Here is a 72,089-nt window from a genome sequence, read left to right on the forward strand (position 1 = left end):
GAAATTAACAGTGACTTCTTAATATCATCAAGTTCCCAGGAAATAACCAATTAGCCTTGTTTCATGTTTTTGTTTAGTTCAGATATATATGCTGAAACTGACTGCTATATAACTTAAGTTTCTTTTAAACTATTTATTCTTTTCCCTCTGTTTTTTTCTTTATTACAACTTAATTGTGACAGAAGCTAAATTGTTTGTCCCATTGGGTTTCCTACTGTCTGGGTTTTACTGATCACATCCAGGTTCCTCTTTTCCCTGATTTTTTTTCTTGATACTAGGAATGGAATCCAGGGTCTTGCATATACTAGGCAAATTGTCTACCACTAAACTATGCCCCTGGCTCTTTTTAGTTTTATTTTGAGACAGAATCTCCTTAAGTTGCCCAGGCTGGCCTTGAACTTGTGATCTTCCTACCTCAGCCTCCTGAATAGCTGGGATTACAGGTGTTCTCAGCTGTTCTGTTCTTATAAACTGGTAATTAGATATAGAGGATTAATAAAGTTCAGTTTAATTTTTTGGCAGGAATATTTCACATTGAAAACTTTTATTGAAAGGTGAATGAGGACTGTTGTTTAGCATTTGATGATGCAAGCAGCGAAAAATGATTCTTGCCTGAATCCATTATATTCTTGGGAGTTACAACAACAACTACTACTTTAATAGCCTTGCCCTCTTATTTTTAACCGTGCTGGATCTATATTTCCCAGCTCTGATGGGTCCTTCAGTCTATGTATTCATTTACTGTGCATTGTTAGCTGATTGCTGCTCAAGCATATATCATGAGAATCTGCATTAGTACCATTACAAATTCACAATTTCTGGATTCACCTGAGCCCAAATGCTACTCAGTACTTGCTTTTGGTTGGCAGCGTTTCCTAAAATGCCCCATAGCAGTAATTTCAAAACTTTGTGACCATCTTTAAGGGTCCAATCTTATCCCACACCCCATTAATCTACATAAAAATAGAGACTTTAGGTATAAACTTCACTCCCCAAATCAGTACATTTACTGTCATTTTTTACCCACCCTTACCATTCCTCTTAGAAGATTACTCCTCCTGTTCCCCTACACCCCCTTTAAACTTACATACATTTTTTAAATTGTAACTTGTATCATATAAATTGTTTTTGTTCTCACTTTCCCTCTGTTCTCAGTTCCCTGGACTGTCTATGTTTTAGTCATCTTTGCATCTGTAACACTTCACATATTTCCTAGCACCTGCAAGCATTCAGTAACTACTGAATTAACTCAAGCCATTAGAAGAAGTTAAATTACATTTAGTACACTGTATAATGGAAAAAGGTGGATAATTTTATCCTAAAACTTTTCTAAACATAAGTGTCTATATGGCAATTCTGGGGATATATGTATTTGAATGTAGTTTTTAAAATATTACCAGTACCTCATAGAAATTAACTGAAGGATAATTCCCATAGTCAACATAGAATTAGGGTATCATCTTTTGAAAAAGATTCCCTGTCCTCCCCCGATTTGGAAGGACACAGGCTTTCACTGACAGCTCTTGCCACCTCCCAAACTCCCAGAGAGAGTGCCAGGATTTATAGATGGTAATTCATGAAGCAACCAAGAATACTTGAGTTCTTCTTGGACTAAAAAAAGGATGAACAGATGTTGTGATATGTCTGGGACTGTCCTACTTTATGTCCTTAGCTTCATTGACCCAGAGAAATTATTTATACCCACTGCTAGTTTCCCAAAGTATTCTACTTAGAATGATAAATGATATGCTTATCTTTCTTAGCTGTAAGAGAATATTAACTGGATCCAATCTAAAACTTTTCCTTGAAATTAAAAAGTGTAGGCAGACCTTCTTAAGAGTTAGAATATATTCTTACCAAAACCAAATCCACAAAAAAGCAACTCATTCATAACCCTACCTCACAACACATTAGTCATGAATACACCATGTGAAAAGAAAATTTTTGTTGATATATTCTTCTCCATTATTAATAAAATTTCTAAAGCCATACTGACTAAAACAGGCTAAACACTGCTTTACTTGGATACTCATTGCTATTTAGAGTTGTTATGCATCATTGTGAAATCCTTTAAATAGTTCTTAATTGTGATGTTACAATGGTGAGACGGTCATAAATAATTTTTATTTTTTGCTAATGAGAGTTATATGACTGAGTTTTGCAACTGACTTTAAAAATAAGAGTAGATCCTAGGCTTTCTTCATAATCAAATCTTTCTACTTATTGCATCCTGATATGGATTATTAGGATAGAAAGGTGTGAAGTTACAACAAACCTAATGGACTTGTGAATCTCCCACAGTCTACCTTATCTATTTAATAGTTCAAATAAAATGACCATTACTTACATGTTGGTAAAATATAAATGCCACAACTCCTACCCAACAACGATACCCATTTTGTTATCTATTTTTCTGAAAAAGTATGTGTACATAGGCACAAATGCTTGTGATAGTTAGGACATGGAGTAGGGGAAGGTGAATAGGGCTTCACCTATTCAGGACCCATCACAATCCAAGAGAAGATGATCCTTCCAAATTATTCTATACAACTCCACCATAGCAGACTTTCCCTCTTGCCATGTGGCAAGACTTTCATGCTGTCATATCTTCTGTATTCAAGTCCTTCCTTTTCTGTACACATTTGACCCACTCCTCAAGACTTAGGCCAACCTCTCCTTATTCTTTGAAAGAAACCTTGTGTAGTCACTCCAGCTAAAAGTGAGCTCTCCTCTTAATTCCTATTACATTTTGTACATGTTCCAACACTTTGAGAGAATATTCTTTCACTTAGAAATGTATGTAATTTTGTAAAGTGTACATATTTTACCCACCCATTAAATTGACCCTCCAGAAAACAAAAACAGTGCCTTGTACACCTGTCATCTCTTCTGCATCTAACATTTACCAATATATATCCTGTAAATGCTCTTTTTTTGTGTTCAGTGTCCACTGTTTTCAAATCCCCCTTTGCATAATAATACTCATTTTCTATTTCTTTGCCAATATAATATTAAGCCATTTTATACAATGTTAACAAACTACTAAACATAATTGTGTACCTTCCCCGTTTGCAATTTTTTCATTTCAGTGATATTTCTTCATTAAATAGAGATTTCAATGTCCATATAAGCTTACTAAAACAGGCTTCTACCCTAAATTGGGTACTCTAATTTTCCTAAAGGGCAATTATAATAATTACCCTAAAGCCTTTCAGCTGGCTTCTCAGTTGTTACACTAATAAGAGATGGGAGGTTGGTAGGAACTCTTTATATGGGTCTTCTTCCTTACCTACAAGAAAAAGATCCTTGTAATTTGTCCTAAATTATACATTACCAGTCTCAGGATGTTGAATATGTTATAATTTTCCTCTGGACAATGAGTATGAAGTTGTCATTTTTGAGGACATTTTAGACTTAGTCAAGATAGTTAAGGTATCACATTTTTGTTGTGGTAAGTGGGAGAAGCCAATGCAAACTAATTTAATGAAAAAGGGGAATTCACTGGCCCAAAAAATTGGGTAGCCTTATTTCATGTTCAGTTGAATCTCAAAGGATATTATTTGCATTTCTCTTTCCTTTCCTCTCTCCTGTATATTGACCTCATTTTCTCCCACAGTAAATGGGCATTCTACATACAGCTGTAGAAGAGGCTGGCTGCCAGCAAATATCTCCCAGTGTCTGTATATAACTCTGAAGAAGAATATAATTGGCCATATTTGGACCTATGTTCAGTCTAGCACTAGCTACTGGGCCAAAGTCTAGGCTGCTCTTGAGTGCCTGGTCAAATGACCACTCTAATAGTAGGAAATGGGAAAGGCAAAGATGACTGACAGCTAGCTGAAGGATCATACAGAATTGGGGAAAGAGTTTCTCAAAGGATAAGGGTATGATTATCAGAAAAAGGAGAATAGGAATGCAAAACAGAGAATATTTAAAAAGAAAAGGAATAAAACTACTTCAATCTATGGTATCTCACCCTTTTCCCGGTCAGAACATGAGTATTTTATTTTCGTCATTCCCATATTTTGAAAAGTGCTCCTAGAAAATTAATGCCACTAAGTCTCAACTAAAATTGGACTGACCTCAAGTCACTGTCAAGGTCTAAGTCTGGAATCTCAGAGAGATGTGTTACTCTTGAATTATGCTTGAATATGGCTCCTTAGGCTTTGTTCCTTTGAGTCAGAATCAGTTAAATCAACTCCCAAAGAAAAGAGAAAGCAATATTCAATAGAAAAGAGAAAGCAGGATAACAACAGTAAAACCTCTCATTTAGAAGACACCATAGTAGTCAGTGGCCCTATGTCATATTGAATCTATAATATACTCTGTTGAGTTTCCCTGGCTGAGAAGTGAGTTGGTTGGTCACCAGTCAGTCTGCCCCTCGCTTGGTCTACTGAAACAGCTCCCTTTTCCTTTTCCAGGGTTTTCAGGGACCCAGTAGAGAGAAGTATAGGAAAGAAAGTCTTCTCTGAGCACTGTGCCGCTATCAGAGCTTCCCTGCTGTGGACTAGGTTACTGGAGCCTGGGAATCAGCTCAGCAATTGTGTTACCACATATTCCTCTCTGCTGGGTTCAAGTTTATTCTGGAAATTTATCTTCCTTAAAACTCTGCTAGATGGAATGGGCTTGATTTTTCAAAACTCTGAGAACTAACAACCAAGACTAAAGTCTCCCTATAAGATAGTCCTTGAGGGCTGGGGTTGTGGCTCAGCGGAGAGCACTTGCCTTTCATATGCGAGACCCTGGGTTCAATCCTCAGCACCACATAAAAATATATGAATAAAATAAAGGTATTGTGTCCAACTACAACTAAAAAATTAAAAAAAAATGGATAGTCCTTGAATCTAGGTCTTATCTTTGCAGTTTCAGTCTTTAAGGGACAGTCTAAGAATACAGGACCCATTCAGCCTTAGTGGCTTCAGTCCAAGATTTGCTTAAATGACTTGACCTTTGATCTTGGCCAACACTGAAAAAACAAACAAACAAACAAAAAAAACTTAGCCATCTCTTGTTCTCAAGCAGTGTCTCTGGGGTAGTTCTTTACATTGGGTGAATCATTACCTTTCCTGGTTTTAGGATGCATAGCAAGAGGTGATTGGAAGGGACTTGGAACCACTCTTACAGAATTGGTTACCAGCACAGAGCCAGGCTGCTTAGCTTCCAATACAAACTCTCCTATTTACTAGCCCTGTGACCATACTGTATAAGTCATGTAGTTGCTATGTGCCTTATTGTCCCCATTTATAGAGTGGACATAATGGTATCTAGCACACAAAGTTTTCAAAAGGATGGAGTGAGAATGTGTGAAAGACAGAACAATACCTGTCACATGGTAGTTCCTATGTGACAGCCATTTTTACCACTCTGTCCTTTTTTTCTTTTTCTTTTTTTTCAATTCTTTCTTATAATAGTTTCTAATAATAGTTTTCACCATTGTGCCTTTTTTTCATTTACTACAGCAAGGGACTTCAGCTTTCTTATTTACACATGATTACTTGACCACCAATGAGCAGAAGGCAGAGGGAGGTGAGATAAGCCTAATTGATAACACCACCAGGGCCATGGTAACAGAGAAAGATTCCCCAGAGGAAAGAGTGGTTTCTGCAGACAAGGGGAATAGGAGAGTATTGGAGACATTTTAAAAACTATCTAATGCAGCCCTTATTACTGCTTTGTGACATAGTATCTTGGGTTTAAATGCAGAGTCTGAGAAAGGGATCCAGATCCATGCGATTTTTCAGTGGCTGTTCGTTAGCAAAATCCCATGAAGATATGAAGGATTCAGGAAAACAAGGGACGAGAGCCAAGAAAAGATAGGGTCTCAGCTAAAGCCCACATTTGCCCTGAATCATGGACAGCTCTTGAGGAAAAAGAAAAAAAAATCAGGGGCTGGGGCTATAGCTCAGTGGTAGAGCACCTGCCCCTCAGGTGTGAGGCACTGGGTTCAATCCTCAACACCACATAAAAATAAATAAATAAATAAATAAATAAGGATATTGTGTCCATTTACAACTTTAAAAAAATCACATAGCAGAATTGTCCCTGACTTAGGCAAGGATGCTTATGGTTTTGAACCCCATACCAGTCAGTTACTGGTCCAGGGTGAGGATAATCTCAAGAGCAAGGTGATTCTCATCTACCAAGGGGAGTCAATCAAGAGCAGGGGAATTTGTGAGTCAATCGCAGACAAAATTTATTGCTGCTGAGGTTTGAGTGCTTGGGCCTGGTAAAGAAGACATGGGAAGGCCACCAATAACATGTACTACAAATAATAAATCATGATGATGATGATGGCTGTTATTTATTGAATACTTGCTGAACTAGTAGTGAAAACTTACTGTGATTGGATTATCACATCTGGACACTGCTTTGATTATTATTATTTTCTTTCTAAATACAGTGTATTTGGTGCAATGAAGAAAAGGTTTGCAAAAAATTTTGTTTTCCATTTGCTGGGTGTCCATTCAATTCTATATTTTGGTCAAACTGTAAAGGTGAGTTTTCCTTATTTAAATTTATATGTACTTTATTCCACCAACTTGCAAGTAGTAGTGATTTGCTAATTTGAAGCATTTAAAACTATCCTATTTACTTTATTAAAACAGCAAATCCAGGGATGTACATCAGTGCTCCCTAGACCCCATACATGCTTATTGGTTGTTTCCAGCCAGTGTAGATTCAGATTATGAGCCACCATTCCAACTGGTGGATGTCTTGCCATCTGACTTGTTAAATACTTTAAATTTTATTTTTAAAAGTTTCTGAGGTATGATATTCATAATCTAGTTAAGGGGGGTTTGTATTCTTTTGTTGTTTTTGTATTCCAAGAGATTCTTATAAGTGAGTTCTGGAACTAGGATATCATTGAGCCCAATAGCACTATTATAACATATTTCCTCAGTGAATGTAGTCTATATTGAGAAATGCCCTTCAAAACCAGGACTCCCTAAGACTTTGCAAATGTCAATCATCCAAACATCTTTAAGTCATATTTGTACTGTCAAACTTTTGGGATGTTCTATAGAATGTATCAAGGTAGGAAAAAATACCTGTATCTTTAAGCTTTCCAAAAATTTGAAACAAAAGACTTTCCATCTGAAACCCCAACTATATGAGAGAACCCATCCAGAACAACCAGCTATCTCTTTTTTATTAATTGAAGTGAAAAGATACAATTTTGCCCTCAAGTCTCCAGTGGCTTCAGGTACTATCAGGTATATGTAAAGCACAGGTGTTTGTAGTTTATAAAGAAGCATTTAGTATGTATTTAGTATGAATAGAAACTCAAGTCTCCAATTTCATATTTTTCCCTCCTAGTTTCATTTTACAATATACCAGTACAATAAGCTGCATAGTAGAGGGGAATAAAAAGTTTGTGAGAGTTAGAAATCTTCTTTCTTAGCAAGCCTGGGCTGAGTTTTTGATAATGAATCAAACAAAAAACCACATCATGATGTCTATGTGCATCCTTATAGTTAGTAATCTGAAAGATCTGCTATTTTATCTATTGAGAAAGTACCAAAAATGTAATTCAAGAAAAAATAATGGAGAAAAATAGATGAGAGCCTTAATCATTTACCAAAATAGAGAAGATTTAAAGGTTACCTCCTTTTAGCACCCAGATTATTTTTATATGTTGGTGATTATTGTATTAAATGCAGTTTCATTGGAATTTGTAATACATGTTATTTTATCATTATTTTCAATAATGATTTGTAATGTGTATCTGATAGTCACATTACAAATGATAATAGAAAGGATAAAGATGTAAGAAATATTTTCTATTATTAAAATATATTTCTTTTCATATGTTTCAGTTGACATGTTTGGAATCGTGATGCTGATACTCACAGGAATATTATTGATAGCTTTTCTGTGGTATTGCTGTGCCTATTACCATTTCATGCATGAGTATGTTTATTTTATCCTTGTATTCTTATGTTGTTTTAGTATTCTAGGAGTTTCTTATAAGCAAGACCTGGAACGAGGATATTATTGAGTCCAATAACACTATTATAATATAATAGTTACAATGAAATTATAGCATAACACTTTGGAATACTATCAGTGAAGAGAATGCTAAGCTCATTATTAGGAAATGTTTTATGTTTTTATGTCATAAAATAATATATCCACATGGTAAGGATAAGTTAAAAAGTACAGATATTATAGCTTGAAAAGAAAAAATAATTAATTTTCCTATTTCCAACACCTTCTTTCCAGATATTATCCTCTTAGTTACAAATGTCAATCATCAAAACATCTTTAAATCATATTTGTACTGTCAAACTTTTGAAATGTTACATAGAACATATTTTGTACTTCTTTTGCTGGTTACTTCCTCTTATTTGAATTAGATGGTCATATCTTCTTTTCATGACTTCTTTTTTTTTAAATATTTTATTTTTTTTAATAGTTGGACACAATACCTTTTATTTTATTTATTTATTTTTATGTGGTACTGAGGATAGAACCCAGGGCCTCACAGGTGCTAGGCAGTGCTCTACCGCTGGAGCCACAACCCCAGCCCCCCTTTTTTTTTTTTTTTTTTTTTTTTTTTAGTACCAGGAATTGAACCCAGGGGCACTCAACCACTGAACCAGATCACCACCCTTTTTAAAAGTTCATTTAGAGACAGGGTGTTGGGGTTTAAGTGTGCAGAGTTTAGCTCCCTCAGCCTGACACTTTGCAAGGAGCTATGGCTGTGATTTAGGTCAGCTGAAGGCAAGCCTCAGCTAGGAGGAGGAAAAGTTCTCTTCCCCTTATCGCAAGACACAAGCTTCTGCATGGTTTGGCCTAGAGGAAGAAGCTTCCTGCATACTGGACCTGGGAACAGTACATTCGGGGATTAAATAATGTCTACAAAGAACTTTGGGAGGGTACTTATCAAAAAGAACAGGAACAATTTGAATTTAGCTCCGTGTACCTGATGAGGCATGATATTTGGGCTATGTGGGTGAAGTGTTACTGAAGAATTGCTTGCTTTGTTAGAAGAAGAATATAAAAGGAACATGCAAATAAACCTCAGCATGCAGTTGCAATTGCTGCCTTGGCTCTGCATCCCCTGTGTCCCGGTGATTTCGCGACCCTTACCCAGGGACCCGAACGCACTAGACATTCACAACAGGGTCTCATGAAGTTAGTCAGGGCTTGCTAAATACCTGAGGATGGCTTTGAACTCGAGATCCTCCTGCCTCAGCCTCCCGAGCTGCTGGTATTACAGGTTTTTCATGACTTACTGACTTTACATGCTATTCATGTAAAGTCATGAAAGTTGAATCATCATGAAAGTTGAAGATTTTATCTTTCACTATCAATGTATTTTTTTTTATTATTTTGTTGTTAGTAGATAATATCATCTTTTTATTTGGGGATTTAAAATTATTATTTGTCATTGTTTGTGCTTATTAGACCTTAAGATTACTAATATTTCTTCTGCTGGCTATCTTGTGGACTTTGAATAATCCATTTAACCTCTATTTTTATATCTCAGTACTTCTCCCATTATTTTTAAAATAAGACAATTTGATTCCCTGTATTTTCTTACATTCATCCTTTCCTTCTATCTCTTAAATCCTGTAAACTTTCTCATTAATTTAACCCTGTCAAATGTGTAATATTTATGTTGTGTCCTGGGCTATGATTATCTTGAAGTGCTTACTCTATGGTTTGAGCATAAATTTTTGAAACTACTTAAGAGACTAAAACATATTATCATGGTTTAAATATTGTTCACTAAGGAACCAAAGTGGAAGTAGGAAACACAATGCTATACTACTAGTTTGCATTGCTTCAAGGTGTCAAGACCAAGTGGATTCTCTTTTCTTATTCTCCGTTTCTCAAGATCATGCTGCATTTCAGCTTGCTTCGTGTGTACACTATGACTTTTCAATACAATTTCTGAATTTTCTACAGTTTATAACTATTTTAATTATCTCTTGTTAAAAATCCATGTATGTTTATTCCTACCACTTTGACCATTTGTCTTGTACTTAATAAAATGTTTTCATTTTCTTCCAATGGGCATTCTTCTGAAAGTCCTCTGACATCAGGTTCTAATATACAAAAATTAGTAGAATTCTATTGATTATTCTACTGATTTAGGAAAACTTTTAGGTACTCTTATCATTCTCATTTTAGTATTTTTTTTCTTTTCCTATGGTCCCTTATCATGTAATTTTGTTTCAAAGGGAGTTTGCCAAAGGTTTGGAAAATAATTCTGTAGTTCATATCTGCCTATAAATTTGGGTTTTTTTCCCCTCCTAATGCTCAAAGGTTTATTTTCTTTATTCAGATCATATATCTTTTATAAGAAGGATCCATAGATAAGATAGATAGAACCAAAAATAAAATAGGTGTCCACTAACAGGCTTAGGAAAAAATATAAGGACTGCCTAAATATTCTGCTTGTTTAAGACCTCCATTTTCGTCTATAAATTTGTATTTCTCTAGCTTCAAGATTTTCTGTTCTTTCCGTGTGAACATATAAGGACAAGATAGGATAAGATAGAAGATATTCCTTATTCTACACCTCACCCCGCCTCCTTATTCTTTACCTCTAAAAAAAAATAACAAAGAAAGGTAGGGAAAGAAAGAGCTCTTGAACACATTACATTGTGGCAAGAGGCTGCTTTTTATTTACTTTTATTTTTTATATTTTCCTTCCAAGATCCTGACTTCTTGTGTAATCACTTTCTTTTGTATTTATGCATAAAGTGGCAAATTTTACCCCTAAGAGTAGGGTGTTGAGCAAAGAGCCATCAGCAAAGCTTGGGGAGAGGTTGTTTTGCAGTACTAGGGATTGAACCCAGGGGCGCTCTAGCACTGAGCTATGTTCCCAGTCCTTTTGTTGTTTTTATGTAAATTAGCCCATTTATTATAGGCTAGGGATGTCTCAAATGGTAGAACTTCTGGTTTTTCAATTCCTTCAGCCTTCTGATTGCAGACTTGACTGTGAGAGCGGAAGTGGTGTTGTAGGTCCAGGCATCACCAGCCACTGTTTTCAATGCAGGATCAGCACTGCCAGATCCCCACAGTGGGTCTCTTTCATCTTGGTTTAGACACAGAAGGAGCAGGTGTACTTGGCGTGCTGGCTGATTTCAAATTTCTTAACCATTTTCTGGAGGGAGGCACCGTAGCGGGTCCCATATTTACTAATAATTCCGACCTTCTTGGTGCGTTTAGCCTTGTCGCTGCGACTTAGGCCCCAGATGGGAGAGCCCCAGTCCTTTTTATTTTTTATTTTGAGACGTATTTTCCCTAAATCGCTGACACTAGCCTTGAACTTGCGATCCTCCCACCTCAGCGTCTGAGCAGCTAAAATTACAGGGAAGATTCTTTAATCTACAATTCAGAAGAAAAAAAATATGAATCCTCTCTGCAAATACGGTTCAACAATTGCACTTAGTTTTTGTTTTAACTTAGTTATTCTCATACCATCTCTTCTGTTTGATTTTGTACTATAGATATTCTAGGCCTTGTTAATTAGGTGGAAACTGTATTCTGCTAGAAGAATTTATCCTATTAAGGATTTATTGTACAACCAGAGAAGTGGAAAATCGTGTTCCATTTGTGTACTATGAATTGAAGTGCCTTCAGCTGTCATTATAACTAATTAGAACAAAAAAAATTCAAAGATTTATTGTACTTTAAAATCCAATGATCTTGGTTGGCTTCTGGAAGCATCAGTCTGCTGGGCATGCAACTCAGTGGTAGAGTATTGCCAACCACATGCAAGGTGCTGAGGTGTATCCTCAGCGGTGCAAAAAAAAAAAAAAAATTTAAATTCCTTGTAGAAACATCAGTCTTTCTTTTAAATAATACCCTTAAATGACCAATGAAGCATCAAAATATTGATTGCTGATTTGATATAATACTCTTGTTTTCAGCCATACAATTATAAACTCTAAAGCACGTTTAAAAGTTCTAAATGTTAAGGGAATATAAATATTTGCCCAGATACTTGGTGCCTCCTTGATTCTCATCTATTCCTTCTGAAAACCTTTGTTAAATACTCATTATGCACTATGTAGTATCTTTGTCATTAAGGATGTAATGATAAAAAAGAAAGATCAAGGTCTGGGGTTGTGGCTCAGAGGTAGAACTGCTCACCTACCATGTGTGAGGCACTGGGTTCAATCCTTAGCACCACATAAAAATAAAGATTTTGTGTCCACCTATAACTAAAAGATAAATATTTTTTTAAAAAAGATCAAATCCTTTCCTTCACAGAGTTTACATTCTAGTAAGGGGATACAGAAAATAAAATAAACAATTGTTAAAGTTATTACTAATTATTGATATTTTAAATGACATTCCATTTATTTTAATTGATTTTTTATAACCAAATGCTTTAATTCTTCTGTGGATAGATAAAAAGAGAATTCTATATTATAAAGCAAGGAAAACAAAATATTATATAAATGTACTCTATCTAATAAAATAATTTTAACCCTAACTATTCTGAAAATAAGCCTAATTCTACATTCACCACTATTTTGAACAGATATAGAACCAACATTTATTCAAGAGGAGTAACGGTTCCTGTAAACACCTGGGATGTTGGTGGCAAGTACTTCCATTTATTTTATGGGATGTCCTGGGCCTTTCCAGTAACTGACAGTTGAAAATCCCTTCCTTACTTATTCTACCATCAAAATTGAAGTATGAATGGGAAACATAACTGCAGATTTCATTGTTCTCATTTCTGAGACATACTCTTATAACTTCAATAGCTACACTAGAGTTGGTAAAAAATCACAATTTTGATGGAGAAGTGTTAAAATTTTTCAACTCAGTTGGGGATGTAATTGCTTCCTTTGTTCCTCAATTCATACTCAACCCAGAAAACTTAACAAAAACGACCATTGCCTTAAGGAATCTTTGCACACTTTCCCTAAATTAATTCACTTCACCTTACCTATTACCTTAGGTGACCCAGTGTCCACTCTTCAACTCAATTCTTTAATCTTTCCCTTAGTTATAAGGCTGTCCCTTACTCAAGACTCAACTCTTGGCTTCCTTTGGCTCATCACCCAGTTCCTGGGCCAGCCTATTGCCACTTTGATGCTCAGGCTTAGATCCCAAAGCCCCAATTGGAGTCAGAACTGTGCCCCTATCCCACACCACCTGTTCATTTAAATGGACTTCAAAAAATTTTAGATAATATGATTGAGGAAAGGGTGCTATAAGGTCCTTTATCATTACCACTAAAAATAACTTTAGGGGGTTGGAGGTTACATCTAGATTATTATGGTGTTCTGGATCACAGAGGCAAATGCTAAAAGCCAAAATTTGAGTGAAGAGCAGAGCTAACCTTGAAGGGCAAGGATGAAATATTGAGCACATACACACTCCATTGCCAACTCCTAGATCTTGTTATGTAGAAATTGTGTTGGTAATAATGGAATTATGAGATGTTTCAGAAAGCTATTTCTGAAGAGGAGCTAAAGTGCAGGCAATTGCTACTTTTTTGCAGAGTTGAAATCAAACCAGAAGACTACAGAGAATTTACTTTATTTCAGGTTTTTTTCCCCCTCCACTTTAAATTCCATGAGAATTTGTAGGAGAAATGGTTGGAAAAGAGCACAGGGTTGTATTCTTCTTTATTTTAGGTAGAAACAGCTTACAGATAGAGAACCATTAGTTATAATAGATCCATTATAAGGAATAAATGGTAACCGAATTCACAAGGCAAGATTATTTTCCATCCTGCATTAAAGGGTTAATAAGGGAAACAAAATCTTGAAAAAGGAATTAGGAAAAAGATGAAAAAGTATGAGACAACAGTGTCATAGAGATCAAGAAAAGATGGTCTGAATGTGGAGGGAGACTCAGCATCTTTTGGAGTTACAAATTGGGAGGTAATTGGCAGCCTATTTGCATATGATAGTCTTAAAAGTGCAAGCCAGAACTAGGAGACTTCTGACTTGTGGAGAAGCAAAGTATGGAACCTATAAGATGTTATATAGTGTGTGTGTTATTAATCTGTGATGCTCCTCATTTACAAAGGGAACAATTTTCCAGGAGAGGTAGTAATAGCATTGCTCTTCATCCTCATTTCTTTCCTAGAAAATAAATTCAGAAGATGATTTGCTAAAAGTAGAGATTCACTGATTATGCACAAATTTTTTCTCACTGGAGACAAGTTTTGTGTTTACTTCAAATATTTGACCTTTTTTTCTTTGTCAAATTCACACCCAAGGTGATACTTCCTTCCTTCAGGCATTTGAGCCCTAAATATTAAAATAACAATAAAATCTCAGAGTAGAAAAACTTTGATTGTCTATCAATATTTTGTGGTTAACATATTTTCAAATTAGGTAAGTTTTTGTTGACTTTTGCTAGAAAGAATTGGAAAAGGTCAACTTATTTTCTCTTTTCATAGGATATGAGGAATAGATAACAGATCTTCCAGAGAAAGAAGAAGTGTCTTCAATGGTAAAGTTCCCAAAGAGGATATCGCATGAATTTCCTGCATGTAATCCCCCCCATCTATTAAACAACTTTGCAGGAATGGAATTTGCATTATTAAGAAAGAAAATGGGAAATTAAATCTGTAAAATGTGGACAAATTTTCAATACCTGAACATTTAATAAAAGATGGCAGAAAATGAAGATACAATAGTGCCTAAATAAAGCTGTTTTCGAAATCTGAGTGTGGTTAGTGTAGCTAAATGTTGATTTAGGTTGTCTTTCCAAATACCAGCACTTCTTTTGATTTTGCACTAGTTCATTTGTTTTTACTGGAATCTTTACTATTTCTGTTTTCTGCTAACTTTGCCCTTAATTTGTTATTTTCCAAGTTCTTTGATATTTAACTTTAGGCTGGTTTTTTTGAGAGTCTTTTTCTTTAAATATTTATTTTTTTAGGTGTAGATGGACACAACACAATGCCTTTATTTTTATGTGATGCTGAGTATGGAACCCAGGTCCCGCCCGGGCTAGGCAAGCGCTCTACTGCCGAGCCACAATCCCAGTCTTTTTCAATGTGGTTGCAAGCTCACAGTATACAAGTGATGGAGGCAGGAGGAAGCAAACCTCAGATCAGCAAGCTTTCCTTTATTCTGCAGTGAAATCAATCCATCAGGAACAGGAGGGCTCATTTTCTGGGTATGGGAAATGCCCCCATCCCAGGTTACAGAAGGAGTTTGGGGTTTAGAGTTTACAATGAAGGTGAATTAATCATTGGAGACTGGGGGTGTGCAGTTTGGACACACCTAGGCACTGGGTTTGATCCTCAGCACCACATAAAAATAAAATAAAGGTTATTGTGTCTACCTTCAACCTGAAACAATTTTTTTAAAAAAAAGATACAAAGTGGTCAAATGTATTAAACAAAACAAGAACCAAGTATATGCTGCCTATAAGAGACTCACTTCACCTTTAAGGACACACATAGATTGAAAGTGAAGGTATTGGAAAAGTCATTCCATGAAGATGAAAATCAAAAGAAAACAGTGCTAACTACACTAATATCAAACAAATTAGAATTTAAGTCAGAAACTATAAAAAAGGCAAGCTTATTATATAAAAGTAAAGGACCAACATGAAGTCCATGGTTACATCAGTGATATGAGATGGAAATATTTTCATAAATTAAATTTCCATTTGCATTTATGTATATTTTTGTATGTCTACTAACTGATATTGATCTTCTGACTAATCATTCCTCAATACTATAATTGTTTCATTTTGAAGACTATATAGGTTATTTTCATATTTATTAATAGAACTAAACTCCCCCACCTCATATTACTCTTTCCATTTATTTTCTTACTTTTAATTTCAAGTCGAATAAAGATGAGTTGCTTATTCTAACTGATGCCAACGCTGGATATTTCACAAAATTAAACATTTGGTCTCCAGAAAAGATAATCCTTCTAGAATTCTCAGAGGTACTATATGCAAAGTAATTAATGAATAAATAACTGTTTTCTGATTGGTTTCATAGTGGTTGTCCTGCTCTCTTTTGCTTCTTCCCTACTTTCCTTCCCCTCTCCTTCTCTCTCACTCCACTCCATTCCTTCTCTCTCTTTCTCTCCTTCCCTCAATCCCTTCCTCCTTCCTACCTTCCTTCTTTCTTTCCTTTTTTTTCTGAGACATACTTGCCAAACAAGAGCTCACTGTTAGGAGTTTTAAAAATGTTTGACTTCTTATTTTCCATTGTTGTTTATGCCAGAGCATTTCATTTTGAAGCAAATAATTTTGCAGGGCTACAGAAGAGGAGTTTTCACACTACATGTAGTTTACCCTCCAATAATCATTTAAAGCCTTTTAAATAATAAGGTAAAAAGCACAACTTTAAATGGTTTTTGGTTTAGATATTCTGTTCAAAATGAAACAGTTAAACACTAAAAGAATAGACCTGATATTTCAAGTCCATCTTTTTTTTTGTTTGTTTTAGTTATAGTTGGACACAATACCTTTATTTTATTTTTACGTGGTGCTGAGGATTGAACCCAGTACCTCACACATGCTACGTGAGTGCTCTACCACTGAGCCACAACCCCAGCCCCTCAAGTCCATCTTTTACAAGAGACTATTTTGAGAACCTAAAATTAGACATTGAAACACACTACCATAAATTATAGAACTAGCAATGGATTTCCTTCATATCTTAATGGTAAAGTTTTTAAAAAGGTAGTGAACTCTATTGAGAGAAAATTGTTTTATCCAGCAATGGAGGAAACAGGTCTGTGAGGAGGGACAAGTAAAAAATCTAAAAAGACAAGGTATAGCAGGAAATGGGATGAGAGAAAGAGTTTGAAGAGAACAGCTGTCTTAAGTTTGTCTCCCTGAGAAATAGGCTAGATGGCAGAGGCTTGCCTATAGGGGTTGAGGGGGGATGCCCCCAGGAGTAACACATGTAAGGGAAAAAGAGAAATAGACTTGGGCAGAAGAAGGGTTTGAACTGTCATATAATCACCAGAGAGGCCTTGATGGGTTATACGGGGAGCACTGGAACCAGGCTGGCCTTAGAGGTTGTCTCAAATGAAAGCAAGGTGCGCAAACTTCAACTATCAGTAGATACAGGATGCCCTACAAAAGAGTGAAGTAGCTGGCTCCCTTTGACTGAAGGCAGTTTTCAAAAAGGGCCTGGCATCTGAAGTGAGTGCTTTGCTCCTGGAAAGGAGGTCTGGGCAGCATACCATGGCATCCACCACAGCATCTGTCATCCATCTAGGAGAGAGCATTGGAAGCAGTGATTCTGGGATGATGGGATTTTGAAATAGTCAACTATTCATTAAGAGCATACTCTTCCTGAGTCTCTTTAGCATTCTCTTTAGAGCCTAACCAAATCTTTAAATTCTTTCAATTATATCTTTTCATTTTGATTGAGTTTATTTTTCTTTGAATTGACTGAATGCAGAAACCAAGCCACCTGTAACCACTTTTACATTCAAGTTAAAAATAGTTTGGATTAGAATTAATTGTGATGGTTACTGAGAAGAGGAAAATACATAAACATAAATTGGCAGATTTGCTAGACAAAAAAAAGATAACTTAAAAATGGGGTGTTTTGGTGAAGTAGAAAAACAAAAACAGATCAAATGGGTCAGAGAATAGAAAACAGTAGAAGGCTGTGTCTAGAAAGTATAATTCCCATCTAGAACAATAAGAGATGGAAGTTTTAACCAGGGACTCACCTAGGTTTTCTATAATGGGCCAGACAGTAAATATGTTAGACTTTCTGAGCCCTGTCATGACTACTTGCTAAACTACTAGTGCAAAAACAACTATACACAATTCATAAATGGATGCACATGTTTGTATTCCAATAAAGTTTTATTCATAAAAACATGCAGAGACCCATATTTAGTATGCGAGTCATAGTTTGTGAATCCATGATTTAGATAGTAAAAATGATAACTGAATGGTTAAACAGTGTCCACTTAACTTGCTAATAAAATTGCATATGAAGATACAAAGAAAAAACTAGAATAAAGTTGCAAGTATGCAACCCACAGCCCCATCACTTTTGTCACACTGTGTGCATGCATGGCCTTTTAGCCCATGATTGAATACTTTTTTCATGCTTCACATTTGTATTCTTAATTCAGAAATACTCAGGTTTTTATTCTTCTTTTTAGATATTTGGTTTCAATAATTAATCTAACCAACGTACAACCTGATAAATCCAAATGAATTTTGCCAAACCCATCATAAGAAGTAGCTAATCTCATGGTAAGAAGAGTTGTAGGAACTCAAAGGGAATAGATTAGACTTGCAAAATGCACATGCATCAGGTGAGGGGTCTTGCCAGCTAATCTGTGTGGTTCTTAACCAATATTTTACCCTCTATACTTCATTATGCAGATATTCAATAGGGACACATTTGATACTTTTCAAAGAGCTATGAATTCTACATGACAAATTTTTATCTCATTTGAAAAGAACATTCAGTGCCTTCATGGGATAAAGCAATATTTTCTACATCCAACTTGTTCAACCATATCCATGAACAGGTGTTAATAGGGAAATCCCTAAATAAGAATGTTGTTAGTGAAAGCCTGTATTGGACTAGAGGTGAAATGAGATGATTTCTAATCAGGATGATTGTGCCATTAATAAAAATTTACTTCAAAGTTGTGTTTAATCTTATAATTTGGATGCCAAAGTAATTAAAAAGGCAGAATTAAAGAGAAAGTTTTATGTCTCTTTGTTGTCTTTTTAAACTTTTTTTATTTTTGTAATGGGGGTTGAACCCACAGGAACTTGACCTCTGAGCCACATCCCTAGGCTTTTATTTTTTATTTTGAGACATGGTCTTGGGAATTTGTTAAGGCCTCACTACATTGCCCAGGCAGGCCTCAAATTTGTGATTCTTCTGCCTCAGCTTCCCAAGTCCCTGGGATTACAGACATGTGCCACCACACCTGGCTCTTGGCTCCCTTTTGATAAACATGCGCTGTTAAATTATACATTGAGCATGCCAGAGCCTAATGAGTGAATTGTGCCTGAAAATCATGGAGAAAGACTTAACCTGTTGTTTCCTTTTGCTAGGGAATGCCTGTTAAAAGGGAGAGGGTGAGTGGCAGAATGACAATAGCTTTGTTAACTGGATTCTGTAGATTAGATGATTATTGCCTGAAATGCCAATTTTCTCATTGGCTAAAAGAAATGCCTTTTTCTTAATTCACTCATTAGCTTTCTTCCTCTATTTAAATGGTAATTACACATTTATAATGCATTGCAAGTGTCTCGCCTTATTCACTCTGGGAGCTCTAGAAACTAGTATTTTTGTAAGGAGGGTTACTCTTTTAGAGTCATTTCTTTGGGACTATTTTAGTTCCTTTTTTTTTCCTTTTCATTTTCACTTGTGCATTATTTTTCTCAAAACAACAAGCTTTTCCAATCAAAGAGTAAGTATTGTCAAACTTGACTAATGATATTCAAGACATGTAACTTTAAATAATATCTATATTTTAAGCATTTTTAAGTACTTTGGTAGCTGAGTATATATATAATAGTTTAGTACTTATGGCGGTTTTACTCCTAAATAAGTCATACTAATTTCCAGTAAGTCCTCTCCCAATTTTTCCCTTTTCAAAATTATATTCTTGTGTTATTTTAAAATCTAACCATTAATTCTGATACTGCTTTCTTCCTTTTTTTTTCTCTTTGTTCTCAGTGCATGGAATTTAGCTCAAGAGGCACATTCAGGATCCTAAGTTGTGCATTCTTATTTTTCTAAGTGTAATATTTTATCCTATGTTAGGCAGTCTTATGTTGCTGAGACCAAAATCCCCAACAACAGCTTACAGGAGGGAGAATTTCTGTGTTAGTGAGCTTTTCTTTGTTGTGACTAAAATTCCTGACAAGAACAACTTAAAGGAGGAAATTTTAATTCAGGGTTCACAGTTCAGATGACTCTATTGCTCTGGGCCCAAGGTGAGGCAGCACATCATGGTGGAAGGGTAAAGTGGAGGAAAGTTTCTCAACCCATGGAGGCCAGGCAGAGGGAGAAAAAGAAAGAGGCCACAGAGAAGAACAATCCTTTCATCCTCCAGCCATGCCCCACTTGCCTACAGTTACCACCCATGAACTGATTAGGTTACAGCTCTCACAGTCCAATCATTTCACCTCCAAACATTCCAGCAGCTTTTGAGGTATATCCAAACCATAACATATCCAAACCATAACACTGAACTCTAGGATTTGAATCATCTGAATGTAATAGACATCATTAGCAAAATTAAAGAAGATAAATTGCCTTAACACCTTTAAGCCTTAATTTTTTTATCTGCAAAATAATAATAATAATAATAATAATAATAATAATAATACCACTCTGCAAGGAATATTCGGAGTAATGTAAGAAAAGAATCTAGAAATATATGATCAATAAAGGGTAGTTCTAGGTTAGGTGAAGAGTCAGGCAAATTGCTATCATGAAGTCAAAAGAACTCAGTCTCTGAGCCAGAAAGATCTTGGTTCTTATCTCTGTCCCCACCATTCTCTTAACTATTTATTGGGAAGGGGTATATATTCCCCAAAGATAAACTTAAAATAACACTCTTTAAACTTTTTATATTTGGATTCATCAGAGCTTGGTGCTGATAATGCCAAGGTCTCAGGTTCGTTCCCCATACGGGCCACCAAATGCCGCAGTCTGGCTGGGTACAATTCAGGAGCCACTTGTCAAAAGAAACGAACTTTTTTTTTAGAACACACACGCCAAACCACTCAGCTCTTCAGGAAAACCTTCAGAGCCCAACTGCTACCACAGGCTTCCCACAATCCTCTCCACCTCCCCTACTCCTCCTGCTCTTGAGGCCGATTGGCTGGGTCGCGTGGGCGGAGCCAAAAAAAAAGTCCCCCAATGAGCAGCTCCGCGGTCTGAAAGGGCGGGGAAACAACCCAATGAGCATCACCGCAGAGGAGCCAATCAGTTGGCAGCTACAAGATTGCTGGGGCCGCTGTAAGCCAATCATCAGCTGGCAGCTGGAAGTTTGCTGGCAGCTGGAAGTTTGCTGGGGCCTCTTCGGCTGTGGCTCTCAACAATTTATGACTACAAAAATTATTTATTCTAAGTTTTCCTTTGTTAAGGGGGAAAATACTACAAAATTGTGTGAGAAGTCATTTAAATACTGTACAGAAAGCACTGTTTATGCTACACAACACCAGTAGGTTCTGGTATTACTTATACCAACCTATTCTGTCACTATAATTTTCTAGGCACTGTGAGAACATAAGGTGGAAACTTATACAATACCAAAAAACACTTAAAATCTTTCAAGAAAGGTAGACTGTAAATATAGCTCAGTGGTAAAGCACCCCTGGGTTCAAGCCCCAGTACTGGGGAAAAAAATAATTAAGTGCTTGAAATGAGTTTAGATATTAAAATACATATTATGGTTCATATACCATGACAGAGGTCCATTGGTGCCCAAGAGTTGAGTTTAGGGCTAGAAAACTCATACACATGAGGATGAAGGAAACCTCAATGCAGGCAATCATGGCATCTCAGCTGAACTAGGAAAAAGAAGATATCAACAGGCAGAAATTGGAGCCTAGTATGCTAGAGGAAGGAATTTTTGAGAGGGGAAGGAAAATAAACAATAAAAGATATGAAGATGAAAAAAGTACAGACTATATAAAGGAAGAGTAAATGGATTCTAATGTTTACTTAAAGTATAAGGAACAAGTCAGCTACACTTACAATGACCTGAGAACTTTCCGAAGGACTTTACACACATTAATTTACTAAATCCTCACAATAGCCCCATGAGGTAAATCCTAAAATTATCCGTACTGTAAAGATAAGGAAACCAAATCCTATATTGTCTTTTTGTGAAACAGAAAGTGGTGCCACTTCCTTCTGAGCCTGGAGCAGCCCCGTGCTAAGACACAGTTTGGTGGTGGTGCATGGGTTACCTTTCATGGTCACCCACCCCTAGGCCACATGCTTCACACAGGACCTCTCAGCCTACACGATCATGTACAGAGGCCTTGCTCAGCACCATACAGCTGGGCCATCCAGCTCCAGAGTTTGAACTTTTAATCAAGATACTGTGTGACAAGAAAGGCACCTGGTCCTTATTTATGGTGGATCTTGAAATCTACACTTAGGAATTTGAACTTTATTTTGAAGGTGACAGGGAACATAAGCCTTAAAGGAATGTGGAGGCATTTTTTAGAAGGGGTGAGGGTAACATAATCACGTTTGTAAGGAAACATGCTTTGGTGATGTTAACAGGAGAAACAGAAAATTTGGGGGTTGATGATGATTTAGAGAAGGAATATTCAGGATGGAAGATCAATTGAAAGGAGCATGCCAGTCGATAAAATCAGCCCAGATGAATGCCTGAATGAGGCTGATGGCACTGGAAATTGGGAGGAGGTGGCAGACTTGATTACATTTCAGAGTTAGAATTGGCAAACCGCAGTGATCACTTAGAGGCAAGGAGTGAGAAGAGTCACTAGAAGAAACTCCTCCAAGATGTCCAGCTTGAGGAACTAGTAAATTATGATGCTGTTAATATAAAGAAGGAAAATGGCAACAAGGTGAGGAAGTCGTGATGAAAGGCTGAAGTTTCATATTGAATTTGTGGTAATAGCAACACATAGAAATAGAAGCCCCACCCAGGAGTTGGGATTGTGGGTCTGGAACTAGGCTGTTTGGGCTGGAGAAATAAATGAAGAAACAGTGTACCTGCAGCCATGGATATGGATGAGAATGATCATGGAGTATGTAGATGGAACATGTAGATGGCTGATAAAAGGATCTTTAAGGATGCCCTTAATCTGCAGTGTGGAAAGAGCTTGTGCTATTCCCCCAAGAAGTTGGAGGAGAATCTCATGGGGGTGAATGATACAGGACACAGAGCACTAGCACTAGGTAGGGATAGTTAAGAGCACAGGCAAAAGTTGTTCATACATACAGTATATTTTGTAAACTGCAGCGATGCTTTTAAACTATTAGGTACAAAGAAGCACTTTGCTAAATAATGGGTCCTACCATAGCTGAAAATAGATTGTAGGTTTCCAAAGTGCCTTGAATTGCAGGATACACTTTATGTACCAAGAGAATGGTCATACACAAGCAATGTTTTATCTTACAAGATAGTGGCTGCTGGGAGCATCATGCAGAGACGTGGGAAAGCACCGTGATCTCCTGGACATAACTGCCCTGTATGCAGGGGTGGGGAACACTGTGCCTAAAATGTCCTTCCTTTGTTGAGATGCCAAGTTTTCTGTTAAAACTCTAACCATGATTATCAGCACCTAGTTTGTCATGTATATCAACTTCAAAAAGGAGAGAGAGAGAGAGAGAGAGAGAGAGAGAGAGAGAGAGAGAGGTAAGATTCTGTAGCAGAAGTTTTCTAATGCCTAGATTTGTAAAATGAAGCTGAATGTCAGGTTCTCTGGGGTGAACGAATGAAAACAAATTATGTGCCTTTGATAGGATTAGTAAGGGAGAATCCTGGATATAACTTTAACTCAGCCCTTTCCTAATCCAAGCTTCACTTTGTGTGTGTGTGTGTGTGTGTGTGTGTGTGTGCACGTGCATTTGATAAAAATTAATGCACACATTTGATCAAATTAATGATAATGTATTTCTTAAATATGTAGAAACTTTTATTTCCCATGCATGTTTGTGCGTGTGTGCTTTTAGTTGTTTGGGACATCAGGTAGATATTCTAATGGGAAGATGGGAATGTATCAGAAGAACTGAAGGTAATTGCTTCTTACTGAAAGAAAAAAAAGATTGACTCTTCGGTTTTTTTAATAGAAAAGCATGAGCAGGCAACATAAAAAGCAAAAGCTGAGCTGGATTATTCAGCCAGGGGAATTCATGGTAATCACTTTAATAAAGTTTTAGATGACATTAAATCTTTCCTATGTAAATAACTATGTTACAGCTCTTATTTTGTAAGTACTCATAGAGTTTACTGATTTTAGTCTTGAAAAAGTTGTGCCTAAACACTTTGAAAAATACCATTGAACTTTAAATAACCATTGAGTGAATTTTTAAATAACTTTGCTTTGTAGAATTTGAAAGATGTAACGCTTTCTATTTCTTCTAACATATTTACTCTGTTTTAAGAATTTATAAGTCATCATCTCTGTATCAGAATATAAGTATTTTGTCAGTATATTTTATTTTATATTTTATATATACAGTGTTTTATCACTATACCATTGACATCACATGATACATACCTGGCCTCTCTGGTATCCTCTGACTTTTCTTCTTCTTGACCACTGACATTTTCAGAATTTGCTTTCACAACCCCTCTTTCAAAAATCTGAGATTTGGGGGCTATGGTTGTGGCTCAGTGGTAGAGTGCTTGCCTATCATATATGAGGCACTGGGTTTGAATCTCAGCACCACATATCACAAAGTAAAATAAAAGATCCATTGACAATTAAAAAATATTTTAAAAAGATATATTAACTGTGCCATTGGTATTTTCTGTACACACTTAGTATCTCTTTTCCTTATGGGTTTGTTCTATTTCCTTTCTTAAGGGCCTCTTGCACCAACTTCTAGTACTCATTTGTTAAAACCTTAACTTTCTTTTTAAAGCTCAACTGCCATCTCCAAAGAAAGGCTCTTGGTCCCCCTTCAGCAGATTTCCTCTTTCCTCTTGAATTTCAGCTCACTTTATATTCCCTCTGTGCTTGTACTCATGCAAAGGTTGGAAATTGTGCTTTACCAATACAGTGTCATATCCCAGTTCTGTCACTTACCGTTTGTGATATCTTGAATATACGATTAGCCTTTCAATATTGGCTCCCTCACCTGTAAAATAGATGCTTGTTCACATAGTTGTGACACAGTGAGATAACATAGGTAAAACACTGACAATGGTGCCTAATACATAAGAAACGCTCAGCAAATGACAGCTGAAATAGCACCTGACAGGTCCTGGCATACAGTAGGGGAATGTGTTGGCTGAAAGAGTATTGATAAAATTGAGTAAGTGATGAGTTCATTTTACCCTGTATCCAAAAAGAATATAGGGAGTTAGAATGGGATAGTTCAGGGTAGGATGGAGTTGACCGAGTAAGCATTTACTGAGTTCTCCCTGTGTGCCACATCATGCACATACATCATACAGCTTGAACAAAACCACCAAAGATCTCTGTCCTTTAAGGAGTGTATATTCTAGGAGGGATATTTTAAAAAGTAAGGAGCAAAGAAGAATAACTTAAAATTACGATACTGCTAGAAGAAAAGAAGGAAATGAGATTGGGGGAAATGGGATGGATAATCTGTTTGAAATACACAGGAATGGCCTCCCCGAGGGAGTTGGGTTTAATCGTGAGTCAGCCAGGAGAAGTGTGAACGAAGAAACATACTTCATGTAGGTTCAAAGGTGAGTCAGAGCTTGGAATATTAGAGAAACTGGATGGGTGGTCAGTGTGGCTGGAGACACAAACAGGAAGTAGATTATGTAGAGATTTGTGTACCATTATAAAGAGTTTGGGCTCAAGTTTATATAAAATGTAGAGAAATATTTGGAAGTAGATATTTGAGATGGAAAATCAAAAACATGGGGTTGTGACTAAGGATAGTGTCAGAGGCAATACGAAGTGGTCTGCTGAGGTTGAGGCCTTGCCTAGGGGAGTATGAGAAGCAGTTTCCTTAGGGAGGTGTCATTCTGCACAACTCCTGCTTTATAGTCAGGGACTTTTCTTATAGCAGAAGAAAAGTTGAACCGACACAGTGGCCTTTTGGAATAGATGATTTTTTTTTTTTTTTTTTTTTTTTTTTACTGTCAAGTTGAACCCTTTCTGGGAATATTTGTGCTGAGTGAGCTCTCTAACCTTAGTGCAGGGCGGGTGAATGCCATCCTTCATGGACTTTCAACTAATTCCCTTTCATGTTGGCAGAAGGAAATAAATCATTTATGTTTGCTCGGGTAATTGAAGAAGCTTTTCATTTCCAATTTAGTCCAGTGTGTGTGTGACTGATTTGAGTTTATAATCATTATAACCCATGAACAGCTTTTCAAGGGTTGAACCATGAGTTAGAAACATTACATTTCTATAAAAATTGGTGTAATGTCTTGAACGTAAAGCTTTTTAGTCTGAATGTGAAACTTCAGAGTTAACATTGTATTAAATTTCTAGTAATGATGGTGTCCTTTTTCTTCCAGGCTTCCTTCAGGATTTTAATCATCCTTACAGTCTCTTCCAAAATGATTGAACTTCCGAATCCTTTAAGTTAAAAATTTAAATTCTATTGAACATTTTTGTGGAGTATTTCATTACTTTTACATTATGACTTGTGTAGTAATTTGAGATTATATGGGTTGAAAAAGCTCTTTAAGCAAGATTTTATGGTTAGTTAAAAGATTTTTTTTAAAAAAAAACTTTTCAGTAATCTCCTTTCTAGCTAGTTTTGCAATCTTCATATTCTTCCCTTTGAACAAAAGGTGGTATAAATATAGAATGTTCAAGCACTTGACATATACATTTATATATAGCTCGAGGGTTAGAGGCCATATGCTAAGGTTATGTGAAATTATTTTCTCATCACTATTATTTTAACTTTGCTTATACTTATAAAATATACTCCATATTCAGAATCTTCCAGATGGTCGTAAACTTGACATAATGATTTGATATTATTAGAATCTGTTGATGAAATTTTGATCAAATTAATGATAATGTGTTTCTTAAATATGTAGAAATTTTTATTTCCCAAACGAAAGAGGTGGAGGTTCTTTACGATTTAGGAAGAATTTTAGAGGATTTCTTTTCTTTTTTCTTTTTTTTTCTTTTTTTAGCTATAGATGGACACAATACTGTTATTTTATTTTTTTATTTTGTATGTGGTGCTGGGGATTGAACCCAGTGCCTCAACCATGGTAGGCAAGCACTCTCCCACTGTGCCACAACCCTGGCCCCAGAGGATTTCTTAATAGAATAAAATGATGCCAGACTTGTTTCAAATAGTTTCTTCATTAAAATTCAGTAATGTTCCAATATATTTATTAGTAATTGTTTCACCAACATTTTTCATTTTTTCCAGCTTCTGTGAAGTAAAATTTAGAAGTATTTGATATGGTTTCTATTTGAAGCAGGACTTTGATCTAAAGTTAATATGTCTTCAGTTGAACTTAGGGGTGTGGGAATATATTAAAAATTATGAAAAAAATTACCCACTGTCACAATGGGGATGATTGAAGTTTTATTCTGTATATATTTAAAAGATTTTCCCCAAGTTATCAGAGCTAATATTATTTGATCTAGAAAAAACTTAGTCTAAGTTGTCTATAACTCCAGCAAGACATATCTTACATTGGATCAAAGCTTGATTGCCATCTTTTACAATGTTAGTCAATTTTCTGTCACTGTACCAATATACCTTAGACAGTCAAATTAAAAGGAGGAAAGATTTATTTTGGCTCATGATTTCAGAGGTTTTAGTCCATGGTCACTTTTCTCTATTGTTTGAGGGGCCCGTGGCATGCGGAACATCATGGTGGAGAGCACATTATAGAGCACTTCTACTTAACTCCTGGTAGCCAGGAAGCAAAGAGAGAGGAAGTGGGTGGGGTCCCAATATTCCCTTTAAGGGTACACCCCAATGACCTAATTTCCCTCTACGAAGCTCCACCCCCTAAAGTTCCATCACCTCCCAATAACCCCACAGCCTGGCAACCAAGCCTTTAACACATAGGCCTTTGGGAATATTCAAGAACCATGCTATAGCAGGCAGAAACTTTAACTTTGACTAAAGAAATGAACAGCAATGCAGAAATAAGCAATCTTACCACCACTTCCTTTTCCCTTTTCTCCATTAAGTAAGAGGCAGCTAGTAAACTGAGATTGTTGCTCCTTTATCTCATTATCTCTTTGCCCTTCGGTTGGATTCTGGAGTTTGAGCTCACTTTAGAGAGGATGCTAAACCTCACTGTAAAAGAAGGATGTAATAGTACTCTCAGTTGGCTTTTATGGTTTATTTGGTGATAAATTTTTGTCAGAAGCTTTCTTGGGGGTTTATATCTGCCACGTATATCCAATCAGTCTCAATCTTTGGTTGGAAATGCAACGCTGGCACAAAGATACAGTGAAAAGACAGAGATGCCCAGGACATTCAAGTTTTATTAAACATGGACAGAGCAGCACTTTATTCTTATAATTCTAGGTAAAGGTGGGATGTTTATGTGTAGAAAAATTGGGAATAATATCTAGAGGGTGTATTTGGTTTGACTATATATGAGATTACCATTGCCATGTTTAAATGTATCTTATTTTTTATTATAGGGATCTCAAAAGTATGCTAACTTTTAGAAAGTTAAATGTCCATTTTTTGTTAATTCTCTACATCTGGTCATTTTCACATACCTTTCAGAATATCATCAACTGATATCTTTGGGGGAGTTCAATATTTTTCTCCTTTCCCTATAATAAGTTCCAATTTAACATGTTTGTTCAAAACAATCGAGATAGGATGTATGATCGGCTATTGAATATCACATCACCTTCAATAAGTTGTGAAAACAGTCTTCCCATAATTACAGAACCTGAATATGGCTTTTGATTTATAATCATCTGAAAAGGGGCTTCTATAAATAAAAACAAAGGAAATGAAAAGTCTTAAGCCATAGTAGAAACTTTCATTTTGTTGCAATTATGCTACAATTTTTTTTCAATTAGTTTTGTCATGACTGGCCATAATTAATTGACCTTTTTACATCTTTTTAATTAGTTATTTTATATAGTCAGATTTAATAATTACCAGTATGTCATAATTCCAAAATGAGCAATCATCTATTGAAAAAATTAAATCTTAAATTCGTTTGCTGTTAAATGAAATTGGTAAGAAACCTTTTATCTGTATTCTGTATAACTTTTTTCTTTCATATCCTATCAGTTAGTCTTAAAAAGTAAAGTGCAACTCAGCTGAATTCTTTGAAGAATAACAATTCAAGGTGAAAATAAGTTGATAGTGATAAGTTCTGGTGATAGCTTTCCCAGGAGCTCTCTTATGCAAAAATGAGGTAGGCCTGCCCATCATTGCACATGGAATGCTGACATTCTTGACTTTAATAGGATAGCATTTATCTTTTGCACCTGCTACCGTATGTGACTAGCTGTCATGTATTCCAACAAAAGAGGAAAAAAATGTCACTATGATTTAAGACATATGTGTTGATATAAGAAAAGCAAAATATTTTGAGCAGTTAGAATTTATTTTTCTTGCTTTATTATGCCTGGTTTCTATAGTGAAATATATGTTTGGTTTGGTAGTATTAATCTTTTCCTAGTGAGTTCATCAGTATGACTTTATCAATATAGAAAGCGCTTTAAATTATTAAAGAGCACTTGTGTGCATGTTTTAGGAGTGAAAGGTTAGTGAGTTTATGATTCCTGAATTTTCAGGTATGAAACAAAATGAAACATCTAGATAAAATGTCAACCCAATTTTTTTAGGAATACAGCACTAAGATACAAAATTTAAAGTTGATAAAGTTAGAAACTTTTCCTAAATTTTTTTGCAAATTAAAACAACTGAAATAATGGGATAAAATGTATTTTAAAATGGATTATTCAAAAAAGAAAAGATTCTTCCAAGTTTTTAGATTCTTGACATATTGACTATGGAGCTGAAGCTTTAAATGTGTCAAAAATATTGAACTGCAAATGTGCTTTCACAACATTTTTATTCCTGAATATTACTGTTTTTATTGGATAAAAAAATGTAAAAGAAGCCTGTCAAATCTCTTACATTTATGTTTTCCCTGCAAATGCTTCTTTCCATGGCATTTTACATGCTAATTTTCTTTTGCTTTTCTCTTTCAATTTTAACATTCCATTTTATAATATGCAAGAGATTTTAAAATTACATATACCCAAACACATGCATAAGAGAAGTATAGGTATAGTTTAATTTAACCACCTTTTAACAAATTCTAAAAAGAAGTATCAAAAGTAATTTTTTTCCTTGAGAGCATTCACTATTGGGAATTTTTTACTTATTTAAATGTTACTGATATTTAAAATGTCTTTGGACCTCTTCCTTTGAAATGTCCTTAACAATCTGCAGAACACTTAAAATATATAAATATTCAATGGTGCAGGTTATCAGTCTATGAAAATGATTGAGAAATGGGGACAAAGAATTTGTTTTTGAAGTATCAGAAAGGTATTCAGAGCCATGATTGTTTCAGATAATCCATTGTTGGTCAAAGTCAGGGATAGGCTATAAAGAACTTGTCAAGTGTGTGGGATTACAGGCATGCGCCACTACACCTGGCTATATGCTCTTCACTTTAAATCCAAATGAAAATAGAAAGCATTTTATAAAGTTTTATGAAATCTAAGGGCATGGATTGTCAGTAGTTTCAGATGAATGTACTTCTTTCAAAATAGTTACCATGCAAAGCTCTCTGCTTTTTTCAACAACTGCTGAAACCGTTTCAGATCTTTCTTTTCAAAGTGCTGTCACCATCAGTTTGGCTTCCTCCTCTCCTCCTGAGACAGGAGGATTTTGAGTTCAAAGCCAGCCTCAGCAACTTTGTGAGGTTCTAAGCAACTTAGCAAGACCCTGTCTCTAAATAAAATATAAAAAGGGCTGGGAATGTGGCTCAGTGGCTGAATGCTCTTGGGTTCAATCCCCAGTACCAAAAAATTAAATTAAAAAAATAAAATGAACAGCATATAAATTAAAGCTGAATCTGATTAATTCTTCCTAAGGCCCTTCCATCCACCTAGCATCAGTCTGACCAAAAACCTCTCTCCCCATCTTGTACCATTTTGTTGGATTCTTAGCAGGGATACATCTTCTTAGCTTTGTCAAGTTTCTGAAAACTCTTTTGAGTTATATAGATAATGCAAAACCAGGATGGCGCCAGGAAATACCAGTTGTGGACAGAGGGAGCAAAGTAAACTAGGAAAGAAGGAAAGGAATTGTCATGGTTGTGGGGGTGGGCGCATACACACACACTGTAACCAGAATTGTGTGCAGTTCTCCCTTTAAGGAGGTGCAATCTGGTGAGGAATCAAAAATGACTAGTTTAATACCAGCTGCTAGCTGAAACTTCATAGTAATTACCCAAGCTTCCTCAAAAGACTGAGCAGCATGCTTGGAATAGAAGATCAAGCTTAAGACTTGAGAGACCTCATCCTAGTTCAGCTCTGATGATATATTTTTTTTCTTTTTTGGTACTGGGGTACTTAACCACTGAGCCACATACCCAGCCCTTTTTTGTATTTTATTTAGAGTCAGGATCTCACTGAGTTGGTGAGGCTGGCTTTGAACTCAACTATCCACCCACCTCAGCCTCCAGAGCTGCTGGGATTAGAAGAGTGCACCACAGCTCTGGGCTCTGATGCCAATTTATTGGTGATTCTGACAAATGACTTCAAGAAAATGGTGGTTTTCTCATTTTTTTTTTTTAAAAAATTCTTTGAGATACACGAATACTAGTGCCCCTATATTATAGATAAGAAATTTTAAAAACAAGCCAGCCAAGGCAAAATAAATTGCTCAAGATCCTGATCCTGTGGTTTAAAAAGGAAAAGCTAGGATTTGAAGCACACTGCTTTTATGTTTAAGGAAGCTGCCACTTTGTGAGATAACAGCTCAAAATTTTCCTTTAAATATGTCTAAAATCATACAAAAAAAGTTATTGTACTAGACAGATTCCATGGAAATAAAACCCAACAGTTCTGGGGGAAAATGCTTTGTCAACCATGTACCAGTCAACCAGAAAAATTCATGCTTGGTTTTAAAGTTAAGGAGAAGCACATTTTTTTATTACTATGTTGTGTGGTTCAAACACTTCCAGTGATTTCCAGCTCAGATGTTTACTTTGTTCATCACTGTGAAAACCTCAGAACACATAAGATGATGATATTAAAGGTAAAACCCTAGGGAATCTGGCTGCATTTCTAGGAGTGACTTTGTGTCCAATATTTAATCCTAATTAACAGAATTTGAGAGCCTACACAGTTCATTATAGGTTGTTCAAAATAATTGCATAACAATACTGTATGAAAATTTATATAATATCACTGGACATCATGCACTATGAATACAGATTCTAGATTCTGTCTAGCTTATAGAAAGAGGTCATTTTATTTTAAAAGTTGATTACAACAGAAAAAAATCAATGGAATATTTTCATAAGCATCTACAGTTGCCAATATGCTTTTTTTCTCTTTCCTATGAGAAGAGAGTAGAACAAAATATCCATGATTCAAAATTCTTAAGGGGCTGGGGTTACGACTCAGTGGTAGACTGCTTGCTTGGCATGTGTGAGGTACTGAATTTAACCCTAGCATCAAATAAATAAATAAATAGATAGAGGTATTGTGTCCATCTATTTTACAAAATGCTTAATCAAGCGTTTCTGACACTATAATTTCTTCTCAAGGATGCCTGGCAAAGTTTCTACAAAAGACCTCTTAGCAGTCTTGCACATTCTGATTTGTGTCACTAAAGGAAAAATAAAGTCTGGAATTGCTTAGAAGGTATAACCATTTATAATGTTTTATAAAATTGAGCCATATTAATTATAATGCTGTGAGATGGTTGCTATATTGCACTATCTAACATATGCTTTTTGATGTATTATAGTATATACAGTATGGTTTAAAGATAAATATATTTTGAATAGCTCAATTTCAAGTGTAGCACTTTGCCAACTTTTATAAAAATATTGACCTTGAGAGTGCAATCAAGATGTAACTTTTGCCATATTTTTCCTTTGAGGAAAGAAGAATCCTTGTGCATTATTTTTATTAGTTTACATAGGAACAAGAATAAAATGTCATGAAATTTTATGCTAGTAAAGTATTGTCACAACATTATAAGCCAATGGCATGGTCTTTTTTCTTTCCTTTTCATCTCACTTCCTTTATTCTCCTTTGCTTGTCTAAGTTTGCCCAGGAATATTCCAATTTATGCCTTTTGTCTTGGTGTAATTAAAACTAGAGCTCCTTCAAGCAATGCAAACATATTCACTGTTAGTAGTCATTAGGAAAGTGGAATATAAAACCAAATGGAGATGCTCAACAAAATGGCTCAACTTAAAAATAAGATGTGCAGAAACTACAATTTCACACAATGCTATAAAAAATATAAATGCACAATCAGTTTGGAAAACCAACAGTTTTTTAAAACAATTTAAATACACCTACTATACATCTGACCATTCTACTCCTAAATATTACATTAAAATGAATACAAACGTCTATATCAAGACTTTTAAATGAATGTTTATAGAAGCTTTATTTATAATAATCCCAAAGTGGGAACCCAACTGTCCATCAACAGAAGAATGGATAAACAAGTTATAGTGTATTCATACAATGGAATATCACTTAGAAATAAATAGGGACAAATTATTTTGCATGCAACACATAAGATATAGTATATTATTCTGTATATATAAAATTCTTCTGTATATATAAAATTCTTTATATAATGCAAACTGTAGTAATAGAAACCAGACCATTGGTTGCTTGAGGGTAGGAAAGAGGGATGAAAGGAAAGATCAAAAAGAGACATGAGAAAATTTTTTGAGATGGTGGATATATTTATCACCTTTACTACAGTGATGGTTTCATGAGTATATATCAGAACTTATCAAACTGTACAATTTAAATATGCATCATTTATTGTGTTTATTAAATGTCAATTATATCTTAAATAGCCTGTTGAAAAAAATAGTGCAACCTTTCAGTCTCAAAAGGATGTTGGTTTGAAAGATAATAATATTCTATTTCTTGATCTGGAAGCTGGTTTAATAGATATTTAAATCTGGGTTCTGGTTTCCTAGATTTATTCAGTATACTTCTCTGTGTTTACGTTGTATTTCAATAAACCCATACATCCTGACCCCCGACTGGAGGTGTGGGGGAACCTAAAAGAGTCCCTGTAGGGGATGTGCAGAAAGTGTCTCAGAAAATAAATTATAGGAAGAATCTGCGGTTCCTTCCTTCCTTCCTTCCTTCCTTCCTTCCTTCCTTCCTTCCTTCCTTCCTTCCTTCCTTCCTTTCTTTCTTTCTTTCTTTCTTTCTTTCTTTCTTTCTTTCTTCTTTTTCCAAAATCAGAAGAAAACTAAGATTTGGAAACAACTTGCAAAAACTCACAAAAACCAAAAATAGTAAATATTTCAGTGAAGATTTCAACTATATTTTTTTTCTTTAAAATCCACCTGCTTTCTTGTGTTTTTAAGGTCAGTGAAATGACTGACCCATACAAGTTTGTTGTTTTTTAATTTTTCTGTAGCTGGGGATTGACTCTAGGGCCTTGTACATACTGCACACTCTAACACTGAGCTTTGTCATCAGCCTCTGAAGGTCTGTTATGATAAAAAATAATCATCCTTATTTTTTCTAGTCACCCCTTATATAGGCACATATTAATTCATAATGATTCACATCTGATTCTTTCAGAGTTGTTAGAGTCTGTAAACAAGTCAGGGTGGCACCTGGTATTTTGCCAGGGGGAGTGGTTTGTGAGGTGTCGCCAGTGAGCCATTAAGTGTGGAGATTTCTTATTGGTTTTCTGCTGTATCTAGTTTATTAACTAAGATAAGCTGTGTGGAATGTAAAAATACCTCTGTTGTCCTAGGAAAAAACGGCTCCCACTCCTGCTGTATCAATCTACACAAGTTGCTCATCACCCCCCCCCCCCTTATTTTGCTGCAGCTGGACTGCGGCAGAGAGCTATGAATAATATTAATTTCAATAGTTATAGCAAGCTTTAGGACAGAAAGCAACTGATTTTTGTTAGTTACCATAATGATACCAATATCATCTTTGGAATAAAGAACTGTAAAAGAAAAGTATTTTTATGACACAAAAGACATTCCACAGAATATATCTATGTTCATGGAATGAAATTACCAGAGGAGGAAATAATATATTCAAAAGCATTCTGGGATACAATGAACATTTGAGAAGAAAACCCCTTGTATTGTTGAGGATACTTTTTGTATTTTAGTGGCAACAACTCAGTGGAAAATATTTTTCTCTGTGGAAGATTACTTATTATTGGGGTAAAAAGAAAGAAGTAAATGTGCCTTTGATATTAAATAGCAATTTACTTCAGAAGTTGGCTTATAAACTAAATAATAAACTGACTTAATTAATGGCAATTTTAATAAACATGCCCTCAAAAGATTAAGCCCCTCAAATTATTATGGTGCTTTGCATGTAGTAGACTCAGAATAGTGCAGACTAATTGCAGTTCATGGCCAGTTTAGAAGAAGAGAAGGTGGTTAAGACAAGCAGGGAAGAAAAATGGAAAGTCACTATAGCAACAGGCAGCAGAAAATGATCACTGGTTTCTAAAATGTTTCTTTCAGTGATTCTCAGCTGCTACTTGGAGGCTTTTGCCCCTGTATAGTGTAGAAGATTCTACTGGCTGCCTCCTCAATATCTACCTCCCAGCCCACCTGTGCTAAATGCCCCTGATCTCCGTCAAGTAGCCCTCCTTCCCACTTTGCCCTTGTATTTGAGGGAGGCTGGCTGGATTTCCAGCAAATCCCAGTTGGTCTAAGGCACTTTGACTTTACTTGCCACTGTTCATAATTAAAGACGTGCAGCCCAGTTCTGGCCAATCAGAAACAAATCCGCAGGGGCCTGTTGGGAAGGGAAGATGGCAGCGCCGAGAAAGGAAGCGCGGCCTAGTACCGGCTTGGCATCAGACTTAGAAAACGGGAAGACTTCGCAGCAAGGTGAGTAACAAAGGATCCCCAGTGAAACATAATAGCGAACTGTTATTAAAAACCAAAACCAAAACCGTAGAACTACAGAAAGTTGGTAACTTAAATGATGCCTTAGAGATGCGCCAGCTCCCACTGACATCAGAGGAGAGCCAGGAGCGCAAACAAAACAGACATATATGGCCGGGAAAAGAAATTTTACAAGAAAGAAAAAATGACTTGGGGAAACCTGTGGTTTACAGAGAAAGGCTAATCAATGGACACACACTTGGTAGGATAAGTGTCTCAGTGAAAACACATCCTAAGCGGTCCACTAGGGTGAAAGTGGAGCCAGCAAGCCCTCCATGGGCGTGGCAACCTCCGTGGGCGTGGCAACCTCCATGGGCGTGGCAACCTCCATGGGCGTGGCAACCTCCGTGGGCGTGGCAAGGAGCCGGCCCCACCCGGGCAGTCTTCAGCCAGCCAGCAGGGAAGAGCGGGCAAGTGAGCTGAAAACTGTCCCTGAGCAGCTCTGAACAGAGATGGTGGGGGTTGGTAATTCATAAAGGGAGTTACCAACAGCAGAGGAAAACATTCCCAAAGGAGACTGAAACAGGCACAAAGAACACTTTACCAGCACCACTCAGCCTCTGGATCTCAAGGGAGAAACTTTGCATAATAGCTGGTACCCCCGTAAGAGCTATTGTGAAGTCGCTCACTGGGGCCACGCAGGCACATCTAATACCCAGGGCTGATACCCAGATTACACAATTCCTCCACACTCCCTGGTCTATCCCACCCAACATTGAGAGATTGGAAACTGAGAGTTACTACACCTGGCTGACAGCTAGGCCAGTGGCCAAAAATACAAAGCCAAAAATATAAGGACTGAAAATCCATCCCTGCCAATAGATTTGAACACCACCATGGAAACAAGCCCTTTATCACAAAAATATTTTTTCTTATTTCTTTTTTCTTTCATATTTCCATTTTTTAACTTTTAAAATTTTGATGGTTTTTAAAACATATTATTCTTCAGTTTCTTTTTTCATTGTGCATGATTTTGTGTGTATGTGAGTGTGTGGTTGGTTATGTATGCTCTCACTGCATGGATAGGTTTGAATGAATGAAATATATATATTAATCATATAACTTTAGTTACATATTAATAGCTCTCTCCTGCATGTGTTCATTATTTAACCTAGATTAGACTTAGGTGGGGTACAATTATTTTAGGGTTCAAGTTGTTTCAATTTTATATTTATTGGTTCATTCCTGCCCAGGCTCTGAGCCCTCCTAGCTACCATTCTTCACTAACAGTCAAAATTTCTGCTCCCTCCTCCTGTCTGTTTTTCATTACTTTCAGTTATTACTCCTCCTCCTTTACAGCTGACACCTGCTCCCTAGATTTTGCCTCTGATCACTTTTCCAAATGGTTCAACTTTCTCTTGTCTTCCTAGCCTATTTTCTTTTACTTAAACTGTAATCCCACTAAATAATGCAAATTATATAGACTATGTAATTTGTATCCCATTTAAGTTGTGATTATTAATGCAGAGTACAACATAATAGACACCTTCTGTTGAATGCTTTATCTAGTTCATGCTTTTTAATTTTTGGTATTGTTGTTAAATTGTGACACCACCATTTCTATGTAGGTGGCTATTAGTGTTATAGATGTAAAAGAAAACACTGGACATTTATCCTAAGGCTGTCAGCATTTATCCATTGCTGACATTAGCACCATTTCTGGCTCCCCCATCCCCAAGGGGCTGGAAAGATATTCGGACACTTCAAGATCACAGAATAGAGATTGTACAGCTGAGAAATTCATCTCAACCAAGCAACAGTGAATCTTACCCTACGTACAATCTAACCTCACTGAGCTCTGACATTACTCAAACTCAAAGAATATAAACCCTAAACCAACAGGGGGATATGAACTTGAGTACACAATACAACAACCAGGACCCAAGGAGGAACAATCAGAAAGGGACCTCAGGTCCTACCTCTTGACATCCATTCATATATCAAAAGCAGAGAGACGTCCCAGAACAAATAGGATAATTACAAACAAAAGGACACCTGTAAAAAGAGGAAGGGGAATCCATCTCAATTGATGCACAAGTCAAAGACCTCTGAAAAATGAGGAAACAGGTAAAAGAACCACTACCCCCGAATCCACAATTCCCCAACAATGAATCCCACTGATATTGATGTGGATGAAATTCCAGAGAAAGATTATAAAAAACTGATTATTAAAATATTCATTGAAGTAAAAGGAATAAATTAAGAGATCAAATATGACATGAAATACCACTTCAAAAAAGAAAGAAAAGATGTGAAAAGAAACTAATCAGAGCTAGTAGAAATGAAAAACCCAATCAATCAAAGATTCACTTGACAGCATCACTAACAAATTAAGTTGTATAGAAAATAGAATATTAGTCATTGAAGACATAACTTCAGGCTTTGAAGACAGGGTATATGAACTTGAGTACAAAATGCAATACAAGGGGAAATTATATTACATATCAGAATATATAAGAACTCCAAGACAACAGCAAAAGATAAAACCTGAGAATCATTTGGATAGCAGAGAACAGAGAGATATAAGCTAAAGGCATTAAGAACATTTTCAATTAGTTACAGAAAACCTTTCCCATGTCAGAAATGAGATAAGACAGGAGGCTTACAGGACTCCAAATAGACCTATTCAAATTTGAAGTTTTCCAAGACAAAATCAAAATGCCTAACATAGAAAGTAAGGAAAAAATATTAAAAACTGCAAGACAGAAATGTCAGATCACATTTAGAGGCAAACTAATAGGACTCACTTTTGATTTCTCAATTCAGACCCTGAAATCAACGAGGACCTGGAATGAGATATTCCAAGCTTGAAAAGAAAACAACTGTCAGCCAAGGTTATTATACCCAGCAAAGCTCAGTTTCAAATTCGAGGGGGAAATAAAAACTTTCCCTGACAAGATTAAAAGAATTCATAAGCACCAAGCTAGCACTACAAAAAATAGAGGTAAACTGTAGAGAGAGGAACACAAAAACAAATCTCAAAGCTCCCCAAGAGAGGAAGATCAATAGAAGAGTAATTTTCTAAATGAGAATCAAGACAGTATTAAATGTAGCAAATAAATCAAAATAACAGGAAACCACAAACATATCCATACTAACACTGAATATTAATGGTCTCAACTTCCCAAGTAAAAGACATAGATTAGCAGAATGAATCAAAAAAAAAAAAAAAAAACAAGCTTCAACAGTATACCATTTATAAGAGACTCAGCTAATAAGCAAAGATACCCACAGGCTAAAAGGATGGAAAAAAATATGCCATGCATGCAAACTTTGAAAACAAGGAGGAGTAGTTATTCTCAAAACTGACAAAGCTTGGGGGGATCCAACATGGCGGCCAGCGAGGAAGCAGCGATTCCAACGTCTCCACTTTAACGGGATAAGAAAGACCCATCGGAACAGCTGCAGCCTACCTACGGAGGAACTTCTAGCATAATTCCCTTAAGAGGAGAGCTGCCGTGAACTGGTAGGTTTATTGGAAGTGACAGTTTGTCCCAGAGAAGTGGATCTTGGACGGCCACGCGGGCACAGAGGTCTAATCCCGCAGCCATCAGCCGCTCCGGCAAGCGGCTCCCCCGGGAGGCCTAGCTCTCGCTCTGGGAGCACCCGCCTCACCTGCCCGGTTCCTAACCACGCGGCCACAGCTACCTGGCTCTACAGGTGGCCCCGCGGCAGGTGCAGAAGTCAAGTCCTGCAGCCAGCAGCCGCTTTTGCAAGCGGCTGACACCCGGAGCGGCTTGGCCTGCCCCGCCCGAACAGGCAGTCGGCCTCCACCATCCGAGCTCCCCTGGGAGGCCTAGCGCTCGCTCTGGGAGCAGCCGCCTCACCTGCCCGGTTCCTAACCACGCGGCTGCAGCTACCCGGCTCTACAGGTGGCCCCCCCAGCGGGCGCAGAGGTCCAATCCCCCAGCCACCAGCAGCTTCTGAAAGCGGCGGCGGCCTGGAGTGGAGTGGCAGCCCAAACCGGCAAACGCCCCCGCCATCCCGGCTCTCCCAGGAGGCCCTGCTCTCGCTCTGCGAACAGCCAAACCACCAGCCCGAATCTTAGCCACGCAGACACAGCTGCCCCGCTCTTCAGGCGGCTCCCGGTGGCCCGACTCAGTTAGAAGGGTCCCCGCATGGCCCAGCACACGGCCATGCCCTCCGGGCTCTGCTAACAGCCCCGCCCACCTGGCGAACAACCGGGAAACTTCAAAATCTCTTCGTGGACGTGACCGCAAGGACCAAAAGACTCTCGACCCCCAACTCCCCCTACTGCCAGAGTCAGGCAGACCTGAGACCCACCAGCAGAACAGGCCTAGAGGCCTGCCAGCATGGTAAACACGTCACTCCAATTGGAGTAGGGGCAGAGCAGAGCAGCCACCCGCATCCGGATCAGGCCCAACGACCCAAGGGGGTGGTAGTCACATCGCCACAATTGGAATGGGGGCAGAGCAGAGCCGCCACCCACACCCGCAGGGTGGGCAGACCTGCGAACAACCGGCAGAGCAGGCCTAGCGGCCCACCAGCGTGGTAGACAGATCACCCCAATTAGAGGAGGAACACAGCCACTGCCCGCCCTGCAAGGGAGATTTTTCAACTATACAAGAGCAATATAAATAATTAGGGGGGAAACCTCATAAACACAACAGTTTCACCAAGCAGAAAGAAACGTGAGCAGCATGAAAAGACAAGAAAAGAAAGGACCACAAGCAATGCAGGTCAACTCAACTTTAGAAGAGGTAATAGCTGCAACAGAGGGAATGTCAGAGAGAGAGTTCAGGATATACATGCTACAGATGATCTGGAGTCTCAAGGAAGACATGAGACAGCAAAATCAGACAATGAAAGATCACATTGACAAACAAATCCAGGAAGTAAAAGATCAATTTCACAGGGACATAGAGGTAATAAAAAACAAACAAATAGAAATCCTAGAAATGCAGGAAGCAATAAACCAACTTAAAAACTCAATTGAGAATACTACCAGCAGAGTAGATCACTTAGAAGATAGAACATCAGACAATGAAGACAAAGTATTTCAACTTGAAAAGAACATAGACAGCTCAGCAAGACTGCTAAGAAACCATGAGCAGAACATCCAGGAATTATGGGATAACGTTAAAAGACCAAACTTAAGAGTCATTGGGATACAGGAAGGCACAGAGCTCCAAACCAAAGGAATAAACAACCTATTCAGTGAAATAATTCGAGAAAACTTCCCAGACTTGAAGAATGAGACAGAATCCCAAATCCTAGAAGCCTACAGGACGCCGAATGTGCAAAATCATAAGAGATCCACACCTAGACACATTATAATGAAGATGTCCAACATACATTATAAGGAGAGAATTTTAAAAGCTACAAGAGAAAGGAAGCAGATTACATTTAGGGGCAAACCAATCAGGATAACAGCTGATCTCTCAACACAGACTCTGAAAGCTAGGAGATCCTGGAATAACATATTTCAAACACTGAAAGAAAATGGGTTCCAACCAAGAATTGTGTATCCAGCGAAATTAAGCTTCAGGATGGAAGATGAAATTAAAACCTTCCACAATAAACAAAAGTTAAAAGAATTCGCAGCTAGAAAACCATGTCTTCAAAAAATCCTTGGCAAAACATTACAGGAAGAGGAAATGGAAAATAACATTGAAAACCAACAGTGGGAGATAGGACAGTAAAAGGGGGAAAGTAATCAAAGAGGAAAACAAAACAGGTTTAGTAACATTAATAAACAAATATGGCTGGAAGATCAAACCATATCTCAATAATAACTCTAAATGTTAATGGCTTAAACTCACCAATTAAGAGACACAGGCTAGTAGAATGAATCACAAAACAAGACCCAACAATATTCTGCCTACAGGAGACACATATGATAGAAAAAGATATGCATAGACTGAAAGTGAAAGGTTGGGAAAAATCATACCATTCATATGGACTGCGGAAACAAGCAGGAGTGTCCATACTCATATCTAATAAAATAGATTTCAAGCCAAAGTTAATCAAAAGGGATAAAGAGGGACACTACATACTGCTCAAGGGAACCATACACCAACAAGACATAACAATCATAAATATATATGTCCCAAATAATGGTGCAGCTATGTTCATCAAGCAAACTCTTCTCAAGTTCAAGAGTCTAATAGACCACCATACAATAATCATGGGAGACTTCAACACACCTCTCTCACCACTGGACAAATCTTCCAAACAAAAGTTAAATAAGGAAACTATAGAACTCAATAATACAATTAATAACCTAGACTTAATTGATATATATAGAGTATACCACCCAACATCAAGTAGCTACACTTTTTTCTCAGCAGCACATGGAACCTTCTCAAAAATAGACCATATACTATGTCACAGGGCAACTCTTAGATAATATAAAGGAGTAGAGATAATACCATGCATCTTATCTGATCATAATGGAATGAAACTGAAAATCAATGATAAAAGAAGGAAGGAAAAATCAAGTATCACTTGGAGAATGAACAATAGGTTACTAAATGATCAATGGGTTTTAGAAGACATCAAGGAGGAAATTAAAAACTTCTTAGAGTTAAATGAAAACACAGACACAACATACTGGAATCTATGGGACACATTGAAAGCAGTTCTAAGAGGAAAATTCATTGCCTGGAGTTCATTCCTTAAAAAAAAAAAACCAACAAATAAATGATCTCATTCTTCATCTCAAAATCCTAGAAAAAGAAGAGCAAAACAACAGCAAAAGAAGTAGAAGGCAAGAAATAATTAAAATCAGAGCTGAAATTAATGAAATTGAAACAAAAGAAACAATTGAAAAAATTGACAAAACTAAAAGTTGGTTCTTTGAAAAAATAAATAAAATCGACAGACCCTTAGCCATGCTAACGAAGAGAAGAAGAGAGAGAACCCAAATTACTAGCATACAGGATGAAAAAGGTAATATCACAACAGACACTTCAGAAATACAGAAGATAATCAGAAATTATTTTGAATCCTTATACTCCAATAAAATAGAAGATAGTGAAGGCATAGATAAATTTCTTAAGTCTTATGATCTGCCCAGATTGAGTCAGGAGGATATAGACAACCTAAACAGACCAATGACAATAGAGGAAATAGAAGAAACCATCAAAAGACTACCAACTAAGAAAAGCCCAGGACCGGATGGGTATACAGCAGAGTTTTAGAAAACCTTTAAAGAGGAACTAACACCAATACTTTTCAAACTATTTCAGGAAATAGAAAAAGAGGGAGAACTTCCAAATTCATTCTACGAGGCCAATATCACTCTGATCCCTAAACCAGACAAAGACACTTCAAAGAAAGAAAACAACAGACCAATATCTCTAATGAATCTAGACGCAAAAATCCTCAATAAAATTCTGGCGAATCGGATTCAAAAACATATCAAAAAGAATTGTGCACCATGATCAAGTAGGATTCATCCCTGGGATGCAAGGCTGGTTCAATATATGGAAATCAATAAATGTTATTCACCACATCAATAGACTTAAAAATAAGAACCATATGATCATCTCGATAGATGCAGAAAAAGCATTCGACAAAGTACAGCATCCCTTTATGTTCAAAACTCTAGAAAAATTAGGGATAACAAGATCATACCTCAACATTGTAAAAGAAATCTATGATAAGCCACAGGCCAGCATCATTCTGAATGGAGAAAAATTGAAGGCATTCCCTCTAAGATCTGGTACAAGACAGGGATGCCCTCTCTCACCACTTCTGTTCAACATAGTCCTCGAAACACTGGCCAGAGCAATTAGACAGACGAAAGAAATTAAAGGCATAAAAATAGGAAAAGAAGAACTTAAATTATCACTATTTGCAGATGACATGATCCTTTACCTAGCAGACCCAAAAGGGTCTACAAAGAAACTATTAGAGCTAATAAATGAATTCAGCAAAGTGGCAGGATATAAGATCAACACGCATAAATCAAAGGCATTCCTGTATATCAGCGACAAATCCTCTGAAATGGAAATGAGGACAACTACTCTATTCACAATATCCTCCAAAAAAATAAAATACTTGGGAATCAACCTAACAAAAGAGGTGAAAGACTTATACAATGAAAATTACAGAACCCTAAAGAAAGTTATAGAAGAAGATCTTAGAAGATGGAATAATATACCCTGTTCATGGATAAGCCGAACTAACATCATCAAAATGGCGATATTACCAAAAGTTCTCTATAAGTTCAATGCAATGCCAATCAAAATCCCAACAGCATTTCTTGTAGAAATAGATAAAACAATCATGAAGTTCATATAGAATAACAAAAGACCCAGAATAGCAAAAACAATGCTAAGCAGGAAGTGTGAATCAGGTGGAATAGCGATACCAGACTTCAAACTATACTACAGAGCAATAGTAACAAAAACAGCATGGTACTGGTACCAAAACAGGCGGGTGGACCAATGGTACAGAATAGAGGACACAGAAACCAATCCAAAAAACTACAATTATCTTATATTTGATAAAGGGGCTAAAAGTATGCAATGGAGGAAAGATAGCATCTTCAACAAATGGTGCTGGGAAAACTGGAAATCCATTTGCATCAAAATTAAACTGAATCTCTTTCTCTCGCCATGCACAAAAGTCAACTCAAAATGGATCAAGGAGCTTGATATCAAAACAGAGACACGGCGTCTGATAGAAGAAAAAGTTGGCTACGATCTACATACCGTGGGGTTGGGCTCCAAATTCCTCAATAGGACACCCATAGCGCAAGAGTTAACAACTAAAATTAACAAATGGGACTTACTCAAACTAAAAAGTTTTTTTCTCAGCAAAAGAAACAATAAGAGAGGTAAATAGGGAGCCTACATCCTGGGAACAAATCTTTACTCCTCACACTTCAGATAGAGCCCTAATATCCAGAGTATACAAGGAACTCAGAAAATTAGACAAAAAGACAACAAATAACCCAATCAACAAATGGGCCAAGGACCTGAACAGACACTTCTCAGAGGAGGACATACAATCAATCAATAAGTACATGAAAAAATGCTCAACACCGCTAGCAGTCAGAGAAATGCAAATCAAAACTACCCTAAGATACCATCTCACTCCAGTAAGAATGGCAGCCATTATGAAGTCAAATAACAACAAGTGTTGGCGAGGATGTGGGGAAAAGGGTACACTGGTTCATTGTTGGTGGAACTGCAAATTGGTGCAGCCAATTTGGAAAGCAGTATGGAGATTTCTTGGAAAGCTGGGAATGGAACCACCATTTGACCCAGCTATTCCCCTTCTCGGTCTATTCCCTAAAGACCTAATAAGAGCATGCTACAGGGACACTGCTACATCGATGTTCATAGCAGCACAATTCACGATAGCAAGATTGTGGAACCAACCTAGATGCCCTTCAATAGATGAATGCATAAAAAAAATGTGGCATTTATACACAATGGAGTATTACTCTGCATTAAGAAACGACAAGATCATAGAATTCGGAGGGAAATGGATGGCATTAGAGCAGATTATGCTAAGTGAAGCTAGCCAATCCTTAAAAAACAAATGCCAAATGACTTCTTTGATATAAGGGAAGTAACTAAGGACAGAGTAGGGACGAAGAACAGGAGAAGAAGATCAACATTAATAGAGATGAGAGGGGGGAGGGAAAGGGAGAGAGAAGGGAAATTGCATGGAAAGGGATGGTGATCCTCAGGGTTATACAAAATTACATACAAGAGGAAGTGAGGGGTAAGGAAAGAATAATACAAGTGGAAGAAGTGTTTTACAGTAAAGGGGGTTGAGAGAGAAGAGGGGAGGGGAGGGGAGGGGAGGGGGGATAGTAGAGAATAGGATAGAGAGCAGAATTCATCAGACACTAGAATGGCAATATGTAAATCAATGGAAATGTAATTGATGTAACTGATGTGATTCAGCAATCTGTATACGGGGTAAAAATGGGAGTTCATAACCCTTTTGAATCAAACTGTGAAATATATCAAAATAGATGTAATGTTTTGAACTACCAACAATTAAAAAAAAACTGACAAAGCTTATTTCAAGCAAAAATTGATCAAAAGAGACTAAGCCATTACATCCTGGTAAAGGGAACAATCCAAAAAGAAGATACAACAATAGTAAATATTTATGCCCCAATGTCATTGTACCCAATTACATTAAACAAAACAAAACAAAAAAAAAAACTCCATGACATTGATCCCAGATACATCCCAACACCATAACACTGGATGATGTTATGTTGATGATGTTACATTCCCTTGTCACCAATAGGTCATCAAAACATAAAATCAATAAAAATATCTCCAACCTAAACAATACTATAAATCAAATGGACCTAACAGGTTTCTGCAGAATATTTCACCCCCAAACAGTTGAACTTACCTTCTCAACAATTCATGGAACTTTTTCTAAAAACACCATATCCTCGGTCACAAAGTAAATCTCAGCAATTACAAAAACCAAATAACAAAAAAACCCAATATAATCCCATGTATCCTCTCAGATCATAATGGAATGAAACTAGAAATAAACAGCAAGAAAAATAATAGAAACCACATAAACACATGGAGATTGAATAATTCTCTATTAAATGAAGAATGGATCAAAGAAGAAATGGAAGAGAAAAAAATTCTTAGGAATAAACAAGAACAGACAACATATGCAAGTCTCTGGGACAGTATGAAAGCAATTCTAAGAGGAAAATTTATAGCACTAAGTTTCTACATTGAAAATTAGATCACAAATAAATAAGCTTATGCTCCATCTCGAGGTCTTAGAAAAAGAAGAAAAAACTAAATCCAAAATGAGAAGACTGGAAAATAATGAAAAGAGAATTTAAAAATACAAATAATCAATGCAGTGTTCTCCAAAAAGATAAATAAGATTGATAAACCCTTAGCCAAACTAACCAAAAGAGAAGACCCAAGAAAGTAAAATTAGAGATAAAAAAGGAAATATCACCATAGACCCTTCTAAAATCCAGAAGATCATAAGAACCTATTTAGAAAATTTATGTTCCAATAAACTAGAAAATCTAGAAAACACTGGCAAATTTCTAGATACATATGGCAAAATAAACCAGGAAAATATAGAAACCTAAACCGACAAATATCAAGTAAGGAAATTGAAACAGCAATTAAAAGTATTCCAAAAGAGAAAAGCCCAGGACCAGATGGATTCTCAGTTGAGTTCTACCAGAACTTTACAGAAGAACTAACACCAGTATTTCTCAAATTATTACATGAATGAAATAGAAGGAATACTCCAAAATGCATTCAGGCCGGTGTAACCATGACACCAAAATCAGACAAGAACACATCAAGGAAAACTACAAACCAATATCCCTGATGAACATAAGTGCAAAAATTCTCAATAAAATAGCAAACTTCATTCAAAAACACATCAATAAGATAATATACCATGATTGTATGGGTTTTATTCAAGGGTTGCAAGGTTGGTTCAACATACATTAATCAATAAATGTAGTTCACCACTTAAACAGAATTAAGGACAAGGATCACATGATCATTTCGATAGATGCAGAAAAGTCCTTTGTAAAATCTAGCATCCACTTATGTTAAAAATTTTGGAGAAGCTATAGATGGAAGGAGCTAACTCAGTATTATAAAGGCCAATTATTGCAAATCCCAAAGCCAACATCATACCAAATGGAGAAAAACTAAAAGCATTTCCTCTAAAATCAGGAAAAAGACAAGGCTGTCCACTTTTATCACTTCCATTCAATATAATCCTTGAAACATTAGCCAAATATATCAGGCAATAGAAGGCAATTAGAAAGATACAGATAGGAAGAAAAGAAGTCTCTGTTTGCCAATGACATGATCCTGTATTTGATTGACCCAAAAATCTCCACCAGAAGTCTTCTGGAGCTTATAAATGATTTCATCAAAGTTGCAAGATACAAAATCAACACCCACAAATCATTAGCTTTCCTATATTCCAACAGAAGTTCAGCTGAGAAAGAAAGCAGGAAAGTCTCCCATTCAAAGTAACCTAAAAAAAAGAACAACTCGAGAATTAATATAACCAGGGAGGTAAAAGAGCTATATAATGAAAATGATAGAATACTGAAGAAAGAAATTGAAGAAGAACTTAGAAGATGGGAAGACATCACATGTCCTTGGATAGGCAGAATTAATATTGTCAAAATGATCATGCTACCAAAAGCAATATAGAGACTCAAAGTAATCCTCATCAAAATACCAATGTCATTCTGCACTGAATTAGAAAGGCAGAGTGGAGGAATTTGGAAAGGGAAGGCAATGTGGAATGAATTCTTAAAAAAATCATGTTATATGCATATATGAATATACCACAGGGAATTTCACCTTTATATATAAGGAAAATGAACCAATCAAATATAAGAAAATATAGAAATTAAGGAGAGTCTAGCAGAATAGGGGAAGGAGAATAGGGGAGGGGAGGGAGGATAGGAGGTAAAAGCAGGGGTGTAAAATGAGGGATTGTGAGTTAACATCAAATTCCATGCAGGTGTGAGTTTGTTGGGGCGGACCCAACTACTATGTATAAGTATAACACTATAATAAGAAAAAGAAAGAAAGAAATCTCTGGAATAACCTAGGAAAGTTTTTCCTGATCTCAATAAGTCACAAGGAAGATATCTTCTTCAGCTGCGCATTATTTTATTTAGATATGATTCCCAGATCTACTTCAGCTACTTTCCTCATAAACGTTTGTGGGAAAAGCTGATATCTTGAGAGAGATGGACTGAAAATTGGAAAGAATGTAGGTCCTTGATGATGTCATTCAGCCACTAAATTAACCAATCCTGAAGTTTCTAGTAGTCAGTAAAGTATCCTTGAAGGACTGATCTGGACCTCAGTTTCCTCAACTATAAAATGAGGATGATGCTTTTTTCTTGATCCACTTGGGACCCTTCAACTCTATCATTTATTCCATGGTTCTCACAATCTACCAAGTGCTTTCCTGAAGTCACTGAGCACTTCTTGCTGGTGAAGATAAGACCCAGAGGATGCAAAGATCAGTGAGCTCTACCATGATTCTTTCAGGTTCATTTCTGGGAACACAAGTTTTAAAAGTTGCCTAGAAATAAGCTATTAAAAGATTTCCAGATGCTCCAAATATCACAAGGTGATGTGGACCCAGCATTGATATAATGTGAGAAAAAATGGTAAAAAAAAAAAAAGCTAGAATAAGCATCAGGCAGCAAAGTTTAGGCCAGAACACCCAATGTAGTATTCCTGTTATTACATTGCTCACAACATAAGAGATGGACCACTCAGATTTTGGCTCACATATATTCCTTTGGGCCAGCATAACTTCATATTCAGGCATTTTAATTGGTGATTTTTTAGCTATTCTGACTACAATTTTTGAAATTTCAGCTTAAATGTAATGAAATGGAACTGATTTTGTGCCAAGAGGTCATAGAGAATTATTCTATTTTGTTTTCTGGGATGTTACTCCTCCTTTTAACTTATGTACAATGTTTTAAAGCTGTTTTACCTTTTTCTGGGTTTGTAGCAATGTTTTAAAAGATCAAAAAGTGAAGGGAAGGAATTCTTTCCTCAAATGGAATTGTAAGGTAATGATCTCTAAGTCTTATTCAACTCTGGAGCATTCCTGAGAAGTAAACATTTTTCTCAATAGGATTTTTTTCCTATTTTAAAAAACAACTATGAATGTTTCCAAATTGACCAAAAAAGAAGTACTTGGGTGGGAATAGAGCTCAGTGTACAGCTAGTGGTTTGCATGCATGAGCCCCTAGGTTCAATCCCCAGTACTTCAAAAAAGAAGAAAAAAAGGGAAGTTCTTTAGTCTTAATCTATCAACAGCCAGCCTTATGTTAGGCAAAAGAGGGAGCAATGATTTTCAGATGTCTGAGATATCCCCCATTATTTGAGACCTATGTTGGAAATGGCTGCAGGAGCTAGTTAGTTACCTCTTTTAAGAAGAGAAAAAATGGATAAGCATACTCTTCAAATACTTTTCCAGGTCAAATTTCTATGAATTAAAATGACATTTATTAGGAAACTCATAAAGTTTATTTTACTTTTTTCCATATAAATCAAATATTTGATGAGTCCATATAATATACAATGCTTTTATTTCATGCAAAGATTTAAATTTTATAGCCAGAAATTAAACTTATAAAGTATAAACATCACCCCAGAAAACCTGGTCAAAGAAAAGCAAGTGTTAGAGACAGTGGTAGAAAAGTGTGGGAGTAAATCCTTCGACTTGTGGCTTGGAGTAAGTAGCACCTTAGTTCGCCATATATATGATGGTGGAAAATTAAATGCTTTTGACTATTAATAAAAGCCATGTATTGACAAAGGGCTTAGAATTTTATGAGTTATGGTTGAATAAACATAAATATGATTTGGGAATCTTTAGCAAAACTAATAATTTTCTCAATGATATTTGAAAAGTGTTTATACTCTCTCTTTTGGTCATAATGGTTTTCATATTGCAAACCTCAGTCAAAAGGCCAGTTCTTCTCAAGGTTCTACTTCTACTTTTTGAGTAATGTGAGGGAAAGCTGGCCTCCATCTTGATTCTTCTGCCCCATCTTCTGTCTTTGTCTTTTTTATGGATGCCCTCTACACACAGACACAATTTCACTCATCTTTCTCTCCAATTGTAAATTCTTTAGCCTGTCTGGAAACTTTTCGGAATGAAATCACCATACCAGACCTGACCCCTGCCTGTTTCTTCAAATGTCTGTTTCTGACAAGCTTAAAATCTCTGGGGTGCTTGGATGCCTGGACATTCCTAAGCAATACTGTTCTTTCTCATTTCCCCCACTTTTCCCCAGATGACTTGTTCATGGATACATTGTCTGCCCCAGACTCCCTGTCTGTAGTTCCATCTTTTTTACCTAACAGTAATGACCCTCCTTTTAGGATCAACCATGTCATTCCAGGTCAATTATGTAAAAAAGGCATAAAATATCCTAGAACTGAGTTTTAGACGAAATTTTCCAGGATTGTGCCAGAACTGCTAGCTTAAACTTCATTCCTCCTTCTAGGAGCAGCCCCAACTTTAGGTTGAGATCCTCCACACTCCCATATTAGTCCTAGTAAGCTGGTTGGGTCTCTGTTCTATACCCTAGGGGGTGGACTTTGGGGTACAAAGGTCCAGTGATTGGCTCAGAGTTGGGAGTGTGATCTACAATTATTCCATCAGAAAAAATGTCATGACTACTGGAAATTCTATGATAGTTACTTTTCTTTGTTTATATTAAAATCTGTAAGGCTATTACTGTAGGAGTTTTGACCCCAACATTTGCCAGTCTCAGGGATAAGAGAGTAAATGTAGGCCTCGGTACTAAACATAGAACCATATACCTAAATATGTGAAAAATAAAAAAATTAGGTAAAACTGTGTTCTTCTCTCCTATCTGGACAAATAAACTTTCATAATGACCTGAAAGGCAGGTTCAGTTCACAGACTCCTCAGATTTGTGCTCTGGATGATGGCTGATGAAAAGAAAACTCACATTTTGGCCCATCTACTGCTCTTTTCACTCTTGCCTCAATTCTGTACCATAAGAGAACTCATAAGCCATCTATGAACACTCCGTCATTCTCATACAAATTCCAACCACATCTTCTGCAAATAGCTAACCCTTGGACTCAAAGATATACAGATTGACTGTTTCAACCACAAGAGGATGGCCTTAAGAAAGAAGCCCACATGGTCTAAGAACTAGTTGGGAGATTGGGGGAACAATCCTCGGGTTCATGGTTCCCAGGTCTAGAAGAACTTAAGAAGGAGTGGGGGTGGGGCGTATATCCCATTGGGCCTAGAGGCTCATTGCTCCATGGGAAAGGGCATGGCTTGAGGAAAGCTGGAGAAGAGTTCTCCATCATGTAGGACAGCAGAAGGGACTTTTGCCTGGATCTACAGATGACACTAAGCCATAGGCACCATCTCACAATCATGATAGGAACTATGTTAGAATAAATCCAAGATACCAAAGGAGAACAGAGCCAAACCAAGAGATGGGTAGACATGGGTTATGATTATACCATGTTGTTTTCCACATAAGTTATACCTAAAAATCAACCCTAGCCTTTAACTTTTCAGTTACATGGGGCTAATCCTTTTTTTTTTTTTTTTGGTCATACCAATTTGGGGTGAAACTTCTGTAATTTGCTGAAAGAAACATTTCTTATAGGCTTCTTGATAGCATTATATGAATGACTAATGTCTGAGCTGCACTGCCGCCTAGCACTGTGGGACTGCCTTTAATTTAACCAACCCTGCACATGACTTAACCCATTTCTCCAAATGAGCTTCCCTATCCCTCTTCCCATACCCTGGTGGGAAGGGGCATCCCACCTACAGTTCTAAGTTCTAAGTCTCCTCCTTGTAGGCCCGATTCTGCCTGCCTCATAGCTCCACCCTCCGAGTTTATAAGGGGGAAGGACTATAAGCTACAGAACAATTCACTCTTGCAAGTGTTGATAATTCTATGACACCTAACAATTGAGCTAATTGAAAATATGCTATGATGTGATAAACCACAAGACTTAAAGCAATTTAGTGAATTCTGTTGTCTTGAAAGTATCAATTCATCATCAGGTTTTTTTCAAACATATGGGAAGGGAATAAGTAACTTCTACTTTTAAAACTGATTCTTCTGTTTATTTATACATTGCATCCAAAAGTTAAGATGATGTATAAATGAACAATTTTATTTTTATTCCCCATCCCCAACTGATTTTAGTGCCAATTAATAAAGATTCAGCTTAGAATTCTGGTTCCCTAGTAGAGACCCTAAGCCTTAGAAACTAATTCCTTGAGGTCTTACATAGCACTACATAAGAATGGAGTGAAAAGCATATACTACTTTATCAATTCCAACTGCTATATCATCATTTTTCCTATGAAATCATGCCCTAGTTAATTATGTGGCTTTTTTATGTCAAGGAAAATTCTGATAGGAAGTTGTACAATTTGTGTAGTTTTGTAGGAGTAAATATTATAGCTTTTTAGAGTTATTATCCCAACCACAACTCCTCCCCAGTTCTTTAATAAGTGACTTCCCAGCTCATGGGTGAAGAATGTATCTGCTTTATGTATGTAACATGCCTTGCCATCATTCCTTTCACCCTTGGCCATGGGGAGGAAGCAAGAAGGAAGGTTGTTTGGGGCAGAAATAAAACTGATGAGCAAAGAAATAGAGATGAGAGACCAAGAGGGTGTGGAAAGGCTTCTACACTAAACAGGAGGAGTGGCCGGGCAGGTCTCCAGCTTCTGCTACTCTCCTCTCTGCTTGAGATCCTATTTCCTACCTATGGGTTCTGAGAGGGACTCCTCATAGCTTACCAGTAAATTATGAGGTTTTTTTTTATCCTGTAAGCTGGCACAAGTAGATGTTTGCTATCTTACTTGAAATATCTTCACTAAAATACATGCTTTCTTAAAAGTTTACCTCTTGTTTTCTGTCATGGATTTTAGTTCATTAAAGTTTAAAGAGAATTTAAAAGATTTTTTTTTTGTCTAAGCATATCCTGAAATTTTGTGATTATTGTCACTTGAACAAGAATTTGCTCTTCTTCTACATAAGAAATTTGTTTTTAAAGCAGTGATTTTGTCTGTGGGTAATATGAATAGTGCACTTTGCAATGTTCTTGGGATTTAAAATCCTGAATTTCTCAGCAAAAATTAGATTTTTAATGAATTATGTAATGACTCAAATCATCAGCACACTTGAAAACACTGAACTTTATCTCTTGGCTTTAATGGTCTACATTTTTGAGTGATTCTACCAGACATTGATGGTGTTCTTGGGGGGAAAAAAGAAACATTTTCTATCTGCCTATTTTTTTCTAACATATATTCATTTCCCAGGGATACTTTTATTAAAAAGAAAAATACCTAGGACTGGAGATGTAGCTTAATGGTGTAGCACTTGCCTAGACTTTTGAGGCCCTGGATTTAATCCCCAGCAGCCAAGAAGAAGGAGAAGGGGAAGATTAGTAGGGCTGGTTTCTACTGAAGCCTCTCTTATTGGTTAGTGGATGGTTGTTTTCTCCCTGTGTCTTCACATGGACCTTCTGTGCCTGAATTTGTCCAAACATCCTCTTCTTATAATGACACAAGTCATATTGGTTTGGGGCCCATCATAATAACCTCATTTTACCTTAAACCCTCTATCCCCAAATAGAGTCACATTCTAAGAAAAGGGGAATTGGTACTTCAACATTTGAATTTTGAAATGCCACAGTTCATCCCTTGATGTTCAATATGCTTAATATGAGCTGTGTAAGGAACAATTATGAAAAAGAAAAGTTCTCTCATGCACCCTCATAAAGGTTCAAATCTTGAAGAGCATATTTTATTTAAGAGGCTGTTTAAGCCTCTGTGATTTTTCTACTTAGAATAGACTTAAGTAGAAGTTTCTCTCCCACAGGAGAGTCCTAAGGTGGACAACTTACACCTGTAAGCAACATTGACAACATCAATGTCTGCCAGAATAACTTACATACATAGATCAATAAAACCAAGCAATGAAGTGCATTGTTTTCAAGTTTGTCAATTTTGCCATCATATCAGCGGTGTCCTCTCTGGGCCTAGGGCTACTTCTCAAGCCCACATCATCTCCTAATATCACAACCTGCAGGAAAGAGGAAAGGTGAATACACATTCCTTTTAAGGGCATGACCTGGTGGTCCCATTTAATATTTCTGCATACATCCTCTTGGTCTAATAAGTCATAAGCCCACAGCTGGCTACCAGAAAACTGAAAAATGTAGTCTTGAGCTGAGCAGGAACAGGCCTCTCTAAAACACAGTTTATTGTGGATTAAAGGGGAAGTGGACGCTAGGGGAAAATTAGCAGGGACAGAGACGATAAAAGACACTGATTCTGCACAAAAAGGAGCACTATTTATAGCAATAGCAAAGGCTGGTATGAAGAAAGAGATGGAAAAAGAGAGAGATGAACAAGAAAAATAAAACCAGAGACTAAAAGACTAGAGAGAGGAAACATGAAAAAGCAGCTGTTTGGTGCTTTAAAGCTTTTCAGATCCTTGTTCTGATCCTTCAACTTATGGCAACACTTCTTATTCCTGTTTTTAAAATAACTTATACATTTAGAGTTTAGTTTCCTTTTATCTATTTGCAATACTCACTTACCTGCCAAGCAAGTACTGGCTTTCAACCAACAATTCAAAAAAAAAAAAAAAAAAAAAAAAACAACCACAAAAAAAGCCAGGTCTTTCTGCTTCTTCTTGCTGAAAAATATAATTGCCACTAGTAGTAAGTGGGAAAGAAGTCATCTTCATGGTTGCTTGACAACATACACTAATATTTTAACTGTATGACTACAAAAGAAAGAATAGGTGAATAAGGTCTGGAAAGTTACTGATAGGGTTTGCCAAACCTGTTAAACCCTTCTATTTTTGAGTAAATCATCCTCTTACATATGCTCAGATAATCTTATAAAAATGTAAAAAGGGAATTCATTTATTTTGCATATTTCCTACATAGATTTATAAATGATAGCTCATAAAATACTTGCAGTTTTAAAAAAATAGTTGATTGACTTCTTTTTTATATTTTTTTAGTTATAGGTGGACACAATACCTTTATTTTATTTATTTGTTATGTGGTACTGAGGATCCCAGTGCCTCACATGTGCTAGGCAAGTGCTCTACCACTGAGTTACAACCCCAATCAAACTACTTGCAATTTTTTTTTAAAAATCTGTGATTTCAAAATGTATTCATTCATTCTGTACTCAGGATCAGTGAAAACTCACCAGAGACTAGTGTTATGGTTTGGATATGAGGTGGCCCCAAAAGCTTTCCTTTGTTAATGAAGGAGGTCAATTGATGAGAGCATGAGAGCTGTAAACTTAATCAGTGGATTAATCCTTTTGGTGGATTAATAGTCTGAATGGATTACTGGGTGGTAACTGTAGGCAGGCAGGTATAGCTATATAGGAAGTGGGTCTTTGGGGGCCTTGGGGATTGTGTATTTTGTTTCTGGGTCCTTGGGCTCCCCCCACCTCCCTGCTTCCTGGCTGTGATGAGCTGAGCCATGCCCTTCCACCATGGATGTTCTGCCTCATCTTGGACCCAGACAAGTGGAGTCAGTGAACCATGGACTGAACCTCTGAAACCATGAGACCACAAAATGTTTACTTCCTGAAAGTAGTTTTTGTCAGATTATTTGGTCACAGTGCTACAAAATAGACTAAAGCAGCTAGATCTGGCTTACCCAGCTTTGGAATTAGACTACCCAATCTTCAAGATTCTATCTTCTTACTAGCATCCCAGTGTCCTTTGTGAAACTACTTTTTCTGAATTGGAAATACTCTTGGTAAAAAGGTAAATTCAGGTATCTTCCTTCCCACTATGAATGAGAAAGCTGCCTTTGGAGATGCTTTCTACCAGTATCTTTTTCTCAACAACCAGATGGAGCTAGAAAGCCTGCACCTCATATAAGCTAGGTTGATTTAATGCTGGTGCCTGGGAATGTAAAACTTGAATAAAATAAAAGAGAAAGTGATATTGATAGAATTTATTCTTTTCTTCATTGGCACTCTGCTCCTTGAGCCTATGCGTAAATCTCAATAGATTTGCCTTCTATTATTTTTCCAATCCCAAACCCTTGATTGACCTTCCATCTACTGATTTATGAATTGACCATGTGTGATTAAGATTTTAAAAAATAAATTTAAAAAAATCCAATAACAACCTTAAACTAATGAAGGAATTTGGGTAGGGAGTACCAAGAGAAAAGATTAATAAATGATACTGCATATACTTAATATACACAAAGCCTAGGTTAATTGATCCCCAACATCACACCCCCCCAAAAAAAAAGAAAGAAAGAAAGAAAGAAAAAGAAAAGATTGACAAAAATGAGAAACTATAGGTGAGGTTGTTACAAAATTTTCTCCAATTTTTCAAAAATCTTTTAAAGTATGGTAATTGTCCCCAATTGAAAAGATAAAATAGTAAAGAGTCACAGAAAATAATAGTTCAATCTCATCAGTAATTGGAGATATAAAACTAGATATTAATTTTCCCTACAGAATTGAAAGAGATTTAAAATATCAATATTGTCAAAAAGGTGGAGAGATTAACCACATCATAACCTTCTGGTGGGTGTTGAACAGGTTTTCAGGAAAGCAATCTGGCAATATGTAACAAGAACATCAAAAGGCTCATAATTGTACTAGACATGCAGAGGAAGCATTACAGAATCCAGGATATATTATATTAATAGACCTTACATAATTGTGGGGAAAACTAGGGAAGTGAAAGCCCAGATGGGGAAGTTTGAGATCAAAAAAAGAGCCATTAGCTAATCCTCAATCACTTGTAGAATAAATCTGAGCTACTAATATGGACGTAAAGGTTGAATTTCCCAAAGACAGTTTGTAGGAAAATCAGTCTGGAGACATTGCTTCTGGAGATCTGCAGCCAGGCATCCGGTGACAGGAGTAGGGCCACTGTCCACCAGCAGGGCCACCAATCAAAAGGAAGGGCTCCATGCCAAGAGAAGAGAAAGGACAACATGGACTCTGCCCCATTCTAATACCAAAGACCTCACGTCCACTGTTCAAATCTCACATGAGTTTTTCTTTTGGCTAACTATCTCTAAGCTACAGGGAAAGGAATTCTGGGAAACATAGTCCCCAGCTTAATCAAGATAACAATAGAACAATCCAGCACTTATATTTTTTGAACTTGTGGTTTAATTTAACATCTAGGAATGGATTCTGATGAAGTGAGAAAAGCAGTCAAAGATTAAATAAAATGTAATTATAAGTGCCATGATTCAAACGGGAATAGTTGATTGATTTCCCAACATTAGGGAAATGGCAAGATAAATTTGGGTGAAACACAGACAATACTTTCATATGTTTATCTGTAAAATTACTTCTAATGGCTTTTAAGACATAGTTATATCCTCATGATATAGAATTTTAAAATCATACAAAACTGTACGTATGTTAGCATTACAGTTTTGGAAACATTCATAGATTTAATTTTCTTTTTTATAGTTCCTTATGCCCTTCCTACTCATTTACAAAAGAGCCAAAGTCATATTTTTAAAATGTGGTTCAAATCATGTGTATTTCTTGGCTAAATTTCAACATGGCTTTCTATAGTACCTAGAACAAAATGCAAAGTCTTCCCACAGTCTGCAAGGTCCTAGGTGGTTCTGCCTTTGCTGGCTACTCTAACTATATCTTCGGTCTTTGATTAGCTCACTCATCTCCAGGATCACTGAGCTTTGGTCAGTTTCTAGCATAGGCTAAGATATCTCCCATATTCATGTTTTGCTAATAATTATTATTTTCACTTAACATGCTCTTCCCCCAGATGTCATTATTCAGATCTCAGCTCAAGTTTCACTTTCTGTAATAGATCTTGGTCTGAGCACTACATCCAATGGTATCCTTATTTCCCACCTTACCCAGAAGTCATTCTGCATCTCATTGACCCATTCATTTTTTCTTATTAACTAAAATTACTGTGATTCTTTTATTCATAGTCCCTTTCATTAGAAAGTAGGGTCCACTAAAGCAGGAAATTTTATTCATTGCTGTATACATGACTCTCCAACAAGGCCACCAAGGCTCTCTGTTTTCACCAAATGAATGGTTTCATGGATGAATGAATTTTTTAGTTTTCTGCAATGAATTTTTTTGTTTGTTTATAGTAAGGATAAAATATTTTAAAGGGATATGTTGCTTGAAGAGCAATCTTATGTCAGGATGATGGATTTGCATCTGGTTTGTACTGTAAGCTCTCTTAATTATCATATCTACTAGGTATTATCCAGGCCTATTTTAGCTGTTCTGTTCCTCTTGTAAGATCTAGGTAGTAATTTCCTTTCTCTAGAAAGGTCATGAGTTAAATGTACACAAAAACATAGGAACCTTGAAAGTATTCTCCCATAAAAATCATATCATGCACAGCAGTTAGTTGGCAAAACCCATTTTGCCAATAACACCATGATGACACTCTGTAAAACACCCAGACATCATGAGTTCCAACCCCATTTTAGGCACAATCAACCACCTCTGCTCCTAGCTCAGTAGTTCAGTCACTCCTAGCGCCTCTGGTCTGCCTTTTTGGTATCATATCCTCCAACCCCAAGTGACAGTCCTATTCTCTGTGTGTCTCTTAGCCCCTCTCATGTTCTATCCTATTGTGACTAACATATCAACCACTCTTACTGGCTAATCCTAAACTTTGTTTTTCTGTCTTTTAGAACCTGAAAAAAAATTTCGACTATTTTTTTTGCTTGTCTTCTCCATATATGTGCCTTGGTTTAAAGCTGTCTTGAGTATAAAAATTTTATTTCTCTTTGCCTTTTAATATTCTAATCTTTGGATACCCTTTAATAGACAAGGCTGAGTGAAGTCAGGCACCACACCTGACTCTGCTTACCTTCCCAATCCAACAGCACATACATGCAAAGCAGGAGAGACTCCTGTTTACATCCAGGCCCCTGCCTCCACTGCTCTGGGCAAGCATCATTCTGGTAGCTGATGAAACGATTAGCGCACTTGACTGGAAGCCGGAACAAACAGGGTGACACTGACCCACTGTAATTAGCCAGACCTCCAGTCTGGGAAAACTGTCTCAATCTTCTTGAGATAAAGAAAGATTTTCTATATAAGAAACAAATTATCCTATATGCCTATATGAGAATGAATCCAGTAAAAAAATATACCTGTAATATATACGTGTAAATAAACAGAAGCAAATCCAGAAGAGTAGAGGAAGGGAAACAGGGGAAGGGAATAGAGGAAGGGAAGGAAGAATTACTGGGGAATGAATGGGGGCAAATTATATATGTACATATATGAACATGTCACTTGTATCTCACTATTGTATGTCATTATAATGTACTAATAAATGTTGTATTAAAAAAAACAAGCACCAAAGTGAGGATTTTATTAGGTTTTATTCAGAAGGTAGTGTGTACATGTCATCTACTTTTCAAAAATTCATTTTGGTAACTTTTCTGAAGACAGTCTTTCCAGTGTAATCAGAGAAAATACTCTTCTCTGATTGACGGGTTTGATTTCATCAGCAAACATGAATTACAGGAAAGGCATCTAAAAAGAAAACTTTATGGCATGGAACTTAGCTGCCAGGGCTATTTTGTGCTAACCTGATTCTCTGTGAGTTTTGTAGCAAATAAAAATCTCTGCATGACAGGTCCTGTTTTTAGACTCTGAAACTGGCAGCTATTTTGTTGGATTTTATGGTTACATGAATTTTGGTATCAGCCTTAGCAACTTTTCATCCTTTCCATATTCCCCTAAGAAAAATGGGTGATCATTAGTAGTATTCTGCTTGCCTATTACTAACTGCAGCTAGATGGGGTGGAAATCACTCTATGGGAAAGATTGATTTCACGGTAAATTTATGGATACCTACTTTGACAGGGCCCACAACATTCCCAGCCAGTCCTCTATTTCCCAGCTCACCTCTTTCATTCTTTTTTTTCTTTCTTTCTTTTTTTTTATTGTTGGTCCTTCAAAACATTACATAGTTCTTAATACATCATATTTCACAGTTTGATTCAAGTGGGTTATGAACTCCCAATTTTACCCCATATACAGATTGCTGTATCACATCAGTTTCCCTTCCATTGATTGACATATTGCCTTTCTAGTGTCTGATGTATTCTGCTGTCTGTCCTATTCTCTACTATCTCCCCTCCCCTCCCCTCCCCTCCCCTCCCCTTTTCTCTCTCTACCCCTTCTACTGTAAATCATTTCTTCCATTTGTATTATCTTGTCTTACCCCTCCTTTCCTCTTATATGACATTTTGTATAACCCTGAGGATCGCCTCCCATTTCCATGCGGTTTCCCTTCTCCCTCCCTTTCCCTCCCACCTCTCATCCCTGTTTAATGTAAATCTTCTTCTCAAACTTTCGTCCCTACCCTGTCCTTGTTTACTCCCCTTATATCAAAGGGGTCATTTGGTATTTATTTTTTAAAGATTGACTAGCTTCACTTAGCATAATCTGCTCTAATGCCATCCATTTCCCTCCAAATTCTATGATTTTGTCATTTCTTAATGCAGAGTAATACTCCATTGTGTATAAATGCCACATTTTTTTATCCATTCATCTATTGAAGGGCATCTAGGCTGATTCCACAATCTTGCTATCGTGAATTGTGCTGCTATGAACATCGATGTAGCAGTGTCCCTGTAGCATGCTCTTATTAGGTCTTTGGGGAATAGACCGAGAAGGGGAATAGCTGGGTCAAATGGTGGTTCCATTCCCAGCTTTCCAAGAAATCTCCATACTGCTTTCCAAATTGGCTGCACCAATTTGCAGTCCCACCAGCAATGAACAAGAGTGCCCTTTTCCCCGCATCCTCTCCAGCACTTATTGTTGTTTGACTTTCTAATGGCTGCCAATCTTACTGGGGTGAGATGGTATCTTAGGGTAGTTTTGATTTGCATTTCTCTGACTGCTAGCGATGGTGAGCATTTTTTCATGTACTTATTGATTGATTGTATGTCCTCCTCTGAGAAGTGTCTGGTCAGGTCCTTGGCCCATTTATTGATTGGGTTATTTGTTATCTTATTGTCTAATTTTTTGAGTTCTTTGTATATTCTGGTTATTAGGGCTCTATCTGAAGTGTGAGGAGTAAAGATTTGTTCCCAGGATGTAGGCTCCCTGTTTATCTCTCTTATTGTTTCTTTTGCTGAGAAAAAACTTTTTAGTTTGAGTAAGTCCCATTTGTTGATTCTAGTTGTTAACTTTTGCGCTATGGGTGTCCTATTGAGGAATTTGGAGCCCGATCCCACAGTATGTAGATCATACCCTACTTTTTCTTCTATCAGATGCCGTGTCTCTGATTTGATATCAAGCTCCTTGATCCATTTTGAGTTAACTTTTATGCATGGCGAGAGATAGGGATTCAGATTCATTTTGATGCAAATGGATTTCCAGTTTTCCCAGCACCATTTGTTGAAGATGCTATCCTTCCTCCATTGCCTCTTTCATTCTTAACAATAATTTTTTTCCCGATCTTCTCTACTATTTTCACACAACTATCCACTTCTCCACTATCAAACTTCCAATGACTCCAATTCTGTCTTCACTCTCAGAAAGAGTATTTTAGTTTGCATAAAAATAGAAGTTATATGAAGGATACACCTTCATTCTCACTAAAATTTTAGGAAACTACTCTACCATACCCAATTCTTCCCCTTTTCTTTCTAATACCATAGAAGAGCTCTCCCTTCTTCTTAAAGTTTATCACTCTGTGACGGCACCTGTGAGATGGTTCCCAGTGATACCCACTTCCTGTTTACTCATGCCCTTGTGTAATCCCTCTTTATGAAGGAACATCAGACATAGGATCTTGAACCTACTACACAGAATGTCATAAAGCTTATGTGGGTTTGTTTTGTCAAAACTGATAGATTTGTACACTCAAGAGCTGTGCATTTTCATCTACTTAAGTAATTTCTCTATTTTAAAAAGAGTTGAACAGCTTAAAATAGCCAGATAGACTCTGTTATAACCATTGTCCATTGATTCTACTAATTTTGATTGTAATAATCATCAATTAGTGATGGTATGGAGTAGGTGTCCAATGTATGTTGTCAAATTAGGTAAAACAGTTGCTGTTATGAAATTTTTCTGAATTTTGCTAAACATAGCTATAAAATGTACTTTAACTTCTATATTTAACTATAACATATTATAATTATGCATTTGTTTTAGAAAATAGCTGGTTTTTAAACTCAATTCTGTTAATGATTTTCAGCAACATATGATCTCCTGACATGTTCACATTCATGCATACTTTCCAATCAGAATCAGAATCAACATTACTCCACTAAAATCCTATCCATCCATCACAGCCCTGTTCGAGAGCCATTTCCTCTACAAAGCTTGATTTCCCCTAATAGCTAACCCAGCTTTCAGTTCTTTTTCAATAGTGAAGCATGTTTAATCTCTCAAGCATTAATTCCTATGGTGATGCAATAGTTTAAAATATACATGAAGCTTTTTTGACATTTTTTATTTGTTCTTTATAGATACACATGGCAGTGGAGTATATTTTGACATATTATACATACATTGAGTATAACTTATTCTAATTAGGATCCCAGCCTTGTGGATGTACATGATGTGCAGTTTCACTGGTGTTGTATTCATATTCTAACATAGGAAAGTTATGTCTGATTCATTCTACTGTCATTCCTATTCCAATCTATCCTTCATTTCATTTCTCTTCATTTCTCTAATCCACTGAAATTCTATTCTTTTATACCTTGTTGTGTGTTAGTGTTCACAAATGAGAGAAACATTTTACCTTTGTTTTTTTGGGACTGGCTTCTTATCATTAATAGTCTCCAGATCAATCCTTTAACCAGCAAAAGTCATTAACGTCACTCTTTTTATGCCTAATATTCCATTGTGTAAATATACCACATTTTAAAAAACCCATTCGTCTGTTGAAGGGTTCCATAGCTTAGCTATTGTAAATTGAGATGCTATAAAAAGTGATGTGGCCGAGTCACTGTAGTATGCTGACTGTAAGTCCTTTGGGTATAGACCCAGGAGTGGGATATCTGGGTGGTTGCATTCCAAGTTTTATGAAGAATCTCCATACTGCTTTCCAGAGTGGTTGCAATAACTTGTAGTCCCACCAAAAATGTATGAGCATTCCTTTTCTCCACATTCTCGCCAATATTTATTGTTATTTGTATTCTTGATTGTTGCCATTCTGACTGGAGTGAGATGGAATCTCAGGGGAGTTTTAATTTGCACTTCTCTGATAGAGATGTTGAACATTTTTCATATATTTATTGACCATTCATATTTCTTCTTGTGTGAAGAGATAGTTTATTTCCTTTGCTTATTTATTTATTGGCTTATTTGTATGTTTGTGTGTGTGTGTGTGTGTGTGTGTGTGTGTTAAAATTTTAAGTTCTTTTATATCCTGGAGAATAATGCTCAATCTTAGGTGAAGGTGGCAAAGATTTTCTCCTATTTGGTAGGCTCTTTCTTTACACTCTTGATTGTTTCCTTTGCTGTGAAGAAGTTTTTTTAGTTTGATATGGTCCCATTAATTGATTCTTGTTGTTACTTCTTATACTTTAGGAGTCTTGTTAAGGAGGTCGGTTCCTAAAGGAACATGATGGAAAGTTGAGCCTACATTTTTGTCTAGTAGGCACAGGGTCTCTGGTCAAATGCGTAGGTCCTTGATTCACTTTGAGTTGAGTTTTGTCCAGGATGAGAGATAGGGGTTTGATTTTATTTTGCTACATATGGATTTCAAGTTTTCCCAGCATCATTTGTTGAAGAGACTTTCTTTTCTCCAACATATATTTTGGTGCCTTTGTCTAGTATAAGATAACTGTATTTATGTGGGTTTGTCTCTGTGTCTTCTGTTCTGTACCATTAGTTGATCTTCATGTTTGTTTTGGTGCCAATACCATGCCATTTTTGTTACTATAGTTCTGTAGTACAATTTAAGATCTGGTATTGTAATGCCTTCTGCTTTTTTTTTCTTGCTAAGGGTTGCTTTGGATATTCTAAGCCTCACTTTTCCAAATGCATTTCATGACTGCTTTCTCTATTTCTATGAAGAATGTCATTGGAATTTTAATAGGAATTGCATTAAATCTGTATAGCAGTTTTGGTAGTATGGCCATTTGACAATATTAATGCTGCCTATCTAAGAACGTGGATAATCTATCTTCTAAGGTCTTCTTCAATTTGTTTCTTTAGGGATCTGTAGTTCCCATTGAAGAGGTCTTTCACCTCTTTTGTTAGATTGATTCCCAAGGTTTTTTTTTTTTTTTAAGATATTGTGAACGGGATAGTTTTCCGAATGTGTCTTTTACCTAATTTATCATTAGCGTATAAAAACACAATTGATTCATGCATGATAATTTTATATCCTGCTACTTTGCTGCATTTGTTTATGAGTTCTAGGAGTTTTATGGTGAAATTTTTGGGTCTTCCAAATATAAGATCATGTTGTTGGCAAATAGGAATAGCTTGAGCTCTTCGTTTTCTTTTTGTATTTCTTTAAATTCTTTCTTTTGCTTAATTGCTTTGGTTAGAGTTTCAAGGACTATGTTGATTAGAAGTAGTGAAAGAGAGCATCTGTCTCTTGTTCTAGTTTTTAGAGGGAATGTTTTCAATTTTTCTCTGGTTAGAATGAAGTATACAGCTTTTACAATGGTGAGATATAGTTCTACTATCCCTAGTTTTTCTAGGGTTTTGAACATGAATGGATGCTGTGTTTTGTCAAATTCTTTTTCTGTATCTGTTGAGATAATAATGTGATTCTAGTCTTTAAGTCAACTGATGTGATGAATTATCTTTATTGATTTCCCTATGTCCAAACAACCTTGCATCTCTAGGATTAAACCCACTTGATCATGGAGCACTATCTTTTCAATATGTTTTGTATGTGATTTGCCAGTATTTTATTAAAAATTTTTGCATCTATGTTCATTAGGGATATTGGTCTGAAATTTTCTTTCCTTGAGGTGTCTTTGTCTGGTTTTGGTATCCAAATGATACTACCTTCATAGAATGAATATGGAAGGGTTCTCTCCTTTTCTATTTCATGAAATAATTTGAGAAGTATTGGTATTAGTTCTTCTTTGAAGGTCTGATAGAATTTGACTGAGAATCTGTCTGGTCCTGAGCTTTTCTTTCTTGGTAGGCTTTTGATGGCATCCTCAATTTCACTGCTTGAAATTGATCTGTTAAAATTTTCTACGTCTTCCTGATTCAATTTGGGTAGGTCATATGTCTCTAGAAAATTGTTGATGTCTTCAAAATTTTATATTTTATCGTAGTACACATTTTCAAAATGGTTTCTCATTATCACCTGGTGATATTTGTTTTTTTCATCACAGATTCTATTAATTTGAGTGTTTTCCCTCTTTCTCTTGTTTAGTTTTTATTTTATTTTTTCAAAGAACCAAATTTTTAAAAATTATTTATTTATTCTAATTTTTATAGATGACAGCAGAATGCATTTTAATTCATAGTACACATATAGAACGCAATTTTTTCATGTCTCTGGTTGTACACAAAGTGGAGACACACCATTTCTGTCTTCATACATGTTCTTAGGGTAATGATGTCCATCTCATTCAACCATATTTCCCGCCCCCATGCCTCCTCCCTTTCACTCCCTCCACTTTGCCCTATCTAAACTTTCTCCATTCCTCCTATGCACACTTCACCCCCATTATGAAAGAGCATCCACATATCTGAGAAAACATTCGGCCTTTGGTTTTATATTCTTCAACTCCATCCATTTACTTGCAAATGCCATTATTATATTATTGTTAATGCTGAGTAATATTCCATTGTGTATATATACCACATTTTCTTTATCCATTCATCTACTGAAGGGCATTTAGGTTGGTTCCACAATTTAGCTATTGTGAATTGTGCTGCTATAAACATTGATGTGGCTGAGTCCCTGTAATATACTGCTTTTAAGTCCTTTGGGTATGAACCAAGAAGTAGGATAGTTGGGTCAAATGGTGGTTCCATTCCAAGTTTTCCAAGGAATCTCCATATTACTTTCCAATCTGTAGTCCCACCAGCAATGTATGAGTGTGCCTTTCCCCTGACATTCTCACCAGCACTTATTGTTGTTTATGTTCTTAATAGCTGCCATTCTGACTGGAGTGAGATGAAATCTTAGAGTAGTTTTGATTTGCATTTCTCTAATTGCTAGAGATGTTGAACGTTTTTTCTTATATTTGTTGATTGATTGATTGATTGTTGTTCATTTTCTTGGCCCATTTATTGATTGGGTTATTTGGGTGTTAAGTTTTTTGAGTTCTTTATATATCCCAGAGATTAGGGATCTATCTGATGTGCATGTGATAAAAATTTGCTCCCATTCTATAGGCTCTCTCTTCACCTCACTCATTGTTTCTTTTGCTGAGAAGAAGCCTTTCAATTTATTGATTCTTGATTTTCTTTCTTGTGCTATATGGGTCTTGTTAAGGAAGTTGGGGTTTAATCTGACTCGATGAAGATTTGGGCCTACTTTTTCCTATTAGGCTCAGGGTCTCTGGTCTAATTCCTAGGTCCGTGATCCACTTTGAGTTGAGTTTTGTCCAGGGAGAGAAATAGGGGTTCAATTTCATTTTGCTACATATGGATTTCGAGTTCTCCCAACACCATTTTTTGAAGAGGTTATCTTTTTTCCAGTGTATGTTTTTGGCACCTTTGTCTAATATGATGACTGTATTTATATGGGTTTGTCTCTGTGTCTTCTATTCTGTACCATTGGTCTACAAGTCTATTTTGGTGTCAATTTCATCCCGTTTTTGTTACTATTGCGCTGTAATATAGTTTAAGGTCTGGTATAATAATGCCACCTGCTTCACTCTTCTTGCTAAGAATTGCTTTGGCTATTCTGGGTCTCTTATTTTTCCAGATGAATTTCATGATTGCATTTTTTATTTCTATGAGGAATGTCATTGGGATTTTGATTGGAATTGCATTAAATCTGTATAGTGCTTTTGGTAGTATGGTCATTTTGAAAGTATTAATTTTGCCTATCCAAGAACAACAGAGATATTTATATCTTCTAAGGTCTTCTTTAATTTCTTTCTTTACTATTTTGTAGTTTTCATTGTATAGGTCTTTCACCTCTTTTGTTAAATTGATTCCTAACTATTTTCTTTTCTTTTTTTGAGGGTATTATAAATGAGGAAGTTTTTTCCAGGTTCTCTTCAGAGGATTTGTCACTGATGTACAGAATTGCCTTTGATTTATGGGTTTTGATTTTATATCCTGCTACTTTGCTGAATTCATTTATTAGTTCTAGAAGTTTTCTGGTGGAATTTTTTGGATCCTCTAGGTATAGAATCATGTTGTTGGCAAATAGTGATAGTTTGAGTTTTTCTTTTCCTATCCATATCCCTTTAATTTCTTTCATTTGTATAATTGTTCTGACTAGAGTTTCAAGAACTATGTTAAATAGAAGTGGTGAAAGAGGGCATTCCTATCTTGTTCCAATTGCTTGAAGGAATGCTTTCAATTTTTCTCCATTTAGAATGATGTTGGCCTGGGGCTTAGCATAGATAGCTTTTACAATGTTGAAATATGTTCCTGTTATCTCTAGTTTTTTGAACATGAAGGGATGCTGTATTTTGTTGAATGCTTTTTCTGCATCTATTGAGATGATCATATGGTTCCTATCTTTAAGTCTTTTGATGTGATGAATTACATTTATTGATTTCCATATGTCAAACCAACCTTGCATCCCTGAGATGAACCCCACTTCACCATGGGGCACTATGTTTTTGATATGGTTTTGTATTTGATTTTCCAGAATTTTATTGAGAATATTTGCATTTATGTTCATGTTATGCAATTATGTTCAGAGTTATTAGTCTGAATTTTCTTTCTTTGATGCGTCTTTGTCTCATTTTGGAATCAGCATGATATTGGCCTCATAGAATGAGTTTGGAAGTGTTACCTCTTTTTCTATTTTATGAAATAATTTGAGGAATATTGGTATTAGAATTCTTTAAAGTTCTTGTAGAACTCAGCTGTGTATCCATATTGTCCTGGGCTTTTCTTTGTGGTAGCCTTCTGATGGGTCTGCTATTTCATTGCTTGAGATTTATGTTTTTAACTTGTGTATGTCATTCTGACTCAGTTTGGAGAAATCATATGACTCCAGAAATTTGTTGATGCCTTTGATATTTTCTATTTTATTGTAGTAAAAATTTTCAAAATAATTTCTAATTATCTTCTGTATTTCTGTAGTGTCCATTGTGATATTTCCTTTTTCATCATTGATGTTAGTAATTTGAATTTTCTGTCTCCTCTTCACTAACATGGCTAAAGGTTTGTCAATTTTATTTATTTTTTCAAAGTATCAACTTTTTGTTTTGTCAATTTTTTCAATTGTTTCTTTTGTTTCAATTTTATTGATTTCAGCTCTGATTTTTATTATTTCCTGTCTTCTGCTTTGGTATTAATTTGTTCTTTTTCTAGGGCTTTGAGATGTAATGTTAGGTCATTTATTTGTTTGTTGACTTTTTCTTCTTTTAAGGAATAAAATCCATGCAATGAACTTTCCTCTTCGTATTGCTTTCATACTGTACCAGAAATTTTGATATCTTGTATCAGTGTTCTTATTTACCTCTAAGGATTTTAGTTTTAATCTCCTCTTTGATGTCTTTTGCAACCCATTGTTAATTAAGTTTCATATTATTTAGTCTCCAGGTGTTGAAGTAGTTTTTATTCTTTATTTTATCATTGATTTCTAGTTTTATTCCATTATGATCTGATAAAATGCAGGGTAGTATCCCTACTTTTTTGTATTTGCTAAGAGTTTGCTTTGTGGCATAATATATGGTCTATTTTAGAGAAGGATCCACGTGCTGCTGAGAAGAAAATGTATTCACTCATTGATGGATGAGATATTCTATATATGTCAGTAAATTCTAAGTTATTGATTATATCATTGATTTCTATAGTTTCTTTGTTTAGCTTGTTTGAAAGAACTATCCACTGGTGAAAGAAGTGTATTAAAGTCATCCAGAATTATTGTGTTGTGGTCTATTTGACTCTTGAACTTGAGAAGAGTTTGTTTGATGAATATAGATGCTCCATTGTTTGGGGTATATATATATTTGTAATTGTTTGATGTCTAGTTGATATATGGTTCCCTTAAGCAGTATGAAATGTCCTTCTTTATCCCTTTTGATTAACTTTGGCTTGAAGTCTCCTTTATTTGATATGAGGATGGAAACCCCTGCTTGTTTCCACAGTCCATGTGATTGGTATATTTTCTCTCAATCTTTCACCTTCAGTTTGTGAATGTCTTTCCTATAAGATGAGTCTTTTGAAGGCAGCATATTGTTTAGTCTTTTTAAAATCCAATCTACCAGCCTATGTCTTTTGGTTGGTGAGTTTAGGCCACTAACATTCAGGGTTATTATTGAAACATGATTTGTATTCCCAGTTATATTTGTTTATTTTTGGTATTTAATTTGACTAGTTTCTCCTTTGATCAGTATTTCCTTTAGTGTCATACCCTCCTTTGCTGATTTTCATTGTTGTTTTCATTTCCTCCTCATGAAATATTTTGCTGAGGATGTTCTGTAGTGCAGGCTTTCAAGTTGTAAATTCTTTTAACTTTTGTTTAATACAGAAGGTTTTTATTTCATCATCAAATCTAAAGCTTAATTTTGCTGGATATAAGATTCTTGGTTGGCATCCATTTTCTTTCAGAGCTTGGTATATGTTGTTCTAGGATTTTTTAGCTTTCAGGGTCTGAGTTGAAAAATCTGCAGAGATCCTAATTGTTTTCCCCCTATATGTAATCTGATTCCTTTGTTTTTTCCAGAACCTCTATCTCCTTATTGAAGTAATCTTTTACTCCCTGTATTTGCTTAAGTAGCTCTTTATCGAACTGATCTTTTGCTGCTTGTATTTGCTCTTTTATATAATCCTTTAATTCACAGAACAATTTAATTATGTATGTCCTTAACTTCTTCTCTGTAATTTCATTTGCTATGCTGTCCATGGATTCTAATAATGTAGTATCTTGGTTTGTTTGGGGCACTTTCTCTCCTGTTTTTTTCATATTGTTCATGCGTCTTCCTTTCTAGCTCTGGAACTGAGGTATTGAGGTTTTTACCCTATAGACTTATAGCATACTTGCAGGGTTCCAATACCTCTCTTTTAAGGGGGAGAATAATTTTAACAGATCTCAATGCAAACAATATACAGCCTTAAACCAAACAGCTGCTAATAAGATGTTTACAGTTTTGTCACAATGTACAAAAATGGTGAGTTCAATTATTATCTACAATATAAATAGTAGGTTTGGGCTGGGGTTGTGGCTCAGTGGTAGAGCACTTGCCTAGCATAAGTGAGACCCTGGGTTCAACCACATAAAAATAAATAAATAAATAAAGGTATTATGTTCAACTACAATAAATGTAAATTTTTAAAAAATAGTAGATTTGCAAAAAGGCCTACAGTTTTTGATGGTGGACAAAGAGAGAATGAGAGTGGGGTATAGGATGATATGTTAAGGAGGTAGGAGGTAAGGATATAGAGTTATTAGATCTTAGGAATTGTGAAAGATGAATCTAAAGAATTTGGCTAGTAGCAGGAGAAATGGGAGAAAGTGATTTTGGGGAGACAATTAAGTGGGAAGACAGTAGAGAGCATACAAAAAAACAAACAAACATAAAAAATAAGAAAAATAAAAAATGTAAAAATAGGAGATAAAAGAATATACAACACAACTATAATATACTATTCAGACATCCCAGTCCTCAGTAGCCTAATTCATGTAATGTACTTGGTTTCACAAACGTTGGAGATATGATGGCGGGAGAAGAGAGAGAGATAGGGTGGAAAAGGAGAGAAAGGAAAAAAAATCTCGAAGGAAAATACAAGGATTGTTTTTGTTGGAGTTCAGTATCCTATAACACCTGCAGACCTCACAATTCCTGGTCTCTAATTTAGTCTTTAAACTGCATCTCCCTCATCCTCTCCCATTCTACTTCCCAGTGAGGAACCTCTCTCTCCCGAGGTCTTGTGGGCTCTAGAAACTGCGTGTCTGTCACAGAGAGCTGTTTTGTATTGGGCAGTTCAGGGCCAGGCTTTTCAAGCTTCAGACCTACCGTGTATCCGCAAGCACTGTGCCAGGTTAGTGGCTGTGGGGGAGAATTGGGGACTATAGGTACTTTGATATTGCTTCTAGGCCCCAGAAGGTGTCTCAAGCCGGGAGTTGCCCCAACTAAAAATGAAGACAAAGGTGTCCCAAGATGAAGGCAGCTGCTTTCAGAGATGGGGTGTCGGGTTGGGTCAGGCTGGGTGGTGGTGTTGGGCAGTGTGTTTAGAGATGCAGCTCTGTGGTGTGCAGTGTTGTGGCTGGTGGCTGTCTCCAGACCCTGTCCTGTGTCCCCAGGTGTAGGCTACTGTGTGTAGGGGACGATAGCAGTAGTTGCAGTGTTCCAAGATGGAGGCAACCAGGGGCACCCCACATTGGTAGATGGGGGCCCACATGGGAGTGGCAGCTGGAGGTCCTGCATGGGTGAGTGGCCAGGAGTCCTGGGCTGAAGGTGAGGCCTGGAGACCTGCACAGGAGCAGCTATTGTGGGGTTCTCTAATAACTCACAGAGAAACAGTATTCCCACTGCTAGAATCCCAGGTCATGGAGCGACACAGAATGCAGCCTTCCTCTAGCTCACCATCTTGGATCACCAGAACCAAGGTTTTGTTTCATTGATTTTTTTGAATTTTTTTGTTTTGTTGCAGTTTTATTGAGTTCAGCTCTGATTTTAATTATTTCTTGTCTTCTACTGCTTTTGGCATTTTTTTTGTTGTTCTAGGGCTTAGAGATGTAATGTTAAATTATTTATT

General features: G+C 36.5%; 1 protein-coding gene and 1 pseudogene across 1 annotated transcript in view; one reads left to right on the forward strand and one right to left on the reverse strand.

The window, feature by feature from the left end:
• Pttg1ip2 (PTTG1IP family member 2) overlaps positions 1-7,999 on the forward strand; it is an 18,200-nt gene extending 10,201 nt beyond the window's left edge. Inside the window, exons 3-4 of the mRNA XM_077796420.1 lie at positions 6,401-6,494; positions 7,818-7,999. Coding sequence (XP_077652546.1) covers positions 6,401-6,494; positions 7,818-7,999 — 276 coding nt within the window. The remainder of the gene's footprint in view (positions 1-6,400; positions 6,495-7,817) is intronic.
• A 2,884-nt stretch (positions 8,000-10,883) lies between these two features.
• LOC113190182 (large ribosomal subunit protein eL43 pseudogene) lies at positions 10,884-24,217 on the reverse strand (annotated as a pseudogene).
• Positions 24,218-72,089: the final 47,872 nt, after the last annotated feature.

The sequence above is a fragment of the Urocitellus parryii genome, chromosome 3, assembly GCF_045843805.1.
Source record: "Urocitellus parryii isolate mUroPar1 chromosome 3, mUroPar1.hap1, whole genome shotgun sequence".
Classification (NCBI taxonomy): domain Eukaryota; kingdom Metazoa; phylum Chordata; class Mammalia; order Rodentia; family Sciuridae; genus Urocitellus; species Urocitellus parryii.